The sequence below is a fragment of the Phoxinus phoxinus genome (assembly GCF_949152265.1).
Source record: "Phoxinus phoxinus genome assembly, chromosome: 7".
NCBI classification, from domain to species: domain Eukaryota; kingdom Metazoa; phylum Chordata; class Actinopteri; order Cypriniformes; family Leuciscidae; genus Phoxinus; species Phoxinus phoxinus.
The window spans coordinates 7,589,992-7,662,080 of NC_136882.1; the positions used below are offsets into that span (position 1 = coordinate 7,589,992).

Sequence of the window (72,089 nt, forward strand, 5' to 3'; positions counted from 1 at the left end):
TTAAGTATGCACTGTAACCATTCATCTGTGGGAAAAATCAGTTTTATACATCAAACTCAGCAGTACACTAAAACAGGTGGTTATGTTTAATGACTTTGTGAATCGAGTTTAATGAGTGTGATGAGTTAAAAAAAAATTCTAATAAATATCTCTACTGTTTTTATACATTCACGTTAATTCATTGTCATTTCCACAACACCCTGTCATTTCCACCACCGCCCTGTCATTTCCATCACCACACACACTTTTTTTAAATATTAAAAAAGTTCTCATTACACATTAAAAATGTATCCACAATTTATGAGATCATGCTCTACTTAATATAAAAATTCAATTTATTTATTTTCTAGTAAGCTCTTGCCCAAACCAATATTAACTTTAAGAGTGTGACAGGTGTACAGTTCAGCATTTGGTCCTTAGGGCAGTTAATTTATCTCATTGACAAATGTAATTGTTGTACATTGTGGAAAAACTGATAAAACTAGTTACAAAAATGATCTTAGACAATTCTTGAGTGGAATAAGTTATTCTATTTTTAAATAAAAGCTGTATATTGAGATGTGGTGGAAATTACATTTGTTCATTGCAGGTCGGAAAAAAATTAAAATATTTACAATTTCTCTTGTAATCTAAGTTTGTCCACTTACAGGCCTTAAAACTAGACAAATTATTTAAACTTATGAGACTGTGTTTCGTGACCTTTGAACAAATTTTTTTTATTCAACTTCACAAGGCTAAAAGTGCCCGTAGTTGAAGAAACGCCCATAAATGCTTTCATAAGTCTGATTGTAAACATGAGGATCCATGATGTATTTGCAGATGTGTCTTGAGCACTGTTTTATATAGGTTTTTATTGGATTTTTATATTCGTGAAGAACCTTTAACATCCATTGAAACTAATTACCATTGCACAAAAGGTTCTTTATAGTGGAAAATTTCTTTCTTTACACTAAGAAAAACATGGTCCCTTTGAGAACTGTTCACTGAAAGGTTCTTTGGGGAAACAAAATGTTTCTTCTATGGCATTGCTGGAAAAAAATAATATTTTATTTTTAAGAGTGTGAGCTCTGATTTTAGAAGTATGAAGTGAGCATGAAGTTTCTGTCCCTCCATTGAACATCCATTCGCCCAAAACTTTGACATCATAAAGACAACGTAAAAGTATTTCAAGCAGTTCAATCCAAGTCTTCTGGATAGACATGGCTGCTTTATATATTATGAACGGATTGAGCTAGGCTTTTATTCACAAACATTGATCAGCACACCTACATTGAGCACATCAAATATAGTAAACTGAATCTAAATCAAACTTGCTTGAGAACGAGCCTCATTGGTTCTTTTGCGTCAAGCAAGCACGTTTGAGCTTGTTACCATATTTAATGCATGTGCATTGATCAATGTTTATATGTGATGAAAATCCTAAATTAAAACTGTTCATCATATAAAGTGATCATGCCTCTTCACGAGACTTTTAGTAAACCACTCAATTTATTTGGATTGCTTTTACAATGTCTTCATGAACTTTTTGAAGTGTGGAAGTTTTGGGTGAATGGACTTTTAATGAGACGTGTTTCTTTAAACATACGTTTCTTAGTATTTTGACGATAAACGAAAAGTATTATGGGTTCGACGAAACAACATGAGGGTGAACAAATCTGGACAGAATTTAAATTTTCGGGTCAACTAGCATGCTGTCGATTAACATAGGAAATCAAACAAGTTTGTAAAATCAACAAAAATCACATAGTGCACTTACAATTACATTGTTTCAGAAGTAGCCTATTAAAAATTGTATGTGCTACCATGAGATGTTGTGACACAGCTTACCAGTCTTGTCATGTATACCTAGTTACTTTCATTTTGTGTCATCACACCAGGAAGACGAGGATGTGACTTGACTTTCCTTACAGTGCTGTTTATATGGAGTGACTTCCACCAATTACAGTGGTAACACATAACCAGAGGTTACTCCACCTCGACAAGTAGTTCTGCTTCCAACTGAGGATTTAGACAGCTTGAGCGGTTTTAGTGAAGTTCTCATGTAAGTATCTTAGGGCGTTTTCACACCTGAGAGTCCGCACCAAGGTCCGAACCAAAGTTCATGTTTTGATACATTTTATACATTCGGGTAAGTTTTGGTTTGGTTTCACACTGCAATTATGCGAGCGCACTAAAGAACTTCACATGACGTGCTTGCGTCCTGTCGTCATCATCTATGTGGGCTGCATCTCAACATTGATTGGTTTGTACACGGACGTGCGTCTGACGTCAGCGTGTTGTCAAATCGGCGGGTAACTTTGACAACAATGAATGAACAGACGCATATCGTTGAAACTATATTGTTATTATTATGGTATTACTGCCTGCAGCGCTAACTATACGCGAGGCTAGTTCAAATTCGCCAAATGAACGTCCTCGTCGTGCGAACATTTTATCGTCGCCGGCAGGGAAGGAAGAGAAGACTGCAAGCGTTTTTCCAGTTGATTATTATGACGTCAGACCATATTTCAAATAAAAACCTTGTCTCCTCCTCTCCCCATGTGCTGCCACGGCTCATTTTTCCTGCTATCTTTGTCTCTTCGGCTACACGGAAACCACCAGAACTTCCTGTAAATGCTCTGAAAGTCCGAACCTTACAGAAAATGCTTTCACACTAGAAACGAACCAAACCTTTGTTCAGTTTGATCCGGACCGAGACTACCTCTTTTGATCGGACCAAATTTCGTCTGTTTGGTCCGGACCGTAGTCCGGGGGAGGATTCACACCTGTCATTTTGGTTCGGATCAAACTGAAAAGCCCGAAAATCCGGACCAAATGTGAAAGGGCCCTTAAATACTCTGGGACGCTTGGCTTCTAGGTTTTTGTTGTAAAAGTAGCACAATATTTCCATTTCATTTATGTGTGAATATAGATCCGGAATATAGGAAGGTGTTTTGTGCAGCAGAGTTCTGGATACTGTAGGATATTCCAGTGATAGCAGTGTTTCCCTGTGTAATTATGATGGACTGAAAGTTTCAATCTGGGTTTTTGGATCTCCGGTTACGCTCGTTGGCACGTAAACCCTGCGCCTCTCGTTACCTGGTGGCGCCTCCGTATCCCTGGCCTGAGACAGCGAGGAGCTGTTGGATCTCATCCCAGTCGTCCGCAGAAGCCTTACTAACCTGATACCTTTCCTTCAGGATCCCAGCGTCTCAGTCCCAGAATTCCCAGGGGGCGGGAGAGACAGACACGCCGTATCTCCCCCTTCCTTATCGTGTTCCCGGACCATTGTCTCCCTGAGCGGCTTCTCATGCCTGAGGGACAGCAGTTCTCCTCAAACTCACTTTTCCAGACCGCTCTTTTCTGCCTTAATTGAGACCTTCTTTAGATACCCTTTGACGTGCTGACAAGCCAAACCCAAACACGGTTAAAGAAACCAGGTTTGACATCTTTTAATTGCGTGTGCCAACAGAAGACTGATTACTGTGGGGGGATCAGGTGGGCCGGTTGGGTTGTAAACCTGAGAGCACTGATGTGTGTGTGTGTGTGTGTGTGTAACAGAGCAAGGATCTCTAGGGGCTTGTGGCAAAGTGTCCCGCTGTGTAAACACACACAAACACACGCACCTCACTCTACCTCGTACAGGTGTTTCTCCGGCTTGAGATTCCCTTTAGATCCTGACGGTTTTTATTAAAGCTGGAATTTCGAAAGCCAGTCCATCCTTGATTTATACGTAACCTCACACAGGATCAATGTCGAAAGGGTTTTTTATCAAAGCATATCAAAATATTTCAATTATATTAACCTAATTATATTAACAAGTAGGCTATCCTTGTTGTCTGCAGATTTAGCAAACCCTGAATCCTACTATAACCTTCCAATACATATATCAAACTTTGTGTGACTTTTCTAAGCAATCTACTTTGAAAGTCTTTTTGCCTGGCGGACGATAAGTTGGGTGAGAGATATCCGATAGACGTACATTGAAGGAGGGGCCTTAGCCATATCTAGTGGGACTTGATGGTAAGCTGTTTTGACTTGTAAGAGGAAGCAACTCCCTAGCAGTAGCGGCCTTTGCTATGTTTCACACATTTTACTTGAAACGGGCCTCAAAACAGAAGGAGCTTCAGCTTACACTCGAAAAAGAGCCCTGCCTCCCACATCAATTGGGGCTAGGGGCAATATTGCGACCAAAATTAATAAAAATGCCCCCCAAAAAAGTATATATATTGGTAAAAAATGTCATTGTGAGCTCGTTTTTAGTTTTTATAACAGGCCATAGAGTGCTGTTTTCCCGATTATCAGCACGATTGGAAATGTGATAACCTATTGATTTCATAGAACAGATCTATAAACAAGGAGTTAATGTTAGGGGACTTTTGCCAACAAAAATAGTTTCAACCAAATCCACAGAGCCATTGTGCATCTCCGAGCAACTAAATGTTTTGTTACTAAATTAATTTTGTTACGCGTTTTTAACAAATCGTTTTACCAATTGAAAAGGGCCTCCAACTGTGTCTTTGAAACAGGCCCCAAATTGCAGTCTGGAGGAGTCAAAGTCATAGCTGATTTCTTGATGATCCACCAATAGCAAAGGTCAATGATCCAATTATCCAATTAATTCCAATTTTCGTAAAAGTTCGTGTTTGAGTTTGGGGTCTTTCAATGAGATCTGTGATAACTGTTTTTACAAAGGGTGTGAAAAATGAGTGAAACAAATGAAAAAGTGTTAAAACATTTGCAAGAGAAGAATGTGATAAATGAAGATCAAGTGGATCCCAGTTTCATTTAGAGTGTATTAGCAAATGAGAAAAACTGTAATTCCAGTTTCCGTGAAAGTTTGTGAAACCGTTTCACTCTGATGTACTCAACAAGGCAAGAAAAGTTAAAGACAAGTTAGCCGAACTCTGGAATAAGTCACCAAGTCTGTTGTTTTTACTGGACTAAACTAAAAAAGGTAAACAGAATCATTAATAACATGATCTACCACATGTCTTTACAAAATAGATTTTTTTTTTTGAAATATTTGTTTACAGTGTGGCGGCACATGGAGGTGTTCGAGAGTTCTGCAGTGTTTTTAGTAATTTTGAGAAGGTTTCACTTATCCTAATATCTACAATTGTGTAGCTGATGCAAAGTCGTACAGAATTGGAATACTAAGTGTGATTTTGATTCGTTTGGTTTTTACAATTAGCCTAATATATATTGAAAAGCAGTACGACTGTAAGAAAGCACTTGTTGGCTGTGCATCTGGTTACAATGATTGACGTTGATTGAACAGTTCCAGTCCTCTGCTTGTTATTTTTAGTCACTCGTGATGTATGTAGGTAAAGCTGAGACCATAAACAGTCCATCCTGAATCGTGGCTCGATAACGCTCGGGTCTTATGCCCTAAAGCCCATTCCTGCCAGAGCGGCGTAGCAAAACATTTCAACTTTTTTGTCGCCCTCGTCTGATGAGCTCATTTGTTACATCCCCCCCCCCCCTCCCTCGCTCATTCGCTTGTTTAACGTTTCGTTTTTTTAATTGATTCTAACAAATGCTAATGGGCAGATGTCATTAGGCTGAACGAGCCGTGCTGAGTGACCTTCGCTCATGGCGACCGAGGCCTTTTGTTTCTCCTTCACAGAAACTGTCACACTTTCTTGGTTCAGACAGTCAGAAAGTGGAAGAGAGAAGGATTTCTCTTTGAGCTCCTCAGGAGGGGGCTGTCTCGCTACACACAGCACAGTTCAAACAGCAGCACAATGCCCATGTGCTGAAACAAAACCAGCTTCCCTTTAACACCAATTAAGGTTTTTTTTAAAACTATAAATTCATAGCTAAGATTCCCTCACCATGCAGCAAATTGATATTTGCATAATTTTTAAACAAGTGGCTTTCTTTCTGAAAAGAAAAAGGAAACATTTGAGGGAAACTGGAGCTGCTTGGAGAGCTTGTTTGTAACTGGCGTAAAGGAATAAATCAGGTCTCACTGCGGTCCAGAGAGGAGACATTAATCTCCTGAATCTAACTAGCGGCGGGTGTGGAGGACGTCTGGCGCTCTGCAATTAACCGAGAAGATCGGTTGCAGAAACTTAGCCACTATGTTAAGACTGTGTGTTAAGAACCAGTTTGACCAACTAGCAGTTAGTCAAGAGGGAATCAGTCTTACTTGTCCAATTCAAGTTAAACCAACCTACCTTTTTATGTAACTGAATTTAGGACCAGTCTTGACGAAGAAAAAAAATGACTACTCTAAGCAGTTTACGCAACTGACCCCAGGAGTGTGACCAAACACACACACACACACATGGATTGGACAGATGTGGTGTGGTCAAATGAGAGAGAGAGAGAGAGAGAGAGAGAGAGAGAGAGAGAGAGAGAGAGAGAGAGAGAGAGAGAGAGAGAGAGAGAGAGAGAGAGAGAGATAGTATCAGGGAAGGCAGACAGGAAGTCTGTGATGTTCTGAGGTGATGGATCTGTTCTGAGTCTGACTCTTACGCTAATTCAGTTTAAACCTGCAACACATGACTGAAATACTCTCATGCTGTTCTACGAGCACCGGCGATCCCTAATTTAACTAATCATGTTATCATTCACTGTGCAGTAGGCCTACAGTGCTGCTACATGGGTGCAAAAAGTTATTTTTTTTCTTTTGAGATCAATGACATGTACACATAAAGGGGGAAAAAACAACTAAATATATTGATGTGTAGATATAGTAGTGTATACAGGTTCAGTAATAAGGTTAATGAATAGGATATTCCAGTGTGATATAACAACATTATTGATTATGCACTGAACAAAATTATAAACGCAACTCTTTTGTTTTTGCCCCCATTTTTCATGAGCTGAACTCAAAGATCTAAGACTTTTTTGTCTATGTTCACAAAAGGCCTATTTCTCTCAAATATTGTTCTCAAATCTGTCTAAATCTGTGTTAGTGAGCACTTCTCCTTTGCCGAGATAATCCATCCACCTCACAGGTGTGGCGTATCAAGATGCTGATTAGACGGCATGATTGTTGCACAGGTGTGCCCAAAATGTGTTGTGTTTATAATTTTGTTCAGTATATATTGGTGATGTTGTGGGGAAAAAAATATATAGATATAAACTCACTGAGTGATAAATAGATTAGATATCAAGATGTGTGTGTGTGTGTGTGTGTGTGTGTGTGTGTGTGTGTGTGTGTGTGTGTGTGTGTGTGTGTGTGTGTGTGTGTGTGTGTGTGTGTGTGTGTGTGTGTGTGTGTGTGTGTGTGTGTGTGTGTGAGCACATCTTGACCCATTAGCGGGGCATGTTGTCACCTGATATTTGTCATACCATTAATTAGCCTTTATTTAAGCTTTTCAACAACTATGTGAAACAACTATAAAACAAAAAAATCCATTAGTAAAATGGGAAAAGGTAGCATACAACAAAATAAAACCATTGTTTGCTTAGTCACCACAAAATCAAATTTGACAATTATTTTTTAACAGAATATTGCAGCATTTATTATAAATTATTTATCTGTGAATTTTTTTTCTCCATGTCCCTTTGTCATTTTTAGTCAAAGCTTCTCCCTCTCCTCTTGCTCTGATGCTGTGTTTACTGGCACGAGGGCGGGGCAACCTGTCACTCACATGAGATCCACCAATAGCAAACCACAATTATCTCACCATCCAATCAGTTCCTCATATACAAAATCTAGTCCCACCCTACATTTTTTTTCTTGTTTGAGAAGCCATTTCACTTGAATAGTACGTCACAGTAGGGAAGAGAAGATGATCGCAACTTCCGTTTCATGACGACTTTAAACTGAATTTTGTGTTCTGGTGGGCAACAGCTAGGCTATATTAAAAAAATTTGTCATTTTCAGTGTGGAGTACAGAACTCACAAAAAAAAAATTTAATTTAAGAGGGATTTTAATTAAATATTAAAACCAACATACAGTAAAACAACACCAACAACCTTTAGAAAATAAAGTCAAGCTTACTGTATAGTGCTTGACTAGCTATTTTGTAAATCCATCTGAGATGCTGTTGAAACACCAACACTAAACAATATTTCCCAAATTTAAAATTAGTGTTGAGTCAGATATACCTTTCTCAGAAAATTCTGACAATTTTTTCCCTATTGCACGCCAAACAGAAAAATGAGTGAAGGTCCATATACTTACACTGAAATAGTCATATCTACAGGCCAGAATATCATAGCGCAAGCACATAGCGTTGCCCTGGCAACCAAACACAAAACTGCACCTGAGTGGCAGTTTTTGCACCGCAAGCACATTTTCTTCAGACAGCGTTAAACCTTTGTGGATTGCATTTGTCCCAGACAGCAACACTGTGTCGGCCCAGATCCGTGGGCCGTGTGGAATCAACGTGTACAGATGTGCGTCGGATCTGGGCCGACACTATGTTGCTGTCTGGGGTAGTTAGCCTATAGAAAATCCCCACAAATAATATTTTTTGGATTTATAGCTATTGATTTACCTCTAAATCATAAATAATCATATATTCATGAAAAACATAAATAAAGAGTGAACGTCTCTTAAGTAGCCGCTAATCCAGGATCAGGCTTCAACATTTCTGTGAAGTCAAGCTGTGGTGGGGGTTATCCTGACTGAAGCCTGTGAGTCACGAGCCTGACTACAGATTATGTGTTTGCTGAAGCCATTTATACATTTGTTTAACAGTTAGTTTGTATTTCTAAAACAATATGCATAGGTAAGCCTATTCATAATCATATATCATATTGTATTATTTTTGAATAATTTAACAGCCCGGGGTCAATTATTCCGCTTATACTACGCTTACCACACCTCAAGACATGTTCAGGTGTTGTATTTCAAGGCATTTGTCAGGTTTTTGTCCTTAAAAAGCTCCTGTGGGACTCATTTCTTACGCATCTCATCTCACGACCTCCGTTGCTAATTCCAAAACCTCATTTTAGAGCTATAGCAGACGTGAAAGAGAGAGAGACAGAGGGGGAAAGAGAGAGATTAAGTGTGTGTGTGAATCACCTCAAGTGTGTGTTCGGGGGCAGCGTCTCTACTAAAAGTGAATCTGTAAGTTTCTCTGCTTCAAGAACAGCGGCGTTATTTCCTCGCTAGTGAGAAATGTCATGCAGCTTTTAAGTCGCTAAACTGTTTTACTGATAAAATTGTCAGAAACACATTTCTGTGCGAGTGTGTCCGTACAGTTTGTGTGAGTGGGAGAAAGAGAGTACGTAAAACATAATTTTGTGCCAAAAAACATGGAAATAATTTGTTTTTATTCTATTGTTCAATACATTTATTTGCTGGATCAGTGTTGCTGTGGGATTTCTGTTCTTTTGTTTATATATATATATATATGAGGCCTGTTTGATTAGACTGAATTTGTTTCTCATAACATTAAGAAACATGTTTAAATGTTTGAAATTTGGCAGATTAATATAATTGTATACATTTCTTTACAAAACTTAAGTGCTACTTTATTAATGAATGAATCAATCTATTATTTGAAATGGGGTCGCTGGGGAAGATTGTGAAGGAAAAGCTCCATAATACATGCACAATATTATTTTAAACATGGCGCTGATAAGGGTTGGACGGTTTGCGTCACATTGCACCTTTCGCACTTTTATGTGAGGTTTTTGCCTTGTATCTTGATGTGTGCGGATCTTTATTTTTCAATATTATTTGAAAAGCATCCCAGGATGAAGCTGATAAAGTGTGTAGAGCTGAGATCCAGGCCAAGACCAAGATTGTTTTGATTGGTTCAACTTTATTTGGTCACTATATAATTTGCATACTTCTAATTTTGTTATTTCATGGTTTTGATGACTATTATTTTGTAATAAAGAAGGAGTAAGTGCATCCAAACCTTTGACTGGTTCTATTTATACTTCAACTACAAAATCACGTTGTTTTTTGGTTTACAGTCATTTGTTTGGTCTGGATATTCATCAACCTGAGTTGCCAACAGCATGTATATTTTATACTGTCACCCTGCAGGATGTTTGTGAAAACCAATAATCACACCATGTAGCAATCTCTGATGTTTCCTTTCTTAACGAATTATTTTCCAGGCTAATTATAGGTTTTGAAACATTGTTTATTGGGTATTTTTTAGTCATCCACGGAGAAGTTTTGGGGTTTTAGGCAGCGTGATCTTACTAAGGGAATAGGAATGTTGCCAATGCCGCGAGGAGACAAGCTGAAGTTTCCCAGATGCAGAGAGCTAATTAGCCTTGAGTATTCCCATGATGCCGAGTGTGTGAGAAACCAGACCGGTGCGAAAACTAGTACACTCCTGCACCTCAACCTTTAGGACACGCCACTGTTTACATAATGCAAACACTCCCAGTGCAAACACCTCTTCGCTATTTGCTTTACAACCCATCAGGGAGTTATTTCAGAGAGTGAGAAACTGTCATGCTATAATAGGGTTATTCCAGAAAGATGGTTTTGATGGTTTGTGAAATGAACGCCATGGGAACCTGTTCTCGATGTGGAGTGTGTGTGTCTATTCTGTGGGAGTTTCATGTTGGAGTGTGTTTTTTTCTTTATTGACATTTGTCAGACTTTTTTACCGTTACATTAAAATCTCTCTCGGTCCACTTCTGCCTTTTTCCGCCATCCTTCCTCTCCGAACCCGAAGCCATTTGCCGTTTTTCCGAGGGACTGTGCTGTAATTACACGTCTGTACGCTCTGGCATACACACTCTCTCCCACACACCTCTGCCAATCTCCCTGCTGGGCTTTTGTGTTCAACACAAATCCCACAGTATGAACCGAACTTTATTTACAGGCCATGTAAGACGGCATCCCCCCCAGTGCTGTTCGGCTGTAGAGATCCGTCTAGTCCTCTGGATCCGGCATCCGTACATTACTCAACACATTTGTATGCATGAAAAACCTGAATAGCCTGGAATACTTCCATTTCCAATGTGACGAATGAATCGAAAAGCAACATCAACACAGTGATTTTAAAGATATCTTATGTTCAATACCATTGTACTATAGTCTATCTTATATATGCATATATTACCCAGATGGCCTAAATGTGCTTTAGTCTACTGTGTATGACACAGAATCCCACAATGCAATGCATTCCATTTGACTTTTTATTTTCTATGTGATATCAGCTGTGATAAAAAAAAAATATTTAATGGTTTTGTACAATACCGATCAAGTTTTGGAGTCAGTACAATTCTTTTTGAAAAGAGAAATTAATGCTTTTATTACACAAGGAGGCACTAAACTGATCAAGTGACAGTCCTATTTGCTGTTCTTTTGACATTTCTATTCTTCAAAGAATCCTGAAAGGAAATAATCATGCTTTCCACAAAAAATATGATGTAGTAGCACAATGTTTTCAACATTGATAATAATCAGAAATGTTTCTTGAGCATCAAATCATATAAATATTATATAAACTGCTCTCTAAAAAATGCTGTGTTGTTTCAACCCATGTTTGGGTTAAATATAGACAAACCCAATTGTTGGGTTAAACATGTAATTTAAAAGAAAAAACCTAATGTTTGGGTTTGTGTTTATTGATTATAATATATTGAACAAAAGGTCATGTGACGCCAATTTAGCATATTACTGTTTGAAACCTTTCTTGTTGCATAATACATAAGTTTGCAGATTGATGAGTAATATCCCTTCAACTAAAGAACACCAAAATTACATCATCAGCATGAATCCAAGTTGTGTTGGAAGGGTTATTGCCGTGGGAACCATGTTTCCTTGGTCTCCTAGCAACAGTCCCATTAGTTTAGCACTAAAGAACTGTGATATGTACCCTTATTTGTGTATCAAGGCATTGTTTGGAGAGAGCGCCTTTGAAAAATGTTATCAAAGTATGAGATAATTCGGAGACGGATTCATGCATTTTCAATGGGATTTTCTACATTAGAGCCGATGCACCTTGCCTAAAAATGACTTTAATGAGCGCCTCTCATCTTAGAAGGTGTCATTGTTGAGGCCCTTTGGGCAGTTTGTTCGGTTTATTTAAAACAGGAAGTACAACACAGTACAGGAAGTGATCTGAGCTCTCTCTCTCTCTCTCTCTCTCTCTCTCTCTCTCTCTCTCTCTCTCTCTCTCTCTCTCTCTCTCTCTCTCCGGGCTCTGGCTTCTGTCCAGACCTTAGCGCTCTGATGGCGGGTCAAGACAGGGCTGACCCGCTCTCTGTACGAATGTTGTTATTATTGGTGCGCTGTGCCCTCGGGCGTCCTGTCGTCCCGCGGAGGAGAGGAAACGCAGGGGGCCGCTAGATCTCGGCGCTGGTGCGCAGCTGTGCTGGTCTGGTGGTCTCTCTTTCCTCACCCGTCTCGAGGGAGAGACCTGCTCCAACCGAATCAGAGGGGAAGCGGCCTAATCCTTAAAACATCTCGTTCTGCTTTGTGCTCAAAGAAAGTTCACCACATGTTGCTATTTCGGCTAGCAACTAAAAATCATCGTAATTTTCAAAGCAAATTTACACTGCACCGACAGACAGACTCTTAGGCCCGGTTTACATCTGTTAGTAAGATGCGTTTTGGTCGAGCAGGTCACAAGTGGACGACGCTAAATACAGGTGTTTTAATCCGTCTCTTTTGTCCACTTTTAACCACTTCTGTCCTGATTTCTTCGAGGGGAGGGTCTATGGGTGGGTAAATGTATGTGTTTTTTAAGATCTTTTGATCTAATGGACAAAATAAGCTCGTGTAATTTACATATGAACGCACACGGAGACGACGGAAAACCATACGGAGATCATCAGCTTTCGTTTCTGCTTAAAGGATTAGTTCACTTTTAAAATGAAAATTCTGTCATCATATACTCACCCTCAAGTTGTTTCAAACCTGTATGAATTTCTTTCCTCTGCTGAACACAAAGGCAGATATCTAGAAGAATGTCAGTAACCAGACTGTCCCATTGGACTTCCATAGTATATTTTTTTCCTACTATGGAAGTAAATGGGAACCAAAAACTGTCTGGTTACTGACATTCTTCTAGATATCTTCCTTTGTGTTCAGCAGAGGAAAGAAATTCATACAGGTTTGAAACAACTTGAGGGTGAGTATATGATGACAGAATTTTCATTTTAAAAGTGAACTAATCCTTTAAGACCAGCCGAACGCTGTGAGTGTGTGTTAGAAATCAGGAATGGCGAGAGAACATTGTGCTTGGTACGTTTTTCATCTTTAAACCAAACTTGCGTCTTCAGTCGACAAAGTTTAAACCCCGTCTGGCTAGCGCTCTTCTCATAATGTTACTCATGAGGTCAGTAGACGGAGAGTAGCCGGTGTTTTGTGGCTGTTTGAACACATTCGATCACATGAGTGTTTACACTGCGAAAGCAATCCGGTCGAATGTGTTTTCTACACAAAAAGTGTTGAAGTGGTGGAAAGTGGACAAACTCAAAACGTTTTAGTCCCTGTTTACTCCTGTATTTAGTGTCATCCACTTTTGATCCCATCGACCAAAACACATCTTAATACCAGCTGTACACAGGGTCTAAGTATTGGTCCCCATTTGTTTTTGCCAGTTGAACATGTTGACTCTCAGTTTGTTGGGTCTGGGAATGGCTGAGAAGTTATGTAGTCTAATCATTGGTCGGTGTCTGTCTGAATTCATCTTTAAATGTGATGTTGTGAAACTCCACATGTGCAATGGAACCAGGGCTTGAAATTAATTTTTAACTCACCAGCCACTGTGGCCAGTGGTTTTCCAAAGTTGCTAGCCATTTTGATATTGTAGCAATTTATAATGCTCAGAATTTTTAGGATTATTATGCTGCTGTCACTTTAAGACTTGACACACGGATCTATTTACACCTGGGTTTTCTTTCTCAACTGTTTATGTTCACTTAAAACATAATTGACTGTGTTCACGTGAATACTCGCCAAGACCGGCATTTTGACATTATCTTCGGTGCATTTGACTGTTTAAGAGCAATAAGCAGCGAAAAAGATCTCAATTTAGTACTGAGAGGCGGCTTTATGTGCCGCACTTCGGACGTGAGCACAAAATCTGCGGGAATGAGTACAATTATGTGCAATACGTCCAATTTGTGTGTCAACTTACTGTCGGAGAGATCAGAGAGAGAGAAAGTGCAGCTGGTATCTCGTGTATCTATTCTATGGAAAATGAGTATCGGAAGCGTTTTAGATATTTCAGTTTCGATATGTACCGAAAAATGGGTGTTAATGTCAAGCCCTGAATGGAAATGAGAAAAAGCTCTGATTTAAAGGATCACTCCACCGTTTTTTTTAAATAGGGCTTATTCATTGTCTTTCCTACATTTAGATAGGTGGGCAAATGCATTTTTGTCTCAGTGCATGCATTGTTTTAGTTTCGCTAGCTTAGCTTAGCATAATGAATGGAATCCTTTGTTGCCAGCTAGCATGTCCTGAGTAAAAGTGATCCAAAAAACCCCCCACCTAATTACTTATTGTGGCCTGCGTATTCACAACGAGTATAAATAGCTTTAAGACTATGGGCCCTATCTTGCACCCAGCGCAATTGACTTTGAACACCGACGCATGTATCATTCCTATTTTGCACCCGCGCACAGCGGACTTTTCCCTCCACAGACGCACGTCGGTAAATTAGGGAATGAACTTGCGCTCGCGGGGGCGGTTCAGCGCAAAGAGGAGGCGTGTTCCGGCGCAAAACTTCCCTGGTGCTATTTTCCAGTTTTAGAAAGCAATGCGCCACTGACCAGGAAAAGTCTAAAGACAGTGTAGCGTTGCGCGTTAGTGATGTGGTATTTTAAGGGCGCGTGCTTGGCCATAATGTAGTGTGTTAACGCGCATCCACTTGGATTCTCTAATAATTATAAACAGACGCAGCAGTTTTCATTTTTGCAAATCATACATTATTACAAGGAAAACTATTAACACACGAGGGAAATCATTGTTGTGTCCGTGAAGATGTGAAAAAGATCTATCTAGATAAAAAAAAAAAATCTATCTAGATTTAAAAAAAAAAACTAGATTAGGCTACACATTTACCCAAATTGTAGCCTACGCCTGTTTAACCGAAGCTAATTTGGGTGGGTTTCTCCCATCATCCCCAATGTCACTTCTCCACTCGGCTGTGAACTGCTCCTGGCGCGCGCTGGCAAATCCGCCGTTATAATAGCGATCCGCTGTGGAACAAGCGCGCCGGCTCTTAAAGGGAATGTGAGAGGACGCTCTGATTGGTTTATTTCACGTTACGCCCAAACCACACCTATGAATAATGAAGCTACTTCATACCAACACATTTTAGATTTGCGCCAGGCGCAAGAGGCATTTATCCCTCCGGGAAAATAGCAACAGCGCCGGGATCCGCCCACAAAGTTACTTGCGCTTTGCGCTTTGACACTTGGTTTCAGATCGTTAAAATAGGGCCCTAAAACTTTTAGTGCTGCAGATTTAACTTCCCTTGAAAGTCCTCAAGACTGCGTTCCTCTTCAGCTCAGACAGGTGTAGGAAGGATATCATACAGCAGGAGGAGGCTGTTTGCTGTTTAGATGCCCTCATATGGATTCATTTGGAGGAACATGCGCCGAGACACCTGCGAGTCATGTGTGTTTGTCAACTCAAGCACAGTCACAGGAGCTCATTTACGCTCCTACTGTGACCACATGTTCTGTGAAAGGAAGTCGTCCAATCGAAGTGTTTTACCACATCATTTGCATGTTCTTCAACTGTTAATATTCTTCAACCTAATTTTGCCCGCTTGTCTGTTCAGTGCCCTTGCCGTTCAACGAGTCCTGTGGACTTCCTCTGAAAGCGAGGTTGTGTTCAGTTGGAAGCATCTGTATCGTCCGATCTTGATCTCTGCTATTCCTGGCAGGGTGGGAGGTGCGTTCTCCGCTGTGTAAATAGGCTTGCAAATTGTGCGTGGCCTTTGACTGAGACTGTAATTGCATGCGTCTTGGAGTATTTTGCTCGGCGGACGGGTGGGTCAGCCCTTGAACCAGTCCTGCTCTGGTGGGGGGTTTTGAACACCTCAAAAATCTTCTTCATCTTGGTTTGGTTCCAGTGAAGGCTTTGACGGGTTTGTCATTGACATAATACCTGTCTACTTAAAGAACTTGATCTTCACGTCATATAAACATCGAGATAAGCTCAAATAATGCTTGCACATGGCACAGGGGTTTTTCCGATATTGTTTGATGGCATCGGGAGCTCAAACCTTAGCACTGTCTGAATAGCTTCTCTCATCAGTGGCCTCAGCCTTTGACCTTCTCAGCTCGGCTACTTTTACTGTCGCGGTGCCCGTCTCAATCCATTTGTCAGGGTTATTTAACATGATCGGACCTGAGCCATGTGCAGAATTCAGATGCTAATCTTTCAGCTTTGTGATGAAAAGTGGTTATTTTGAGAATGTTTGGAAATATCAAATTCTGGGAAAACTTTCTTTACATCTACTTTGACATTTTTCTTGAATTTGACAGGGTTGCTTGACTGAAAATGGTTGGTCTATTTGGTTGGCCCATTTAAGCGGCCAACTCTCAGGAACAGCCACATGCAATTTGAAAAGGTTACTGTTGATATTAACTCTTAAATACTGTTGAAAAAGTCTCAGGCCCGAAGAATAAGGGCGTTAACTACCACATTGGGGAACCACCCTGTGATTTGGTGCAACCCAAAAAATGGATATTTGGTATTATATTGTATTCAGGTTATATATAATTAGCATTATATTGTTACTAATTGATAAATTGTTTAAGCCCACCACAGTAAGTTTGTAGTTCATAAACTTGAATTGATAACTGAGTAAATGATCACACATTGTAAATAACACATTATAAATTAAATAATAACTGTGTTTGTGATTTTCTTCAGTTGGACTTTGAGTTAGTTTATCATCTGTTCTCAGTTCAGGTTCCTGTGTTTTCTGTTGCCATGCCACCATTATGTGTCACACCTGTGTATAGTTAATTATCTTGTTTAGTCCTTTGTGTTAGAGCTGTGTTTGTTTCAGTCTCTTGTCTTTATGTAGTGGTTGTTTTGCTTGATATTGCTGATAAGTATTTGCGGTAACACTTTACAATAAGGTCGATTTGTTAACATTATATAATGCATTAATTAACATGAACTAAAAATTAACAATACATTTGTTGCAGTATTTAATCATCTTTATTAATGTTGGTCAATAAAAATCCAGCTGTTCATGTTAGTTCACAGTGCATGAACTAATGTTAACAAATATAACATTTGATTAATAAATTCTGAAATTAACAGTAACTAAATTATCTGAAATTATCTTAGTAACTAAGATTAATAAATGCTGTAGAAGTATTGTTCATTCTTAGTTCATGTTAACTAAAGTAGTTAATACATGTTCAAATGAAACCTTGAAGGGGTGGTTGAGGATGATTTCACTTTTCTAACTTTAGTTAGTGTGTATTGTTGCTGTTTGATCATAAACAACATCTGCAAAGTTACAACACTCAAAGTTCAAAGCAAAGGAAGATATTTGCTTTAAAGAAAAGGACTACAACACACGGCTGGTAGCGACTACACGACATTCCTCCGGGGTTAGTGACATCACCAACCCTAAACTGTACATAAGCCCCGCCCCCGGGAACACAGTCCATGTTGAGAAGTGGAAGAGTTGTTGTAGTCGAGCACATTTGTGAGTCAGCTCAAACTTTAGCGTCTTTTCACATGCAATAGAAAGTCACTCTGTGTGCATCTCACAACAGTTCCTATACGAGCGATTTATAGATTATCATGACAGAATATGCTAACTGAAGATAGTTAACTCCACATCAGCAACATAAATTCATCAACTAACCATTCAGAGACGTCCTGTTGCTTCTACATGTTGTCACTTCTTCTTGAGTCTCCATCTTTGTCTGACTCCGTTTTAACATTAAAGGCAGAACAGTTTCTGTCATGTCAGTGTGTGTCTGCTAGGGCTGAACGATACATCGAATTTTCATCGTCATCGCGATATGAACTCCCGCGATGAACACATTGCTACAGACAGCCTGACACGATGAATAATGCCTGGTTCAGATTACACGTTTTTGACTCCTAAAATCTTGTCATGTCGTGGACAAGAAACATGTCAGACTACACGTTGCTTTCCGACCAGTCATCGCGTGCCGTCACACACACACATTCACTCGCAAACATTCACTCGCACGCACAGACACACAAACACACACACACTCACTGTCCCTCGCTCACTCACTTGCTCACTCACTCACTCGCGCACACACACACACACTGGCGCACACACACAATCACTGTTGCACTCTCACTCACTCACTCTCGCCTCGCTCACATATTCAACCCGTCGTGGAGGACCGTTAAAGAATGAAACATGCGATAGTCTTTCTGTCGTGAAGCATCGCAGACGCGACGTAGGTTGTCGCCCACTATGACACACTATACGAGATGAAACGATCGAGTCTTGCGTCCCGACGCCCGTTGTCGTTATTACGAATCTCCACGACACCCATACATCAAACGGATCGTGACAAAATCGCGCTAAAATCGTGTATTATGAACCAGGCAGGTAATAAACGTTTGACCTATCACGCAAATAACCTATTAAAGCACTAAGACATGGGAACAGTATAGTTAACAATCACATTTATCGCAAGTCATATCGTCATCGCAATATTAAACAATGTTATCGCACATCGCAGCTTTTCCTCATATCGTGCAGCCCTAGTGTCTGCGTGAGGTAATCGCAGCTGCTAACACACACACACACACACACACACACACACACACACACACACACACACACACACACACACACACACACACACACACACACACACACACACACACACACACACACACACACACACACACACACTCACACACACACACACACAAGCTTTTGAAACCCCGCCCTCTGCAACAGCTCATTTGCATTTAAAGGGCCAGCCACAAAACGGTGCGTTTTTGCAAACCCTCAAAAACTTTAACATGCTTTATAAAATATCTGTGGAGTATTTTGTGATTAAAATTCACGCACACAATCTGGAGACATCAGAGATTTATTTTACATCTAGTGAAAAGGGCATTTTACCACTCCTTTAATGTAAAATATTACCGTATTTGTGTAATTTTTGTTTTGTCATCAATAATGCTGCCTAGATCCAGCTCCCTTTTTTTCATCCCTGGTGCTATTGCCCGTGACAATTGTTCTTAAAAAAAACCCCTGATATATTTCCCATGACAGATGAAATGCTGACACTGACAAGAGTGTAACTGAGAAATACTGTTAGAGAAATTATCTCTGGATGTTTGATCCATGTGGCCAAAAATAGTTTTATGATGTCACCCATTCAAACATGATGCCAGATAGATCAAACCATTATTTTTAGGGATAAATGTGACCGTGAACATATTCCCGTGTAGAACAAATAGAAATTCAGAAATGTATCAGGAAATGCAAAAAGCATTGTAACAAAACTGGATAGTGAAAGCATTGATTTTATTGATTACCCAATACAATGTAATGGTGTTTGAAAAAAAATAATGATATGGTAAAAAGTTAAATTGTGAAATGTTATTTTAATTTAAAATAACTGTTCTTTTACTATTTATAAATAAAATTCTAATTTATTCCTGTGATCAAAGCTGAATTTTCAGCATTATTACTCCAGTCTTCAGTGTCACATGATCCTTCAGAAATCATTATAATATGATGACTTGCTTATTATTATCAATGTTGAAAACATCTGCTTCATATTTTTGTGATATATATGTTTGATGTTCCCTTGATGCGGATTATTAGTTAAATACATCAAATAATGTGAATATGGTTAAAGGTAGGGTAGGTAGGATTTATATAAAAACTTTTTACCAAATTTGATTAAACTTTCTATATATATCAATGCATAATTAAAATGTAAGTACTCTGATAAAAAGAGTATAAAAATCGAGTGACTCTAGACCGTTTAATCTTCATTAAACACAGCTCATTATTTCCATTCGGGACGAATCACAGGATTGGCTTGCGCGACTGTCACTCTCCGTCGCCATGACTACCGCCGCTATTACTGGCTCTGCCCACGTGCGCGCAGTCGCGCACCCGTTTTTAGGTGGGAGTGAATGGAATTAATGAGCTGTGTTTATTGAAGATTAAATACACTAGAGTCACTCGTTTTTTTATACTCTCTATTTCAGAGTACTTGCATTTTAATTATGCATTGGTATATAAAGACAGTTTAAACAAATTTGAATAAAAGTTTTTTTTAGACAATTCTGACCTATACCTTTAATGTCTGAGTATTTTTCCAGTTAAGTACATCTCTACTGGATCATGAAGACTCAGATGGCACCATTACAGGGCCAAGTATGTTCTTCTTAAATTATGATTTTTTTTCATAAATTTTTCCAGTATGACATTGTGATTTTTACTCATCATTCCACAAGAAATAATAAGCATCCATAACATCATAAACATCCAAAAAAATGACAAAATCTCACAGTCCTTTCATATCAGTGGAAAACACCACTTTGTGTGAATATAATCAGAGCGGTGTGTGTGTGTGTGTGTGTGTGTGTGTGTGTGTGTGTACAGTAGGTGTGGTGGATGGAGAGGCGACTGTGATTGTGTAAGTGTTGTGCAGATATGTCCTCCACCCACCCTGTCTGATGGTGTATCTCTATGAAATGATCTGTGAAGATGATGTTTGCTCTGGAGTCATGGCAAAAACAGAAAAAAAACACACAAAAGAATAAAGCGAGAGAGAGCAACATGTGGTTTTCTCTCTGCTGACCACTTACTAACCTCTCAATTGACTCCACACTGAGAGGAATCACCATTTCAATCCAGGCCTTTGTGCATGTGGAGAAAGAGTTATTTTAACAATGTCCATCCTATCTGAAGCTTATTTCAAGATGAAAGCTTGCTTAGTTCTCCACGTTAAGTGAGGTAGAAGGCTAAACACCATCAACTCTGAACTCTTTCAAGTCACGTCTACATGAGTAACGCAATTACCGCATCCTGTATTACAGTAAAAACCATGAGTCAAGTGCTCTGGTCTACTAACCATTCCTTATCTCCATGTCTATCTGGATCTGGATATGTAAAGTACACACACACACGCGCACACACACACACACAAACACACACGCACGCACACACACACACTAAAAATAATTTCCCAATGCTTTCTTTGTTAGGGCTGACTGATGGTTTCTTGAAACTTTAGGCTCCTGAGTTTGATAGCACACACGCAGTATTTATAATAGATCTTTGGCTTATCCGGCATGCTTGACATTAAGGATCTGATTTATTAAAGTATTTTTAATGAGCAGACCTGTTCAGCTGAACAAACATGACCAAATGCTTCTGGTTTTAAAGGAATAGTTCATGCCAAAATTAAAATGATGTCTTAATTTACTCCTATTATGCCGTTTCAAACCCGTATGAGTTTCAATCTTCTGTTGAACGCAAAGGAAGAAATTTTGAAGAATATGGGTAACCAAACATGACCCATATTACCAAACATCGATAGCACTTCCATACTATAGAAGTCAATGGGGTACATCAACCGACTTTCTTAAAAATATGATGCCAAAATTTTCACTTTGTGAGTGTCTTTTCACTTTTGGGCGAACTATCCATTTAAGTATAACATATTTTTTTTGGTAACTGGCCCTTTAAATGAGGTTTATCACTCACTCCCAAACCTGACCTTGTTTTTGGAAATATCATGGGTGGAACTCTTCTCACTGGTTTGATTCTAGCACAGCTAACTGGCAAACGAGGCTGGTTTAGTAAGGATTTTTTTGCTAGACAATGGTCTACTGAACGAGGGAGACTAGCCAGATAGATGTGGGTCATGGCCCTTGTCAGCGGTGTAGTAACAGCTGCACAATCAAGGATTCGGTCTTTCCTCCGCCTGGACGGAAGAGGTTCATCACGTCTTTCTAGATATTGATGAGCTGGTTGCGTGTTCAACCACAAACGCAGTGACCTGATTGGTTGAGACGGTGGGCCGCACAGGTGCTGGTAATCACAGAGGTTTTAACAGACACTCTCAGCACTGTCTGGAGGACTACACACACACACGCTCACACACACACACACACATCAGACCTAGATATACATGTGCCCTCATCAGCAGGTCTGCATACACACACTTTTTATGTTCTGCTAATCAGTGAAGATGCACAGAGGAGATTTACTGTAGTCGTTTTAGCCCTAGTGACCTCTTGACCTCAGGGCATCTTTACCTTTGATTCAGAGTTTGCTCTTTCAAAACTCAGTAGACTTAAAGGGGTACGTACAAGTAAATGTGCACACAAAACAGTACAATTATGTCATTAGAATTGATTTATTTTGGGGAACATGAAGGTATTTTGAATGTCTCTGTGTTTTGCTTGTCTTGTGGTTTATGTAAGATCATTTAAAATAATATATTTACTCTCAACATTCTTGCACACTTAATTACATGTGAATTACAATTAATTACATGCATAAACAAATTGTAGTTTAAATGTATATTAAATGCAGTGAGTTGAGCTTTAGAGTGCTTTTTTGACCCACTTAAGTACATCTTTATACAGTATGTATAAATTTATAATATTGTGTATATATTTCATAATGACTTCTATTGTCCTTAAATAAAATTATACTGATTATTACTGCTGTACTACAAAGTAAAATATACATTAATGTAATTTAAAATGTCATGTAATTAAATATATTTTATATACACATGTTTAATGATGCATTAATATTATTATATTATTTGCCTTTTTTTTTAAATATACTTGTAAGGTTTGAAGTACACTTCAAGTGCACGTTCAATACAATCAAGTGCACTTGTAAAAGTTGTTTGGTTACCGACGTTCTTCAGAATATCTTCTTTTGTGTCCCACCGAAGAAAGAAACTCATTCAGGTTTGGAACGGAGGATGTTGAGTAAATGATGACAGACGTTTAGTTTTCGGGTGAAGTATTTCTTTAAATCATATTTCCGAGTCAAAAGATTCAAGCTTTAAACATTGTGCTGGTGAGTTTTGCTTGGCCAATCATCACTCATAATTTCTTTAGGATGTAGTGTGTGTGTGTGTGTGTGTGTGTGTGTGTGTGTGTGTGTGTGTGTGTGTGTGTGTGTGTGTGTGTGTGTGTGTGTGTGTGTGTGTGTGTGTGTGTGTGTGTGTGTGTGTGTGTGTGTGTGTGCGTGCACGCGCATTTGTGTATGAGAGATCAATGATGACTGTAGGATGTGGAAGAGAAAAAAAGACAGAAGATTGTTCGAGAGAAAGTGTGTGTTCAGGTATCTGACAGAGAATGAAGGCTTCACTCTGCAGAGAACTGTGTGAATTTGTGAGTGTGTGTGGGAGAGAGGGCTCTCTATTGGAAACCCTGCTGAGGCTCGTGGAAGAGTATGCCTGTGTGTGTGTGTGTGTGTGTGTGTGTGTGTGTGTGTGTGTGTGTGTGTGTGTGTGTGTGTGTGTGTGTGTGTGTGTGTGTGTGTGTGTGTGTGTGTGTGTGTGTGATTGTATATTCAGTGGCCCACTGATGGCTTTTGAAATGCATGTGAGTGTGTTTTCGGACACATGCTGTTCTCCGCCAGGAGATGTCTGTGTAGAAGAGCGTGTGTATGTGTGTGTCCTCCCCGCTGGGTGCAGTGTGTTGAGAGTGGCTGTAGTGCTGTTCTCTGATTGGTGGGTGATGAAGATGATGAGGAGAAGGACAGTGTTGAACCCCACAGTGCCGCTCCACGGGACCCTTATGGGCTCTCTGATTGGCCCATGAGATCACGGGACCCCTGCACACACACACACACACACACACACACACACACACACACACACACACACACACACACACACACACACACACACACACACACACACACACACACACACACACACACACACACACACACACACACACACACAGTGACCTGTTACACTGCTTCAGTAATCAACAGGGGTCTGTGGCTCCAGATTCTCATGTGTGTGTGTGTGTGTGTGTGTGTGTGTGTGTGTGTGTGTGTGTGTGTGTGTGTGTGTGTGTGTGTGTGTGTGTGCGCGTGTGCGTGCGCGTGTGTGTGTGTGTGTGTGTGTGTGTGTGTGTGTGTGTGTGTGTGTGTGTGTGTGTGAGAGAGATTTTAAACAGGCAGTATTTTCAGTGAAACACATGTAAGCACCTCATCATGACTGAGCATCTTCATTGAGGTGGCCTGATTACGTTGACCACACTGCCATCTCAGCGTCCAGAAATGCACCATTCAATTTCAAGTCTAATGAGTCACTCGTGACAGATCGTGCAGAAGTCTGATTTTTAAGTATCGTGACGATTTAAAGGTTTGCTACGTCTGAAAGGGAACGCTCACAGGTCATCATTTACTCACCCCCATGTTGTTTCAAACCTGACGTTTTTTCTTAGGAAGATGTTTTTATTGTAGCGTTTCTGAGCTCCAAGAATACCACCATAAAAGTAATGCACACGACTCTGTAGTCCGAGTCCGAAGCTTCGGTCACACTTGACTTTGAGCACACGTCTATTTTATTCAACATTCAATATGTAAAAATATGCAATTTGCCATACTTTACAATCTTGCAGACTTAACGTTTGCATTTGTTTAATTCAGCTAAGAGGTGACATCATGTAACACAGACACCTTAAAATAAAGTGTAACCACAGATTTAATTTAGTGTTTTATTCATGTAAACATTGATCAACACACATACATAGAGGATGTTAAACAGAAGCTCGAAATGCCTGACCACAGAAATCACACTAATATCAGAGCAGACTCTGGACTCAATCTCTGCATTTAAAGATATTTAAAGTTGTGTTTGACACAGTGGCCATGCTCTTGGTGCTCTTGGAGGTAATGCATGTTGAAGTCCGGCTAGCCTCGTGTAACCAGGCATTTGATTATCTGGTCTGGTCTGGTCTGGTTTGCAGATTATTTGGGCTGAAAAGATCCCACTTCGGCAGGAAAAGGCCATCTAACTGCAATGAAAAGTGACAGGTCACAACATGATCTAATACAGTGCCTATAGAACATGGTGTATTCAATCAATGCTGTGGTATTCCAATAAGAAATTTAGATTTCTTTAGTAAATGAATATTATTTCAAAACCAATTAAAGTGAATTATTTAAAAAGAGCAATATGATTGGTCTATGATTGGACCATTATTGCAGTTATTATTATATTTCTAGCATGTTATATGTTTGGCAACAGTTCTTCTAGCCCTAATTGATGGAGTGTGTAGCTTTTCTTAACCATTTCTTAAACAACCATGTAGGAAGACACATCATGGATTCATGGATTCAGGCTCAACGTGTGAAAGAATGGTTGGGTCAGGAGCATGAAGAATAATTTCCACACATGAATTGGCACTTCTGAGACCAGACCTTAAATTCATTGCTTTTTGGGATGGAAAAATATCACAACATTTATTTCCATCAAGAGGTGCATCAGTTTTTGGTCAAGATCTTGTGTTGACAATGCAAGAGTCCAGCACTCGGTAAAGTCTCCTACAGCACATCCCAAACACTTTCAATGAATTTTAGGTTGCCAAACATATAAAATGCTAGAAACATAATAATCACTGCAATAATTATCCAATCATAGACATTTTAAGCATCTGCCTATTTAAATCCAAACAGCGACTTTTTGGATCGGGCATTAGTAGTTTTACTATTAATCCAATTAACAAAAGTCTAATCTGAACAACTTTGGCAAATCCACTCACCTTGCAAATCCAACACTGGTAAAAAGAGTTGTGTAAAGTCTCCCAAATGAGATAAGAGCTTGCTGGGTCAATAATTTTTATTTTTTATTGTGCACTATGTTTGAGATGGGTGGGCAATGGGTGCGCTGTATGAAACCGAGACTCCCTGTGTCTCTCTTTATATGTCCAAAGCAAAATACCTGAAAAGTACTGGATAGTTTATTCACCACAGTCATTTGAAATGTTTGTTTGATGAAGATCACCAACTAGACGATTGAATGCTGTATGTTGGGTTTCTTATTTTAGGAAGATCTCTTATCTGACTGTCTTTGCCCTGAGCATGTCTTTGGAGGATTGCAGTGTGTGATTGATGTGTGGAGAGGGGGCGTCAGCGGTCTGTGTGTCCCCAGGGTGGAGATCCGGTCCTGGGCCGAGGCTTGTAGACAGAGGGGCTGACGGCCTGGGAGCCTTGGAGGCTCAGCGCAATAAATGAGAGTATTGTAAGAGTCAACCTGCTCTCATCTTCATGTACAATCTCTTTTTTTCCCTTCTCTCTCAGCACATTACTAGCCCAGACTATGTGACGACAACCATTGTGCCCGTGCCGACACACACACACACACACACACACACACACACACACACACGCATGTTGAGTATAGAGGCTGCAGTGAGATTTCAGAGTCAAAAAACCTGGGAATCCCCTGCCGCCGACACACACACACACACACACACACACACACACACACACACACCTCCCTTAGTAGTTTTAATCCAGAATCCAAAAGATCTACAGAACTGTCCTTAACCAAATGTTTGATTGCTGCTTTCATGCACATTACATTGCATTACATTTCATCCACAATTTATAAAAATCAATGGTTAATACCAGACCCATCTCTATATTGTTCTTTTGCTGCCCAATAAAAAGCTTTTGCTTCCATAATGACCCTCTGTGACAAAGACCGAATCTGATGTAGTTCCATATTCATGGAAGCCGATCGCTCCGACACGTACAGGAGAGCACATTCTCCGAGACGATCACACACACGCATGGCCGAGTCCATTTGCTCAAATGGTGAGATAATTGTACTGAAGCCATTAGCATCTCAATATCAGTAGCACACTCCTCACGTCTAGAGCGAGGGAGTGTGTGTGTGTCCTACACACGGCCACGGCCCTTAATGGAGGCTGTTTAATGGACCTCGCTCTACACACACTTAACTTGTGATTCTGCCACTTCTCTGCCAAGATTTGCCCCTCTTTTAGATCAGTTAAAATACTTCCCTGGGAAGTTATTTATTAATTAATTTGTTTATTAATTCAATTAATATATTATTTAATCCGCACCTAATTTTGTCTATCTTAGAAAAGACAAGTTCAATTTATTTGTATAGCACTTTTCACAATACAAATGTTTACAGCCTCTTAGATCACACTTTAGATTAGGGTCCAATTCTCATTATTAACTAACAATTAACTAATACTTTTGCCTCAATAAACTACTAATTATTGCTTATTAAAGTCACACGTTGACCTGATTGGTTACAAGTTTGTGACGTCAGAAACACCAGCGATTTCAAACCGTGTTTTTGAGACTGTTTGAAGGAGAAAATACTCAGCAATGGTGTTGACTTATGAGTTTACACATGGTTTGTCTTAAAGCATATATTAAAAACACCACATAGACATATAAACAATATTAAAATCTTGATTTTCACCACAGGGGGACTCTAATAGTTAGACCTGTAAAGTTTTATTCCATTTATAACAATTTGATATAGTGACAAGCATAATTTGTTGATGTGTAATTATGCATATAGATGACAGACTTAACATTTCGATCATATCACCCACAACAATCCAATCCAATCCAACTTTATTTGTAAAGCACATTTAAAACAACCAAGGTTAACTAAAGTGCTGGACATCGACATGATTTCGGACAGATTATAAACACATAACAAAAACAAACATTTAAAAACAAGGGACAAACTAGAAAATACAAATGCAGAATACAACTCTCAAGCAGGTTTAAAGGCCAATGAATAAAAGTGAGTTTTAAGTCGTGATTTAAAAATGTGAAGGCTGGGGGCCAATCTGACATGCAGAGGCTAATCATTCAGCCTTGGGGCCACGACTGAAAATGCTCGATCTCCCCTATTTTTGAGCCGCATTCTAGGGACAAAAAAGAGTAGCTGGTCAGCAGACCTTAATGACCTCAGAGGAGCGTGCGGCTTCAGAAGTTCAGATATAAAAGCTGGGGCTTGACCATAAAGGGATTTAAAAACAAACAACAGAATCTTAAAATGTATTCTAGAGGAAAACTGATAGCCAATGATGGGAGGCAAGAACAGGCGTAATGTGATCTCGTTTCTGGAGAGGGATGCCTGGTTATAACCTACATATAAAGCATTACAATAATCCAGGCGAGGTGTGATAAAATCTTATACTGTACAACCCTCTCAAAATCAGTGAAAGATAAAATGGCTTCAGTTTGCTAAGCAGCCTGAGTTGAAAGTAACTAGCTTTTACAACGGAATTTATCTGCTTCTCTAGTTGAAAATCACTATCCATCTTAACACCAAGGTTAGTTACCATGGACTTGACATAGGGTGTCAGGGGACCCAGGTCCAATTGGGAGGCATCAGTAGAACTGCTGGGTCTAAATATCATGACTTCGGTTTTACTTTGATTAAAATGTAAAAAGTTTAAAGCCATCCAGGCTTTAATGTCATAAAAACACTCTAACTGTGCATTCACACCGGACGAGAATAGCGCATCAAATTCGCGCCTGCCGCGTCTAGTTATACGCATGACCACTTTGTGTCCATTCACGCGTCAAGAGCGAAATTGAGAAAGTCAGAGGCGAAAGTTTCAAAAGTTTCGAAACCCGTTGGTGGCCATCTTTTTACAAGATGTGTGTGTTGATAGATCATTTATCGAGAGAGTCACCGCTCTGTATTTGCTCTGGAGAGCAGAACGGTGACGTTGGGATCATCATCGCCGTATTTGGAGACCCTTCGGAGGCGAACCCAGTTTGGCGAGTTTTTCACCATTTGCTCCAGGAGCTACGCCTGGATGACGGTCGCTTTCAGCGGTACTTCCGCCTGTCCACGCCCAGTTTGATGACCTGGTGTCCCGCATCGGAGCGATCATAATCCTATATCACTTTATGCCACTTGAAGCAAGCAGTCTCCTGATTGGTTAACGTGGCGCGAATTGACGCAGAAGTTCCGATTTTTCAACTTGGGCGGCAGATGCGAATTCGCGTCAAACGCGTGAATGCACAAAAAGCACTATTCGCGCGTAACGCGGCAGACGCTCAATTCGCGTGAACTTGATGCGCGAATGAGGCGTATTCGCGTCTATACGCCTCATTTTTTACGTGCGTAACGCGTCTTTGCATTGATTTAACATTGAAATCACTCGCGCTATTCGCATCCGGTGTGAACGCACCATTACAGTCTTTTTAGGGAATTATCACCCTTACTTTTTGATAGGCAACTGAGATCTGTGAATCATCTGCATAAAAATGGAAACTGATGTTATGCTTCTTTAAGATGGATCCAAGGGGAAGCAAATAAAGGGAGAAGAGAATCGGCCCCAAAATAGAGCCCTGAGGAACTCCACATGTCAGTGGTGCTGCGGTGAAGTAGAGCCACCAAAACCAACTTTGAACACTCTCTCTGAAAAATATGATCTAAACCATTCTAGTGCCGTGCCTTTAATCCCCACGCTGTGCTCGAGACGAGAGATAAGAACACTGTGGTCGACAGTATCGAATGCTGCTGTGAGATCTAAAAGCTTAAGGATTGCAGAATCTCCAGAGTCTGTTGAGATTAAAAAATCATTAAAAACTTTTATAAGTGCAGTCTCTGTGCTATGAAATGCTTTAAAGCCAGACTGGAACACCTCAAGAATACCATGCAGATCTAAAAAAGATTAGAATACCAGCACTCAGAACAAAGGTGGCAAGTAAATTGCCTTCGGAACACATTTTTGGGTTGTGTTCGCAGTATTAAAGCTATAATTTTTTTTTTTTTTTCACCGCTAGGGGTCGCTAACCTCTTACAATTACAAAGGTGTAGGTTGATGACGCAGTTATAAGCAGAATTATGGATCTTGTCGTGAAGCTGATGGATCTAATTATGTTTATGGATGAGTGAATACATTGATGTTTTTAAAATGACTGTGGTATGAAGGGAGCGTCTGCTAATAAGAGACAGATACAAGCGCTGGCCACATGCGAGTCCCGCGGATATAAAGGAATAAGGACATTTAATTCTACCGATCTACACGCAAGTGCTGAATTACAGTTTATTAGACGAATGAAAATTGTGAGGTAACGCAGCGCTGTCTCACCCGCTCTACACTATCACACTAAACTCCATTTGAGTGTTGAATGTTATTCTATGTGTTAGTTTGTCTGTATGAGACTAGCAGGAAGCTAGATCAACATTAGAATAACATTCTGATCATATTCTAACAGTTCATCATGCTGAACTATATAACATTGATTAGTTTTATGTACATTTGCTCTCCTGTCTAATAAAGTGCAGGCAAGAGCGTCATCTCTGTCAAGTCCGAGTTTGTCACAAACGTGGAGCTCTCGGCATCACGAAAACGCCACGCTGATATTGATCCTCGTTTTAGTTCTCCTTTTGTCCCAAAGTCTGCTTGCCTTGATCCATAATGTTTGAACGAAACAACGTAACGCAGTTTTTCACTCTGTCGCCATGGTTACTATGGCTGTACGAGCGGAAACCAGGGATAACGCGGATATTACGTCATTGACAGGCGACAAGTGAACAGGGAGTCAGGGGCGAGCCATTATTTAGAATGGTAATTTCTCTGAAATTAAAAATCTTTTGGGATATTGTAAGCACACAACTGTATAATATATATTACACTGTCCAAGTGATTTTTGGATGTTATATTATAAAATGCTTACATATTTTACCTTTAACTGATTTGCAAAATTCTAAAACAATACAAACAGCAAATACACAACACTATCAGCAATCATCAGTCGACTTCCCCCCTATCTTTCAGGTTTTCAGTTCTGTGTGTCACTTTTCGCTTTATTTTCCTCTTTTCTCTCCCATCCAGGTTGGCATGACAACAGATGAAACCAATGGCTTTATTTTGGCGAATCACACAGTTCCCATCAGCCTCTGCTCCAGCCAGGCTATCCGAAATCAATCTGAACCTCCCCAAACAATGTTGCAATGTCACCGTACACCTGACAGGTATTGAGGTATTCAGCTCATGTCCTGTATCACGCAGGGACCCCCCTCCCCTCCCCCTCCATCCCATTACCCACCCATTCAGAGCAGTCAAAGCCCAGAGCTCAAGCCGGCCAAACTGTTATGATCCTCCAGGTTTGGGCTCAGATGAAGCGCAGTTTAGGGAACACACTGAACGTCTGTGTTTGGCTGATACACACATACAGGGCCATTACGAGACCTCAGTTGACATGAGATAGGGAGGTCTTGTATAGAGACTGTACAACACTGAAAAACTTCATTGATGCCCCGTCTCACTAATGAAAGAGACAAATTACACACAGACTGGTGTAATGACTGGTCTGAGATGGGAAAGTGTGGTTTTATATTACTGAGGCGATTAAAGGTATTGTTGTTCAAAGCGCCAAAAGTCACATGGTCCTTTGTGTTGATTCACTCTGGAGATGTTTGACAGCTGGATGCTGGATGCATTTTCACAAACTGTTGCTTGAAATTTGTCCATAGAGGCCACGACTTCATTAATCTGCGGTCACAGTTAATTGGCCGCCTCATTACTTAACAAACACAGTGATTCACAGTGAACCAATTGTGGAGACAGTAGCTTTGGAATAGAGTCACACTTTGTTTCTCTTCATGCTCCAGAGTCAATCTACTACATGTCGAGTCTATAATGTATATTCAGGATTCCTAGTAAATACAGGGAATCCTGAATATACAGTACATTGTAGACTTGACATGTTTTTCTCTTCTTTTCTTTTTTAAATGCACACTATGTAACTTTTTTCGGTTCGAAGGAGTCAATGCATCCATCAATACTTCGTCCAAAACGTGTTTTTTCTTTCCCTGATTCACTATGGTAAGCCTATTATAAGCGTTTATATTTTAAACTTGGCAGGATGGTTTTTTGAAGGAAATTTCTTACATATCTCGTCCGTAAATAGAGAAAAGGTAGGTGTGTTCGACTTGAAGCGGCGCGAGCGAGAAAGGGTGACATGGAGCAGTTCAATCTCCAACCTCCAGGGAATAACACGTTTAAAAAAAAACTGAAAAAAGGAGAGTCTGCTGGCAAAAAGAGAATCGTAATTATACAATAAAACAATCAACATTGGCTTGGCTTTTCGGAGATGGAGAGAATGGAGAGATTTGAAATGTTGTAAAAGCGACACAGAGATGGTGTTTTTATTACTCAACACGTGAGTAAGGTATTTTGTCGAACAGATAAATTGCCATATGTAGCTCATAACAGAGTTCATTGTAAAGCGTAAGGCTCATTTCATTATGGTTATTATTTTCAAGGTTTCTATTATTTTACCTTATTCCTTTTACCTTATTACCTTATTCTAAGGTTGCTATTATTTTCTTCCTTATTTTCAAAGAAGTACCGCGTCTAGAAATGGGTAAAGCTACAGTAACGTCTTCAGCTGGTCAGCCTAAGATCCTTTCCATATAAACTGGTTTAATTTCTTAAGCCTAGTGAATGTTTTATGATCATATTCATCCGCACAGTCACACAGAGCCAAAGCAGAACCAAAACAATGTTCTTCCACAAAATACATGCCGTTTTGTTTTTTACCCGCTAGAGTGCCAAAAGTTACATAGTGTACCTTTAATAAAGAAATACCATGAGTTATTATTGTTGTTGTTTTTCCAACTAATGTGTGATTAAAGCATTAAGTGATACTACCAGTATTCTGTTATATTCAAATTAAATGTAAGTGAATTTGCCATGATAGTTAAAATAGGTGCGGAAGTAAGACAAAAAGAAAAACTCTTGGTACTGGTGAATGAAACCTTAGTTTTGGAACCTGAAACCTGGTAAATAGTTTTAGGATCAGCCACTTAAAATTGATATGTTGACTGCTCAGTACTTTACACTGGTGCTTTGGCAGGAAAATATGTTTAAATGTCAGCAATAACCTTTTCAAATGAAATGATGAAAATAAACTTTGTGATATATTTAGGCGTAAATGCATGACACCGCTTCCGTGTGACCATTAGGATAACATCTAAAAAGTCTTCTTTTCGGCATCCTGCTGATCTCACACTAGGTGACCATTTTATTCCTGATCAGGTGAGACTGCAGGATATGATATCATTGCTACTGGAAATAATCCGCTGCTTGTGCTGGAAATAATTAAGTTTTTGCTTTTCCTGTTGCTGACTGAGGCTTTATTATGCAGCTAAACGTTTAGATCTGTAGATCAAATCATGTCCCGAAGGACAATTAACCAGAAACGTACCCAAATTGCAGCTAATTTTATGTTTTTCACTATTTTTTTTTCAGTCTGTTTATCCTTCGCTCTCTTTCTCAGAAACTCCTTCCTTTAGTCACTTACAATGTTGTTGTTGTTGATGTTGGTGTATGCCTCCAGCTGCAGTTTTCCTCTTCGTGTGTGAGATGTTATCAATGGCCAGAGTGACTGCACTGAAAAAAGTGTGAGCCTGCAATTGTTATTTCTATTTCTACCTAATTTAACCCATACACATGCGTTTTGCTTGATAAATTAGTATATTTAGCAATATTAAATATCATTTTTGACTTGAATAAAACCAGTGCAACACTTTACAGTAAGGTTCATTAGTTAACACTACTTAACTTAGTTAACATAAGAATGAACAGTACTCCTACATCATTTATTAATCATAGTTAATTTTAATTTACACATGTACTATTACATTATTAAAATTAAAGGTTGTATTTGTTAACAATGCACTGAACTAACTAAACAATGAACAGCTGGATTTATAACATTATCAAAGATTAACTAATATTGTATTGCTCATTGTTTGTTCATGTTCGTTAATACATTAACTAATGTTAACTAATGAACCTAAAGTGTTACCAAACCAGTTAATTTAGATTTAGTTACCATTACCATTTTTAGGTTAGCATTTTTTTTTTTTCAGAATCTGAAAATGGGTGACCAGTCGAGTTCTTTTTTCATTACAAATTATCAGTATCACAACTAATTATAATAATACAATGTGGTCTTAGACCCCCCCCCCCCCCACACCATTCTTGTACATATATCTTTATGAGGACATTCATTGACACAATGCAATCTCTAGCAGTTTACCCCTAACCTTACCCACAACTAAGTGCCTAACCCGAACCCTTACCCTAACCCTACCCTTAACCTCATTATAACCTTATCCCTAAAACCAAGTCTTGACCCACAAACAGGCCTTTAAAGGGGCCTTTGATGGGCCTAGTTTTATGTTGTGTTTTTATGCATGAGCAGTAGTGCCAGGAAAAACAGCAGACTGAGAAAGAGGAATGTGTGTTGTTTGCTCAGGCTGGTTACTAACTCCCGTCTCGTTTCATTTCACCCCTCTCGTTATTCTGTCCTTCCTTCCCTCCGTTTCTCAATTCCCACTGACCCCATGCGCGCTCCCATCAGCCTGCGAGCCGGGCCAGTGTCGTGGACCGAGGGAAATGGAGAAAGAAGCAGGAGTGGAGAGAGAGAGAGAGAGAGAGAGAGAGAGAGAGAGAGAGAGAGAGAGGGGCATGTGAGCGGTGTGACTCTGCCGAGGAGTGTTAATAGTTATTGATCCACTGTGTTTTTAATGTGCGGCGTGGGCCGACTGCCACAGCGAGGCGGGCAAGCTAACACACAGAGAGCCAATGTAATAGAAATCTCACTCCCCTGTTTTTTGCAGCATGTCCCTCCCCTCGCTTCCATCTCTCTCTCTCTCTCTCTCTCTCTCTCTCTCTCTCTCACTCTCTCTCTCTCTCTCTCTCTCTCTCTCTCTCTCTCTCTCTCTCTCTCTCTCTCTCTCTCTCTCAGGCTGTAGATTGATCTTCCTCTTCCTGCTGTTTGGGCTCTGTCATTACCCTCTCTGTCATTACAGTGGAGTCAGCATCACTCTACACAGACAGCTCGACTCATCCCTCACACTAACTCTACATTTATAACCACACACACACACACACACAGACACACACACACACACACACACACACACACACACACACCTCACACACACACACACACACACACACGTCCATCCAGACCGCTGGATCTTGAACCCCTCACTTGGGCTCCGGGGGTCTGAGGGTTTTACCAGCACACTGACAGCTCTGTGATTTTCAAAACACAGATGAACTAAAACACACCTATTGATTTGTTCTCTCCCCGCCAACATTTACATTTTGCTGGCTTGTTTCAACTGCATTCACCAACCTTGCTGTCTAAAACCTAAAAAACAAAACGTTCCATACAATACGCATGTTTTTTGTTTGAAAAGGCACTACATTTTTATTTGCATCACCATGATATTTATTTAAAGAATACATTATACGTTCTTTGCATATGGTTCACTGTAAATTGGTGTATTCGTCACCTTAGGGAGATATTTTGTTAATTAAAGTGACATTGATGTCTGTCCTTACATAATTTATATTTTTTTATTGAATAAAACCACAAAATTTTACTGATATAGTATTATTGTGTTACATAACAGCCATTCTGTCTAGGGTTAGGGTTAGGTTTTGGTTTAGGGTTAGGGTTAGGGTTAGGGTTAGGGTTAGGGTTAGGGTTAGGGTTAGGGTTAGGGTTTTGGTTTAGGGTTAGGGTTAGGGTTAGGGTTATCAGTTGATTTCTAACTTGAATGCTCTTTGATCCCATTGAACTGGTTTATTGTAATCATTCACAAGTCTTTTATAAGGAAACCATAAATCAGCATAAACACAGGAGCACAGGGACTGAATACCTACACAATCAGCACTTTTTTATATTATTAACAGTACATACAGAAATATAGGTTACTGTGTTTTTATCTTAAAATAAGAAACTCTTTTGAAACGCCAGTAAATCAACCGTTTGATTATTACTGTTTATTTATTCATATGTTTAACGTATGCAGGTGTTTTGTGCTGCAGTCTCTTCTTTTGTTATGCATATTGGGGTCTTTATTAAGCTGACAGATGCGATGCAAATTAAGTTATTACTTCAGTTTAAGTGATGATAATTGTTGTTTTTGTCATTTTTGTTGGTGTTAGCGTCTGAAGAACAGGGGTATCTGCCTGTTTGTGTGTTAAATGTTTCAGAAAACACACCTTGGTTCTTATAGGAACCATTCTGGCAATTACAAGGGTGACATGACAACTGGTCACTGCGTTTCACTGAGAAATGGACACGTGTGTCCATGAGAGAACTGGACACATAAGTGCAAGAAAGAGTTAAACGAATGATGAATCAGAAATCCCTGGACTGAGTGGTTGAGCTCCAGTGGCCTCGGCTTCTCCAGATGTGCGGACCCTCACATGGAGGTCAGACCTCGTACATGTGGGAGCAGTTTAGGGATGAAGGGAGAAGTAAGAAGATACCTGAGGATGCCATTGTGCGATTCAGAATTGAAATCTTGAGGACTAGTCACACATGACGGTCCCCTAACAGCTTTATTTGTTGAAATATCAGGGTTCAACAGATCTCAGTCTCCGTCTGTGTACACTTCCGCTCTACAAGAGTAAATATTTGAATACTTTTCACCATCTCCCTTTCCACTTTGCCCCGGTAAAAAGCAAATTTCATTGCAGAACCATTGGTTTTGAATATGAATTACTCGGCATTTACATGTATCATTTGTGAAATGGCGCAGAATGAATTTTCTTCATAGAGAGAAATTACAGGCTGAGCTCTTTTCTCCGAGAAGAGTCCTGAATATCCTTTAGCATTGTGAGGAAATGTTTAATCTGACTCCCGCTGGGAAACTGAAGCCTAATGCAGTATCTCAGTGCCTCTGCTGTCTGCCGGCAGAATGGCGGAGACATTTTAATGCATTTCAGAGTTCTTCTCTTCTCTAGGTGCGAGATGATGGACAGAGGAACCTTATATTTGCGAACACCCAGGGTTTAATGCACTCAGCGCCGCTCGCCGCCTTGTCTTCCACCCAACAAACGTGTTCCGCGGAATAAAAGAAAAAGCAAAGCACAAAATTATTTCCCCTGCCTTCTATCAAGCTCGTGCATTCAGCGGCGCGTCTGAAGGGCGCGTCAGTCCGCCTGCCTCTCTCAGAGAGGTAATTATCCTTTTTCCTGTCACAGGGCTCAAAATGATCTCTAACCACTGGGGAGCTTTTTTAGGGGCTCAGCTTTGTCAATAGGAAGTCGAAAGAGCTTTAATTTTCAGACAGCTGCACATGTACTTTCATCTCGGCATTATTCCCCCTATAGCGGTCATCTATCCGAGCGCGCGCCTTTTGTTTGTGACGTGAGGCCGCGCGCGAGCGCGCGTGTGTACGGCCTCCCCGCATTAACATATTTATTTATAGACTTGCACTTTTCTTACAGTCATTTTTTTGTGCAACAATTTTCACACTCGACATTGTCTGTGTAATTTCCCTTTCAGTGTCTCTCTCTGTTTTCTCCTCTCTTTCCTTCCCTTTCAGAAAGAGCCATGAATGGATGGAAAATTATCACAATTACTCACATAATTGAGCCGTCTTTGTGGCAAGTGCAGCTCGAGGAGCCCTTTTTCCATCAGCCAAAATGGTTTCATTATAGGGGTTTTCATATTCCCTGACACAGGGCACGGAGGAGGGGTCGGGCGGAGAAGTCGCTGGGGGAGAAGGGTGGATCATTAAGGTCACAGTGGGGATAATTATCTTGACTATGGAAAGAGCATCCAGCACCTTTTTCTCTTCCCCACCACAAAAGCCCCGTTCCTGGCCTTTCGGCACAAAGAACTTTGAAATAAATGGAGCTTCTACCTACAACTTATTCACAAAGAGAGAGAGACTTGTATCAACATGACAATTTTCCATTATTAAGACTAATGGCGGGCTGCCTCAGTAGATCAAGGGGAGAGGGAAACGTGTTCAGGTGTGCTGGAGTACTGACCTCTCCCCTGGCTTTGTTTGGGACTTAACTCCGAACAAAACCCTAAAGAGAAGGAGAACGTGGCTCTCCAGCCGTCCGCTGCCCCCTCCGCCGTGCCTCATTATTTCATTAGAGAATTTGCATGTTTCCCCTCTTTATGGGGACATTAATTGGACAATGGGGAAGTGCGTTTGCCACGGTGTAATCAAACCTTGTTTCAATATGCACACGAGAGCCACCTAAATAAAGCCGCGCCATAGATCGGGCATGTGCAGATCCAGCTGTTTAAAATCATCCGCAGGCCTCGGCTGCTCCAAATGGCCCCGGTTTGCCAGGCTATGACTTTTATTGATTTTAATTTGCTGCTTAGTTTGAAGATTTGATGACTGCCTGTCTCGGGCTTAGGGAGACACAACAAGCAAAGCAAACATACCACAAGTGACAATTCCACAACCATTTCTGCTCTTGATGCATTAAGTAACCATCTATTGGGGCGGATTTTTCTATTTCTCCCAGTAGCACCTAACTCAGGTAATTGGTCATTTTTGGAGGGCAATTTTGGGGCATGTGGGGGGATGCTGGGCAGACTGTTCTGACCCCTGCTGCTGGAGTAATGATGGAGGTTGTTGGCTGGTCTCTCTCGCGTGCTCAGAGCAGCTGTGTATGCGGTCTCCGCTCGCCCTCACCTGCGGCCCAGGTGAGTGATGGGTGTAGATTAGCAGGTAGCAGAAGATTCCATCCAATCGGCCACAAAACCGCTGCTGGATCACAACCGTGTGGTTTGGCAATCGTGTGACACGCACACCTGTCATTTGCGGCTAGATTTTACATTTTAGGGAATGAATGGAGGGTCTTTTAAAGGCTCTGATCTTTCATTAAATGAAGCATGCTCAGAAATCCAGACTAGTGGGCAGATTTAACACTGACATTTTTTTATTTTTCAGTAAACATGACATGATATAATTTCGCATAATATTATTTGTCCTGATCATTATTATCCAGTGTGGTAATTCTGCACTGTCAATAAAATACAGGAAATCCGAAACAGCAGTGGCCTGCAGAAAGAGCGTATGGCTGGAGAGAACATGTGTGTGTTTCATCTACAGGTGTGAACCACTGGCCAGCTCTGCAGACATTTGTGTTTGTATGTTTTCCAAAAGCAGAGCAAGAGGTGAAGAGACCTATCACCTAAGCTGAAAAAAAAGAAAAAAAATCAGAAAATTAAAAGACGGAAAACAATATGAGTCCATGATCTCCAAACATGCTGGGTTGTTTTTACCCAAATTTGGGTCAAATATGGACGAACCCAACCATTGGGTTAACATTTTTTATTAAAAAATGTAACCCAAACGGCTGGGTTTGTCCATATTTGACCCAAATTTGTGTTGAAACAACCCAGCATTTTAATATTTAGCATGTGTGGACTTGCTACTGCTACTAAATACACAATAGAGATACATAAATCCCATAACAGATCTAGGCAGGTGGAGCTGGGGGAGGTGGAGGGGTTCAGAGGAACTGCAGGACTGCCTCACAACTAAATATTTAAATGTTGAGTAAGCAATCACATTGGCTCATTGTCAGGCCAGACAGCTTGAGCCATGTCAACCTGATCTCACGCAATTCATATGTATTTTACGAGGTGGCTAATTTGTACGAATTCATACGACCTCATTCGTACGAATTTGTACGATTTTTGCTAAATTGTACATATTTTACAAGTTGCACAATTCGTATGAATTCGTACGAATTACCTAATCCGTACCCCGCCCCTAAACCTACCCGTCACTGGGGTTTAGACAAATCTTATGAATTCTTGCGAGTGAGGTCATACGAATTCGTAAGAATTAGCCACCTCGTACTCATTTGTACGAATTGGTCGTGAGATAGCGTTGGCCATGTGGTATTGATGTGATTGCTTGCAGATTAAATGTAAAGAACTGATCAGCCTGCGCCCTCTAGAGTTTCATGACTGAACTAAACATTTAAACCAAGTTTTAAAACTGATTCTGGTCAGAATTGAGCTCCAGAGAGGGTTCATTGACTGTTACGCACACAAAAACACCAACGATTATACATTGCAAAAATGTAACAATTTGGATGAAACCGAAACCGCATGATAAAAAAAAAACACCTGAATGTCTATTTAAAGCAATGTAAAATTCTACAAATATAAGAATTGTGCATTCATTATGTATTTTACTAGATCACAATTCAAGAAAAAAATGGGATATGCACTCTTAAAATAAAGGTTTATTGGCATCGATGGTTCCATAAAGAACCTTTAACATCCATGGAACCTTTCCATTGGGACGCATGTTCTTTATAGTGGAAAAGGTTCTTTAGAATTTCGAAAAGTTCTTCACTTCCCCTTTGGAACCTTCATTTTTAAGAGTGTGAGTGATTAAACGTGTGTCTAATTCTCTCCGAAAGTTTCTTGTCTTCAGTCTTTGACATTCTAATGGAAACAAAACATTACAAACCCGCCGGCTGCATTATTTTAACATCACACTCAGCCGTTCCGTACTGATTGACACAGTAATCTGTGGTTACACCTCAGAGTGTCCTCTCTCGCACATGTTGCTCTCAGTCTCAACAAATACTCTCACAGTGTCTCTTTGTCCATTGGAATTCAGTGGAGCAGCAAATTGAAGGTGCTGCCTGCTTAAAACCCTCCAGGAGAAACCCAGAAAAACCCACAGCTGTTTTATCATCAGGATTGATCAGATACTCTGAAATTGGATCATTACGTCTGATCGAATTTGCCGCTGTGTGTCTTTGCTGCTGGTGGGAAAGAACAGGGGTGAATTCCTATTAGCGGGTGTGTGTCGCTTTGTAAATAAGGTGTAATTGTAAGTCCCTGGATGAAAACTGGACCGATGTACGTCCTCAAACACAGATGCATCCAGTTGAGATGTCAATGTTAATGCTGTCTTAATAACGCTTTAAACCGCTCCACTTAAACCTGATTCGTTCAGTCCAAATATGTGATGGAGGAAAACTAAATTGAGTCTAGGGCTTTTTTACACTGCAGTTTTTCATGTGAATATGTGTGTGTTTTACTAATATGATAATGGGATCATATTCCATTTCATAAGTGCTCTGTCTCTTTAATTTGAAATACCCCTCCATCATAATGTAGGGTCTGTCAGTAGGAAGCACTTTCACATGAGGCAAACACATGAAGTCTAGGCTGAATGGCAGCTTATGGTGCACTACAACTTATTTATGTCTGTACGTTATGTCAAGTTTGAATTTAATTCACATTTTGATTCGATGTGGATCTGAATTTACTGAAAATGTCATTGACCCTGTTTAAAAACACATACTAACACAAAAAGCACTGTGCTCTTCTCACACTAAAATGCATATTACTGTGCAGTTACATATTCAGAAATATCAATGTTCAACTAGACCCAAGGAATTTCATTGTTATTAATTCCTGGTTTCATCGTGATGATGTCTTACAATTTGTTAACCATTTTTAAAATAATTAGACATCTGTCCGGATTTGGGGTTTGGTTCTCAGGAACGCTTTATCAACAGGACATCTAATGGGTCACACTAACCAGAGAGCTTCATATTGAAACAATTAAAAAAGAATCCAGTGCCACTAAAAACAGAAACCAATCAGGGACTTTGCTTTAAATTTACTCACGGACGCACATTTGCAAAGTCCCTTTACAGTCCAGAATCAGACCCGCCGAGCGGACGGATGAGGCCATGTACACAATTGTCTCTTTTTGAAGCAGTTTGTCAGCTCATGTCTGTATCTGAAACAGACACACACACACACACACACACACACACTGAGTGGGCCTGAACTGGCCTGGTGCACTAAATCAGGGCAGCATAGCAGGTGTTTGACTCTCATTCTTGATGATCCTCTTCTCTGGAAAGTGCTCTATAACTCGTCATCTCACATGCTGCTTTATTTGAGTCGCTCTAAACAGAAAACTGCTGCAGTTTCATCCTGACATGGTGGGCAGCTGGAATGTGCTGTATAATTATTATGGCACTGACCACATGGATAGGAAGATACTGTTATGTGATGTCAATAATGTATTATAAATAAGAGACCAACGTTTTGCCGTTTTCATTTAGCTAAACTCACTCTTGAAAATGATCCCAAATAGTATTTAGAGTAGCAGAACCTTTTGGTAATAAAACAATATTTTTTACTTTAGATTCTAAAGGCAATTCGGTGTAAAATAATCCTTAAGGTATAATGTTTTCTGAAGTGAACTAATATCATTACACAATCTGTATAAGAAAACCTTATTTCTATAGTTTTATTAATATACATTTTTGCTGATTTCCCACGACGGTTCGTTCAGATCTGGAGACACTCTAGTGCTCATGAATTGTGTTAGTGTTGCTCGTCCTAAAAATGTTAAAGATCATACGCAATAAAATAATAATAACAACAAAAACAACAGCAAGTGACATTGCATAATTATAAATAATTGCAAATACAAGAACAAATCAATTTTCTAATTAAGTAATTCTACACGTTTGGGAATTTATCAATATTGAAGCGAGTCTTGTTTGTTCTACGTGAAATTTGCTGTCCTTTGCCATGCCGTTTTATTTATTCATAATTCCAGATTAATCGAAGAGAATAAACACACGTGTAACTTGTTCGGCGTGATCTGAATGATGATAATTATCGGTTGTAATACCGTCATTATTTTCGCTATTGTTGAAGAATCCCCGTGGTAGATTGCAAATGTCATTTGAAATACAAATTGCTTTAAATTGGACCATTTTGAGGACGGTGGATATCTAACAGGTATTGTTAAAGTGTGCTCGTCAGTCCATATCATCTGGGCATCGTGTTGGTGCCAATGACATTTTTGTCCAATGTTCTGGACTTTTGCTCGAGGCTTTTCTGTTTTTAACGTATTTTATCATGACGGAATGTAAGTGAATACGTGTGAGGATTATGACCATTTTTTATGAAGACTGGGGGAAAGACAACCGCAGAGACTGAGAAAGAGAGATAGAAATGAAAGGAGGATGTGGAGGTGTGATCCGTGTTCAACGGGGAGTCGCACACAAACGGTACGAGCACGTCTCGTTCTCTTCTGCTTCATGGGAAATAAGCATTTTCTTTTTCTCTCCACTTTTAAATTTGCATTTTATAGTTACACTTTATTTTAATGTGTCTTTGTTACATTGTTATTATACATGTAGGCTCCGTAATATCAGGAAACTATAGGGTTAGGGTTTGGTTTAGGGTTAGTTGCATATAATTATGCACAATTTATAATTATTACTATAGTAACTACATGTTGCAGATGTAACAATGACACTGTAAAATAAAGTGTTACCCATTTTATTCATTGTCTTGAAGACGGATATATTTGCAGCTTGCCATATTATACAATATCTAAATTGTTTTATTGAATGGTGTTCTTTTGCTTATGAAGCTGTCGTGAAAATAATGTTTCTGAGAAAGCTTCACATGTGGGAAAATGTTTCAATCAGTTCTTGTCACTTCATTCTCTACATGCATCCGCCAATTTTTTTCATGTTATCCAAACCGTACCTCGAGTGAGTCTTCAAAATGCTATGTTCTTTGAAAAGGTTTGACATATAATGTATATTGTTTAACTAATAATGAAATCTAAGAGCAGAGATGGCCCATGTTCACTTTAATGGCGAGCAATGGTCTGCATAACTGTCACAACGATTTCCTAGTCAGGTGGTAAAATAATTCATTATCAAAAATAATTAACATTGATATGATTATTCGATTTTTAGTGGTTAGTGGTTTTTATTTTTTGCTTCCTTAATCCCAGGTAAAGAGTCGATACCTACAACCGTAAAAAAAAAATGTATATAGGCTCTTTTTGTATTTAGAAATAGCCATTTTGATGGGTTTATAGCGATTAATTAGATATAATTGTGTGTGTTGTTGTGATAGCTGCCGTCATAGAATAGTGTAAACTTTAAATAGTAGGCTAAACGTGGGGACCATATATTTTCTTGGTGTAGATGTGCTATTTGTTGCTTTGTTTTCATGCTTTGAATATTTATTACTGTTTTCAGCATGATTTGGTCTGTCACGTGGATTAATTAATCGCATTTAAGGCTCAACCAGGTCAAAAAACAAAAATATTTCAACGTATTTTTTTTTTTTTTTTTTACAATAACCATGCTATATAAACCAACGCACTGCAATATCAACCAAATTTAGATGTGAAAGGAATTCACCAAATAACAGGAGCTGTTATCAACATCGACCTGTTTCTCTGATCCTCGCGCGCAATAATTCAACCCACGCGCGCATGCGAGTGATGCGAATCCGCAAGTGTTAAATACACAGCTAATTATGCGTATGAAAATTAAACAACAGTGTTATGCTAATTTAGCTGGTTTCAGCTGTGTCTTCAAGCACTCGAGACTAGCATTTTAACCAAATGAATCATCAACGTAATTCATCTTTGCTTGGAGACACACATTTATACCTGTACTTAATCATATTTGTTAGGTGTTTAAAAAAATTGTTCACGATGCCGTAACCAGCATAAAATGTAGGGCCATGTTAAATTTGTTTATTATATATATTTTTTATATGTCATATCACTTTGTTTCTTGTTTACACTTGTTTATATTAAGTCAATGCATTGATGATGATAATAATAATAATGTAGGCTAGGCTAATAATAATTCCATTATTGACACGAGAACAAATTGTTATTAAAAGAAAACATTTGTTCATATATGTTATTGGTTGGTTTTGTTTGTTAACTAAGAGGCCTAAAACTGTTATCAAGAAGACCAAATATCAAAATGATGATATTTTAAATTGCATGTGTTAAATGTGGTGGTTTGAGCCTTCCACATACGGCCTATGTGTCTTCGTCCATTCCCTAAATTTCTACATTAGCATTACACAATAGAGTCACAGGTTGGTCTTATTTCTTGAGTTTATCAGGTCCGTCGGACCCGACCCTCAGATTACCAATCCGCATCGCTCTTGGAGGGAGTGGACCAATCAGAGAGCACCTTGGATAAATATTCATGATTCCCTGATTCAAACCTTTGAGCGAGTTTGTGTGGATCCACAGCATCGTACCTAGACTTTTCACAGAGACAAACTACATTTTCTTATGAATGGAAAGTGAAAAAATCCGTTGAGCTTAAATTGGGATCCATCCTTCACTCAGATCATAGAAGAAAACAAAAAAGCAGGGAGAGAGAGAGAGAGCGAGCGAGAGACATGACCATGTCTACAATACCAGAGAGTCTAAACAGCCCAGTCTCAGGAAAGAGCGTGTTCATGGAATTTGGGCCACCAAGTCAGCAAATGTCGCCTTCATCCATGACCCACGGACATTATTCAATGCACTGTTTACACTCGTCCGGACACCCGCAGCACGACAGCGCATACAGCCCGGCTCCGTCCTTCCCCAGATCCCTGCCTTATCCATACGTCAACTCGGTCGGTAGCCATTCCTCCAGCCCGTACCTCAGCACCGTGCAGACTTACCCAAACAACTCGGCTTTGGCGCAGACGAGACTGGAGGACCCAGGTAAGAAATGCTGCGCGTATTTTGGTCTTCACTGGTCGTTGCATTTGTCTGCGCACTGCAAGAATGTTGGACTGGAGTAGCCCAGATGTGCTGTTATTAGGCTTGGTAATTATTTATTGCGTAATGCTATAAACAATGTATGCAATTAAGGCTAATTATACCTAAAGTGCCGCCTGTAAAACTTGTGCACAGTGATGTGAGCCGCACAGTTTGTGAGACACTTTCTTTTCTTTCTCCCTCCCCAGCACCAGAGTCAGAGAAAAACACCGTGGTGGAAGGAGGAGAGGTGCGTTTCAACGGGAAAGGCAAAAAGATCCGCAAACCCCGAACCATCTACTCCAGTCTCCAGCTGCAGGCTCTGAACAGGAGGTTCCAGCAAACCCAGTATCTGGCTCTGCCGGAGAGAGCCGAGCTCGCCGCGTCACTGGGGCTCACGCAAACACAGGCATGTGCTTTTACGCGCTTTCAATCAAAGAATTTAGAGACTTTACGATAACGAACGCGAAACATGTCACATGTAGCCTACAACAATTTTTTTAAAAATAAATTAAGTTGATCTTCGCATGTTGTTTTTGAAATCGACTTTATAACACGCGTCTGTTTGAGGGAAATATTTTAGAACATAGAAGTTAATAATCGCGTTCTTTTCGAACTCGATTCGATTACGCGCGATTCGATAACAGAAACAGGTGTTGTCGCTCGCTCTGTTTAATTTGTCTTTCTTTCTTTTTCTCTCTCTCTAGGTGAAGATCTGGTTTCAGAATAAACGCTCCAAGTTTAAGAAACTGATGAAGCAGGGCGGAGGAACAATAGACACAAACGCGTTGGCTAACGGGCGCGGACTGTCCACCGGATCTCCATCCATAGCGCCTGTCTGGAACTCGACCGCCACCGTCAAAACATCCACGCCGACCTCTTATATTCCCAGTTACACCTCATGGTATCCCACAGCACACCAGGACACTATGCAGCAGCCGCAACTCATGTGAACCAGGACTGCTAAAACAACCCCGCCCCTCTATCCACCAATGGCCCAGTTCAGGGGACCCGACACAGGCCAGTCACTCTGCGGCCTTACACACACTGGCACTCCGCAGCCCAGACCAGATGTGACCCGGAGACACTCTCACACCGCTGACACACATGGCCGGCGTGGACTGAACGAGAGCCGTCGTCACCGGAGAGGAAACAAGTCTCTTTTTCAATTGAAGGGAATGCCTGGAAAGTGGGTCAAATCAAAGCTGCTACTCTCCCACTTTCAGTGACTTTTTGTTGTGTAAAAAAAAAAAAAAAAAAAAAACACCATTCATGAAACTGTACCCTAGTCAGAAATGTATTTCGTTTTCTTCAAAATTTGTCATTTTCCATAAGAAAATTGGAATTATCCACAACACGGGCTGTGAGATCACCACGAGCAGCACATTTCCCTAAATCTCACGCGAGATTCAGTCGCTTCAGGCTTCGCCGTGGCGCGGTGAATGTGTAAAAACTGGGAGAAATCACACCGTGAGCAAGTATGATTTTCCCCATTTTAAAGGGAACCAAGAAATCTTTAAACAAAGTTATTTTGTATGTATGGCTTTTTGTGTTTATTTAAATATAACTTATTTAGAATTTGTTTTTGTTTTTTTATCTGTTTGTATGTTTTATTTAAAACAAATGTTCTTTAAATTATGATGTGAGGCTGCACTATAAAACAGAGACACTTCCCTCGGATTTGAACCCAATTTGTAAAGCCGAGTGTTTTTTTTTTCTTGTGTTTTTTTTATCAGATAAACGCGTCTATCATCGCCGTCAGATGGGAAGTGTTGACAGCTCTAATGTACAGAAATAGTCGTTTTCGTTGTGTGCTGAATAATTTGTGCAAAAGGATCTAAACATAATTGTGTTTATTAAAATTCATGTGTTTTTCCGTTTCACATTGAGAAAAAAAATAGTTTTATAGCTTACCGGTCATATTAATTTATTGTTTTGTTTCATGGAGTCTTGTATAATGTGTAAAATCGAACAGTAAAAATCTGTTTATGAAATAAGCTACAAAATGTCATCGCAACGTTTATTGATTTGTCAAAAATGAATGAAACTCAGGCAACTGATGACGCAACTGAATACCACGAATTAATAAATTAAATTGAACTTATTTTGCACTGAAAGAGGCCAAAAAATATTTCAATATTTAGCCAGCCTATTTTAAATATCCAAAAGGATTTGTTGCCAAACAGACAACGCAATAAAAAGCATTTTGATAAATAATAATATTAATAATAATAGCATTACGCCATTCAGACGTACAGATATTAGCGTAAACCTGTACACAAATCTTCACACACACATAATTCTTGCAGAATGTGGCCGTTTTGTGTCTTTTCCAAAACACCTCTATCTTTTCATTGCAATCTGAACCAGCGATTAATCTTGTGGTGGTTTCTGTAACACAGTAATTCCTCCGACAATAAGGGCACTTGTTTCTTTTCACTTTCGTTTATCCGCTATAAGCTCTGTTCTGCTCTTGTGTGGCTGCTTTGATGGCCGTGTGTTAAGTGAATAATCGGGCAGGTGCCGCTCATAGAGGGCCAGATGAAGAAAGCCCGGCTCTGGAGGAGGGGGAATGCAGATAGGGAAAGAATGACATGTTCAGCCTCTCTTTTGTTTGGGGCTGATGGTTTAACTGCGCATTTTAAGAAAATTCTGATGCATATAGATGCCGGCAAGTTACAAAACAAAGGCTATTTCCAATAAGATCTTTTGCTCTTTCTTGGGTAAATTCTTTCGATTCTAACCCTTGACATTGTAATTTGATTGTTTAGTTTATTATCATTATTGATTAAATCATAAGAATAATAGTAATTTACGATTTTAACTAAACGAGATTCAAACACATTATAATTAATAGAAAGAAAAAATATAAGAAATATGAATGAAACCTTGCCTCTGCTGCCTGAGTATTGAGAGTTGGGATTTGAGTGCGGGGGGTGCAGCAATTATTGTGACAAATTTTGACACTCTTCATGTGTGGTCTTTAAAACTGGCCTGGTCAAAGCAGGAAATGGCCCGCGCGCTCTGATCACAAGCTCGCTTCTCTTTGACTCCATTCATAGTTTGAAGACTTATTCAATTTGATAACACTGCAAATCAAATAAAAAATACATTACATAGGCCTACGTTTATTATTATTATTTATCATTATTATTGTTATTATATTAATTTGTTGTTGTTATCTTTGTCTATGCAATATAGTGGCTATTATTCCGGTGACACTTTATTTGGTAACACATTATTTTACAGTGGCCTTGTTACGTATGTTACATGTACTTACCATAGTAATAAAACATTAATTATGTATAATTACATGCAACTAACCCTCAAACAAATCCTAATCCTACCCTAACCCTATAGTAAGTACATGTAGTTAATTAATGTTACACAGTACATAAATATATAATTACACTGTAATAATGACACCGTAAAAAAAGCGTAACCCTTTATTTTAAGGTGACGTTACATTGTACTTACTCAAATAACTAGCATATTGAGTAATATTAATTACATGAATTTACCTTAGAGTTACAGTTATGGTTAGAGTTTGGTTTAGGGTTATTTACTTGTAATTATGCATACTTTACTGTTATTACTATAGAAAGTACATGTAACGTGATGTCGCCTTAAAATAAAGCGTTACCATTATTATTTACAGTCTCTGGCTCTGCCGTGGAATCATGGGTCATAATGTTTATCAATTCGTATTATGTTTTTGGTAGAGTGTCTATTTTACTGGTTTCCAAACTTAATCTCATCTATTTTTTTTTCGGTAACACTTTGTTTTACAGTGTCATTGTTACATGTTACATTTAGTTACTATAGTAATAATACTATAAATGATGCATATTTACATGCAACTAGCCATAAACCAAACCCGATTCCTAACCCTATAAGTACATGTAGTAACTTAATATTGCTCAGTACTTAAATGTGTAATACAGCGCAACAAACACACGTTCAAATAAAGTGTAACCTTTTTTTCTCCCCAATGCGTTCTTTCGGGAGTTTCCAGCAGCCTCGCTACATTTTCATAATACAGATAAATAACCTGTCTAACCTTAGATGAAAATGTGTTAATGATTGGCTAACACTGATATGAATCATTGCAACAACAAAAAATGTGTGTATTATGCCCGACAAGTGTCTGAGACTCTCTGACAAAAAAAAAAATTTTTTTTTAAAAAATAGGCTATGTCTTTTTTTTCTAAACATATCCAGAAACCGAACTGTTGTGAAGGAATAAAAGAAGAAGCCGTGCTGTTCTGTCTCTTTCTCCGACATGCAGCTGTGGAGCAGAGAGGGTCAGCGTTATTTCACTCTATTCTCCTCTTGATTACGCGCCGGGCCCATCAAACCAGACATAATTACAGTCATTCCCTCCTTACTTATTCTAATGCAGCTTCCCATCTACGGGATAATTATGAGCAATTTTTTTTCGCACGTGGAATCTTTTGTTAACAAAAGAGATAGCGCACTGAAAGAAAATTTGCTGTGCGATGGGGGGAGAAAGAAAAAAAAGAGAGAGTGAAATAGGTGCGCAGCGGTAGTTATAAGTAAGGCTGGCAAATTGCTTGCAGGTGTATACCGAGAGATTTGTCAATGGGAAGAGGGATCAAAATGAGCAAAAGCACAATGTCGGAGTGATGAAGGCAGAGGTGAAATTATAGAACAAGGGCTGCTTTATTTTCGACTGGATTCTATAGACAAACCATCTCGCAATTTCAGACAGACTTTATTAACGTTAGCCTGATTCAAAGCAGCAAATGGTGTAGCTATATATTGTTTTCTCTAGACAACCGAAAAAGATCTTTCAGCCAGAAACACATTCGTTCAAATCAACCAATTCGCTTAAAGTGACAACGGTTTTTTATTTATTAATGTTACTGTTTATAGAAATGGCGGAATTTCTAAATGTCTTAAATGCATGCAAAAGTAAAATCGTAATTTTAAACCACTTTGTTTCTCTTATCATAATTCCTCACAATACGCATAATAATGCATGCAAATCCCCCCAAAATGGCAAATAAAATATGTAAAATGCATGCGCATCCGTCTTACCTTAACGTATGTTAAAGGAGAACATCGTCTATAAGATGTCTAATCTCGCTCTTGAGAGACAGGGAAGAATGTGAAAAGAGCATCCAGAAGTCATGGCGCGGGTCCCGGCTCTTTGGGTCCCAGGATCTGCTCCTCTATAGCGGGGCTCCGAGCTGACAGACGCTCTCCGAGCAGGAATGAAAAATCCTGCTTTATTTTCCCTCTTTATAGCTGATGGAAAAAATTGCTGATTATTAGCATAAATGTTTACTCCTCATTACGCTGATGACATTGTGCACTCGAGATCTTGGTAATCTTTGGGAAAATTATGAGTAATTTTTAAAAATTTAAAGCAGCAGTTACCATGCAATTCAGGCTAATTTTGCGTAGGCTCCAAACGGATATAATTATCGCGCGAGTCAAGATGTTATGCTAAAAACTATGCATTGATATTACCATTTATTATGTACATACAACTTTGACAATGTTGATGCTTGAAATAGCTGGAAATTGTCTTGCGCAAAAATTACAGTCCATATTAGGACATCTAAAATTGCGAAGAATTATATAGTAATTGCAGGCTTTCAGATCGGGGAGCCAGAATGCTCAACTGGAGCAATTGTGGATAAAATTACAGATCAGAGTATAAATTAGGGATGGGGTATGGCATTTTTCAAGTTGTCTACAGGATTCCGGAAGTGTCTAAACCCACATCATTGCTAATCTTTCAGAGAGAAAGGCATGCAGACAGAGCATGTGTGGCAGACAGATCCAATGCAAGTTTACATTCGTTTGCATTTGCAAGGTGTGACACTTGTCCATGCCGAGACCCAATCAATGTTAACACGGACTCTGGCTATTTTTGCCAGATATACACCGAGACAGCAAAAATACAGGCTGACAGAAAGAGGTGCAAACGCCGTTGGTGCGTGTGCTGAAGCGCCTGGCTTCTTCTACGTTTGGAATAAGAGTTCACATGAATTGATGTGATGTTTCATTGTTCTTGATCGGGTTAAGCTTGTCTCAAGGGACGGCGCGCGTAAACTGTTCTGCATTAACACCGAGGCGCGTCTTAGGCCTTTACCGCTCTGGTTAAACATGGCATATTCCCGTGTCCTGTCGTGTTTATTCTGCTGAACGGATCTTGTGTATCTCTGCGGGACACATTTCAGCACGGGCGTAGTCTTAGCCCGGGGCGACACCATAATATCTTGTAATGTGGCAATCACTGACAGGATACATCCTCATTACATCTGTCTGCTTTACAGCTTTTCAACCCTCAAATAAACAAATGAATGTAACACGAAAAGCAACCCGCGATAGGCCTACCATATTTTATTTTAAAAAAGAACAATTTATCTTTTCATTTGAGAAGTACACTGTAAAATAATATTTTCATGATTTGTTTTTACAAACATTTTTCTTTCGTCAAATCAATTTAGATAATGTATGTGGTTCAGATAACATAATATTTAGAGTTTCTGTTGATTAAACCTCTTTCATTGTCCTTCATCTCCTCATTTTTTCATTTCAATCCACTTAAAATGTTTAAGTTAAAATGTAAAAGTTTTTTTTTATTGTGTAGCTGTGACACTTGTCATACATAATTAATAACAGGACAATAACTTTATTCATGGATTTGTTAACATGCTCTTATATTACAAGTGAGAAAGAATTTATCGCTGCACTGTAAACAAATTATATAATCAATAAGTTATGGCAAAATGTTTTTGTATTGCTTTAACTTCATCAAAATAAGTTAAGCAATTTTCAATATTTGTAGGCTAAGTTTAAAACTTTTTTTAATGTCAGTTTAATGTAATTTCTGTTGACATGACTTAAACATCCAAGTTGATTGTACTTAAAAAAATAAGGCAGCAACGTTGATTTGAATTAAAATTTGATTTGAGCAAATAAACCTTTCGATTTGAGTGAGTTGCATGAAATGCGCATGCATCATTGCAGTGCCAGTTTGAGCATGTTGCGTTACTCTGATTCCACTGAACATTCGGCATTTTATTTTCTATGAAGCTTCTAAACAAATTAACAAGTTGTCCTTTGTTATATGGCATGGAGAATTAATGTAGCTAGTCTACACGCAGCCGAGACCTTATTACAAAGGCCTTGTATTGTGCGGGGGGTGGTGGAAGTTGTGAGAAATGTTTCCATGTTGTTTGGCTTGGGGCGTTTGAGAGCCTGCTTTTCTTTTCTTTTTTTTTCTTTTTTTTCTTTTTTTTTTGGCCACGCTGACTTCATAAAAAGTCTGGAGCGCAGAACTGTGACTCCAGAGAGTCTGAACCCAGCCGAACGCCTTCATGCCGGGGCGTGTTTGCGTGTTTGCGCGCTCATTCCCAGCCCGAGGCTCTGTAGCGCGCCGCTTCTGTCGGGCTCCCCGAGCCTTTGTCTTCAACTTTTATGTCTCCGAAAGATTTAAGGGACGCCAGGCCGGTTGCCTTTAGTTTTTTTTTTTTTTTCCTGTTATTTTTGAACCCGAAAAAGTTGCTTACACTCACTTGACCTACTTGCAGAGCAAGCTAGACACACCTGTCACGTTAGTCAACAAAAGGTGAATTTGTGGGTTTTGTGAGAAACTTTTACAAGACGTTGCATAGCGTCTCCAGACAGACTTATTAAAGACTAGAGACTCAACTGGCGCCGAGGCAAAAAGAGGGAGGCGTGGACAGATCTACGAAAAACACACACACAAAAACACATAGGCTACCAACAGTGAACTAAAGAGAAAACAGTCGAAATCCCCAATGAATTGATACAAATACAATGCATTCACATGAAACATTTTATTTAAATAAGTCTGAATCATTATAGTGGCAGAAATGCTCATTCGGATTTCAAAATAAATAAGACAAAGTACTCCAGAGAAAAATATCCTTTTACATGTGAACATGGCTTTAGGACAATCAGTAGCTTTCGAGTGTTTTTCATTAGTGTTTTGTCCTTTTGCATTATTAAAAACAGTGAGAACCCTCTATGATAATCTATAGGAATGACAACAGCGGTGGAACACACGCACAGACACCAAAACTTACCTTACGTACTAAATATAAATCGAACAAAAGTCTGAAATGAAAGACAGGCGCATGAAACACATTTACGGTGGGGAAGGACAGTAAAGGTATTTTCAAAAGGCACCGAAACAGCTTCGGGTTGTGCTACATGTGCTCTTACACCCTGCTGCATTAATATTCACTCCGATAATGTCCGCGTGAGTTCTCTAGGCTTTGGATAATAGTAGTTCACCGAACAACTGGTTTTAATCCATTGAAGTACCACCCATAGAACAAAATAAATAAATACAAAAATAATTGTATATGTTTGATTCTTTAGTGTCTGCTTGTTGACGACATTGCATGAAGAGAAACAGTGTTACGCCCAAAACGCACTGGCAATGATCAACGTGGCAAAGGTGAAGAGGTCTCACCATGTGGGGGGGAAACAGGCCTGAAAGTCATTTGTTGCAAGTTCACAAAATGAATGTCCCCCAAATCAGTCGAGTCAAAATATGGTCCCTGCGCTGAGAGTTGTGTTGTGGTGATGTGGCTGTAGATGGGCCGCAGAGTTCGTGGATGAGTACCAGTAGTTCGTCAGAAAGGAAGGGGTGGCCGTGTTTGGGGGGCTGTTGCTCTGGGACAAACCCCCCGTGTTCACCGGGTTCATTCTCTGGCTGTGCGCGAAGTCCCAGGCCGCGTTGAGCGGCGGCGAGTGGAGAGGGGGAGACTCGCTGGACGCCACGTGCTGATCGGGTGGGATTTCTCCACTTTTCCACAACTTCTTGAACTTCGAACGACGGTTTTGGAACCAGATTTTTACCTGGAAAACAAGCAAACTATTCAGTATCTAGAGTAGCATGTCAAGTCAAGTCACCTTTATATGGTGCTTTATACAATACAAATGTTCTGCTGAATCATGTATACAGAGACATGCACACATATAAACACAAACTTTTATCATAGACATATGATATAAACAAACTTGTATGTTAGATGCGATTAATCGCGATTAATCGATTTGACAGCACTTATGTGCTGTATATATATATATATATATATATATATATATATATATATATATATATATATATATATATATATAATTTGGTAACACTTTAGAATAAAGTTCATTGTAACATTAGTTAACAACATTAGTTAACATGAACCAATAATGAACTGCACTTATACTGCATTTATTAATCTTTGTTATAGCCTATGTTTTATGTAATCTTAATGTTAATTTCAACATACTGATACTTTATTAAAATCTTGCTAACATTAGTTAATGCACTGTGAACTAACATGAACAAACAATGAACAGCTGTATTTGTATTAACTAACATTAACAAAGATGAACAAATACAGTAACAAATGTATTGTTAGTTCATGTTAATGAACCTTTTTGTAAAGTGTCACCAATTGTTTTCATTATTAGGCTATTGGATGATAATTTCACATTTCAACCCTAACCCTTGAAATAATCACTCACACAAACACACAATGTTCGCTTTAATGTTAAATGATGTTGAATTAAGGAGTGTTATTAGGATTTAAAAGTTATTTTTAGTGTTGTCATTATTATTGAATCCCAATTGTGTCAGAGATTAATGCGCATTTATTACATTAAACAAAATCCTAATTAAAGCGTGATTTGCTGGCTGGTGTTTTATTTCGACGTGGAAAGCGTGTGTGTGTACCTGTGTTTGCGTGAGTCCCAGTGATGCTGCGAGCTCGGCTCTCTCCGGCAGAGCCAGATACTGGGTCTTCTGGAACCTCCTCTGCAGGGCCGCCAGCTGGAAACTCGAGTAAATAGTTCGCGGTTTTCGGATTTTCTTTGGCTTTCCATTAACCATTCGAATTTCAGGTTCACTTTCTTCTTTTTCTAGGAGGGAAAACAAACAATACAAAACGTTTGAACGATCTGAATTCAAAATAAAACCTTCATGCAATGCAATAAAAAAAACATTAATCGCATTAATTACATAGACGCGCAACTAAAAGCAGCTCTACAAAATCATGATTTATTTATTAATAAAGTTTTTTTTTTCCTTCACTGTAAATAAATAGTAAGATTTCCATTTTAATGTTACAACGCTTACTGCCACAAGAGAGAGATATTTACCAGCATCTGCAGGAGTTGGAGAGGAGCAGAGGCCGTACGCGCCGTAGGGGCCAAACGCGTTGCCGAAGCCCAGTTCATATGATTTGGTGTTGTACTGGACGCTGTTCATGCTGTTGTTCTGGTATTGGTACGAGCTGATCTGGTCGTATGGAGAGCCCGCGCACTGTCCGGCCTGCTGGTTATTATTGTAGTAGCTGCTGTCGGTAGCGGTGGAGACCGGGAGAGTCGGGGATTCCTGGGATTTGTGCAGACTGTGGTAACTGCTGGAGGTAATCTGGTTTGAATGCATATCTGTACTGAGGATGTCAAAAACTCCAGTTATGTTTTTCATAACGCAAAAAAATAATACTTAAACGCACGTCCAACGAAAGAACAAACCCATAAACAAAACTCTTCTAAAGGCGCACACAACTTAAAAGGTTTTCTGAGTTAAGTAACATTCCCCCCTGGAAGAAAACAAACGCAGACGCCGCGACGCAAAGCAGAACTGTGATTGTGTGTCTGCAGAGATGCGGGAGGACGGACATTTATCGCGCGTCATGGGGGAGGATGAACCTGTGCGCGCGAAGCAGCCAATCAATGCGGGATACACACAGCTCACATGTGCATGAAATGTGTGCATCCTGTGCGGTGATGGTCAACTGCAACACTTTATACGACATGAAAACACATTTTGCTATGACCTTCTTAAAAAACATTTTTTATAGCCTACGTAACGCTTTACCAATCATTTAATCAAATTAAAATGGCTACGAAACCTTAATATATTTTACGCAGGTCGAATACATGGGCTTCTTCTGTATATCAGTATTACCTAATGTTTGTTGATTTATTAATAAAAGGTTTAACCAACACGGTAGCACGATGTGCTGCGCTTCAGGAATTTTTACAGATAGCTTTAACTCGCAAAACCAGCAATAGCCTATGCCTGAAAAAAGTAGGCTACCATGGAAGTGATCATTTTGCAATGGTTCTTCTTAAAACGGAGTTGCTTTCAACCCAGCAATTATACTTTTGACTTCAGTTTTTTTTAGCTCTTAAACAACACCGAGGAGCCGCTCTTTTCGGCATGCATGCACGGCACCCTGACCTGCTGCGACACCTGTCGCTGAAAGCATCACACTTTTCTGCATGCGGTTAGTGAAGGCCTACTGATCATCCTGTTAAACCAGTCTAAACATAACCTCTTATATCATTTTAGACACATGGGTTTAACATAAAGCTCATAAAAGAAGAGAGCGGGGCACAACCTAATGCGGGGCATGTTGTGAGTGTGACACCCTTGTTTTAAATACTTCCACACATGCTAGCATGAGGAAACTTTACCATATCAACACTATAGAGAAAAGATTGCACCAAAATTCAGAAATCTTTGGAAGATATCACTGAACATTTATTTAACCAATAGCAAATGTTTGCTCTTTTTTGGTGTTTATTTTAAAAACAAATCTGATATTATTTTAATCTCCAATGATGTGGTTATTAACGTGATTCGCTAACTAGCAGAAGACACCAGCAGGGTTTATATCCAGTTGCGCAGGTGGGCCATGTTGTAACACTGCGTTCCTATTAGAACTATGCTATTCTATTCTATACTTTTATGAATTATATTGAGAAAACATGAGAAAAAGGTGAATAAAGACTGAGAGTCAATGCTCAGAAATTATTAATTATTAATATGTTTTGAACTGTGTTGTAGCCTATATCTGTTTTCCGGTGTGTTCATTGTCAAACTCAAAAATAATTGTATTTTAATTATTAAAAAATGCCATTATTTTATATGAAAAAGTTAATAATTGTATTTTATTGAGAATTGTTTTTTTGTTTAGTTTTTTAAGAATAGATAACGCTTTGAACTGTCATATGGTCATGTTACAATGCACCCAATGGGGCACGTTGTCACATTTCACTTCCATTCTTTCGGGGTATAACAACAAAAACGTATACACTGTATTAATAAAACAAAACAACATAATTGTATTATACGTGTGAAATGAATGTGGGAAAAAATAAATACTCTGAAGTAGATTTACACAAACTGAGAAAGTCAAGCGAAGCAAGAAGAAGCAAAGTCAAATTAAAATGTGAAATAAATAAATAAATAAATAAATAAAAATTCAGCGGCTTATCTGTTCAATTATTAACCCTCGGTTGTTGATTGTTGCAGAAAGTGTAAATGAAATGCGATGCAATATAATGCAATTTTGGGAAATTGTCTTATGTGCTTCTGATAAAAATATTTAATAGGCCTATAGGCTATATAGACGATAGCCTACGGGTAACTATATTTGGAAGTATTAGCTTGTCAAGTCGTCTCCCACAGCATCTTCATCCTCTTCTTCCTCTCTGTGTCTCTCCAGCACCACAGTCACCGTTCTCTCTTTAAGAAGGAAAGAAAGAGCTTGATCTGTGAATGTCCCTGACGCGCAGCTTCACCTCTCTGTGTTATTGTGCTCTCTGCTGGCAACACCGTGAACCTTTATTGGCCCTCCAAACATCCTCGCTATTTGCAGGATCACTCCAGACCTAGACTGGGTAATCGCTGTCTCCATGCCTCCTCTGACCCTGGAAGCGTGCGCTTCGACCCACATATGAATCTCTGCAAATATAAATTAAACAGTAAACGAAGCATTGTGTACATAAGCGTTTGTGTCTCTGCACAAAATAATCAAATTTTTTTTTTAACTGTGCAGGTTTAATACGTTGCAGTTGCAATAGGCTACTTGGCGTTATTTTATTTATAATTTTTTTATTTTAATTTTTATATGTTTTAAAAATATGGAAAACCCTTTCAATAGGGCATATTGAATAGCCTGTTGAATAGTTACTACTGCAAGCCAACAGGTGGCGCTGCTCTCCACGCAATGAAAAACCTGATCCAGGTCTGCACCGACTTTCTATCTGTATAAAAACATTCTCCAGCTCTGCATGGTGGCCAGATATGCATAGTATTAGCTAGTAATACATTTTATACTGCATTCAGTTTGATAGGCGTATTCATCGTCGAGTTTATTGTTTTGCCCATTATATTTTGTATTGGCTAGTATTAAAAGTGAAGGAGGTTTGAAGTGCCCTTGAGGGTGATCGTGCTGTAGTAGCAGGTTAAGCAGCCTATATTATGCTAATATGAGAAAATTATGCAAGAATACGAATATAATCAGTCTTCTTCAATGAATAAAAATTAGGTCAAGTCACCTTTATTTATAGAACTTTGTTCATATGATTTGTAGTGTGAAAATAATAATAATTTAATAACCTAACATGTCCTCTGTATAGGCCTTTGCAAACTTTGGTGCTATTACAACATAAACCCTGTAACCACAAAAACAAGGATTTAAACAAAATTACAGCTCAAATAAGTTTAAGATTACCATAGCTTAAGAGAATTGTTATATAACATTCACATTAAACCCTTAAAAAATGGCCCCATTTGCTTTCATTGTAAATTTCTCACCGTAACCTAAATTTTTGTCAAAATGTTTTGTGTTTTTGTAATCATTGTGCCAAAATGCTGTCGATTGAACGTATCTTGTTATGAAACCCAGACTATTCCCTTGAGTGTTGTATATTTGCTTATACTGATGAATCGAGGTCACATTCTGCTAAAGAACAAGCTCATTTTCCCAGTCTACTCCAGTCTGCTGATATGTCTTAGCAAGGACATTTGAGTTATATCTATCAGCCTAAACTTGTCTGTGGTGTCACTGTTGACTCATATCTGAGAGTGTTCCTTTCTGAATACTGAGGTCAGCGTGTATCCGCAATGAAAGTTGGAAATGAGCCAGTGGTTTAATGCGTCTTCTCACAAGGTGATTCCAGCATAGCAGTGTCATTGTGGTGTCTTTTGACTTTCCCAATATGGATGGATTTCACTGTCATTTGTTTGCTTGTTTGCAACGAAGAAAATCCAGAAATCGTGTCATTCGGATTCCATTTTTAAAGTAGATGCATTAGCATACTGATAACTACAGAGAAGACGTGGACATGGTGATGGACAAAAATATGAGATGGGAGGACAAATTATATTTCGATGCGATTGTGTTCTCGCAAATGTATTGTGTTCCCCAGAGAAACTTCACATTCGCTCACAAAAGCGCCTCACATTATTTCCATTACAAGAGTTTTGTAAGCGACCCCAAAGCTTCTTGGATGCAAAAGTTTTGAGAGGGAATGCAAAGTTGCAAAATGTTATGCATGAGTTTTGCAAGGAAACACTAAAGTATTGAAATATGTTTCTTCCCTCTCTTTTTTTTTTACCATTAATATGTCCCTTTAGGGACTCCATACTGTAAAAAGTCCGTGAAAATAGGGCACTATGTAGCCTACTGTATAAATATGAGGGAATTTTCCGTAGGGCCTATTGTTTTTCACTGGTCTTTTACCTGTATTTTGAATTAAGCATTGCATTGTGTTTTATGGTTAACAGAAATTTCTGTAAAATTACTGGATAATGTCCTGGCAGAATATTACCAGTACATTTTACCTTTTTTTTTAATAGTGTGTAGATAACCACCATAATAATAATACAGGTGGTGAAATAGAAAGCAACAGAGTTTAATGTAAGTGGCTTGTCCACCAAACATGGCCAATAATCGGTGTAAAGAGTGCACAGGGTCAAACACACAAACCATCAATTACACAATTTGTAACGTTCAAGGTCCGACTAAGATACTTCAAAATAAAAGTATTTAAGAAGTAAAACACACTCAGGTAATCCATAACCATTGCAAACATTACAATTATGAAGACCCTCAGTTTGGTGAAGTCTGCATGAACGCATTAATCTCTTTATTAGAGTTTTAACAGAGATGTGGAAATAAAGCACATTTGAAGACTGGTTTACAGTTGTCAACATATTTCCCAGCATTGAATAGTCATCAAATACTCAGCTGCTATCAAACTCACAGCAGCTGAATTGTCGTCATTGATATAATATGTCAAGCAAATGTGCAACAGTAACTTGGTTGCATAGTGTTTTCACAAGATCACTTGTGGTTGATGATTTCCAGGTGAGAATCTAAGGGTTTGTGGTTTCTTAACAAATGTTTAGGAAGTTTAACAGGTTGCAGAATGAGAACAAACCATTAACCAAGAGACTCTTCTCAGAGGACAGAGAGTGTGTCATGTGTTGTGTGTGATGAGCTAATGTTCAAACACAGGTTTATGAGATGGGTCTTTCATATACTCACAGGAAGGGTTTTCACATGCAGTTGAAGAGCCATGAAGTTACATCATTTACAATAAAATTTTACATTTTTTTTATTTGGCAGACACTTGTTATGTTTTCCTGCAACTAACTGGTATAAAGCATGCATACTCATAAGACATACGTCATAAGAATGTGCTGTACAGTATAGATAAAAGTGCCTGCCATATGCACATATGCTATTGTCAAAGACAAAATACTTTAAATAGTTTATGTGTTCCTTCAGAGTCAATAACATGACTTTGACTTTGATACCACCTTAAGATTTATGTATAACAGCATTTTTGGGGGTTCAAGCACATAGCACTGAAATATTATAATTGTTAGAATTTCCAAAGATCAGCATTCTCCCCTAAAAGGGATCGGGCAGACCAACCGTAAGTCGTAGACACTTGAAACTTTGAGGGATGGTAGCACCCACCCCGTCTACAACGTCACCAAGACTCGCCCCGAATCGGCCTGATGGTGGCGCTACAGTGATCAAAAGTACATAATGGCTCGTAATTGGGCTTATATCATTGGAATCCTAATGGTGCGCTCACACCGGACGCGAATAGCGCGTCAGGAGTGATTTCAATGTTAAGTCAATGCAAAGACGCGTTACGCGCGTAAAAAATCCTGCGGCGCGAATGAGGCGTAGAGTGCGGCGCGGTAGACGCGTCAAGTTATGGCAAGCCAAAGTGTTCACAAACGCCTGGCCAGGCGTCCGATTGCACATTGACACGTCAAAAGCGTGCGTTCGACAGCCAAACGCGCGTCAAAAGCGCGCGTTTTGCCATAAAAGCGCGCGTTCTTGACGTGCGCTTTGTGCACACAAAAAAAACGCACGTCAGAAGCGTGCGTTTTTCGCATCAAAGCGCGCGTCAGGAACGCGCGTCTGGCTGTCAAGACGCACGCTTTTGACGTGCGCTTTGGGGTCACCGAAAACGCACGCTTTTGACGCGCGTCTATCGTAACAAAAATGGGCGTTGAAAACGTGTGTTTTGACTAGGACAAAACGCACGCTTTTGACGTGTAACAGTTAACCCAAACAGGCATTACAAAACGTGTGTGTAGTTTCCAACCAGGCGAAAAGGACGTGACATACTGGCTGCTGAAGGCTTGGGTCTAACCATTTCTGTGGGCTTAGGGGGGTTTAGCTACAGTTCATAGACTAGGCTACTACCATTTAACATGCCATAGATCAGGTTATTCAGCCGATCTATTTTGTCCTTTATTTGTAGAATTTATAGAAATAATATATTTAAATTGCAGTTTTATCAACATTTAGATAAAAATAAAATTGCCTTGTTTTTCTTCGCTCATGCCTTTGTCCCTACGTGGTTTATGTCTCTTGTACTGTCATTAAACCCAAGCTAAACAGCATGACATTATCGATGGCAAATTTGACAGAGAAGAGGATTATAATTGGTGAGTTAATTTTATTCCAGTATAGTTATGATTTAGGTAAAAAAAGAAAACTGCACTTCTACAACATTTATTGATTTTTGCTCATGTTAATTTCAACGTTTACTAATGATTAAAATAAAAAGTTGTATTTGTTAACATTACTTACACAATGCGAACTATCAGGGTAGCTACTAAAAGGGTACACTTCTCAGATTATTAAATAAGTAAAACAAAGTTGTAAAAGTAAAGTTTAAAAAAGGTTATAGAAGTCTATGAAAATTGTAAAAGAAATATATACAATACATTGTTGTATTACATTATATATATATATATATATATATATATATATATATATATATATATATATATATATATATATATATATATATATATATTTACAATACATTTTCAACTCTAAAACTTCAAGAAAACCCATGCTAAATATCTGAACAAGTTCTGGGCCAGATTGTAGGCTGATGTCTCAATAAATGAGCTTTAGGAAAAAATATTTGTGTGCAGTACCAACATTTTCCACTAGATGACATCCAGACTCCACCGATGACCCTTTGATTTCCATATATGTTTTTAGTGATCTGAACCTTATGTTTCCATAATATTCCAAATATTTATGAAGTAGATATCCTAATAGTTAGGGCAGTAATGTTAATATTTGCTTTCAATTAAACCTCTAAAACCCAAAAATGTACGGAAAGAGTAAAAACGCGTGTTATAGTCATGTTATAATGTAGAATGGCAAGTGTCCCACGGGTGTCGGGGAGGGGCAGTCTTAAAAATAGAGGTTAAAGACATTTTTATAAATCATAAATTCAGATATTTATTCTTTGAATTGTGTGAAAAGTATTGATAATTTGTATCCACTGTAAGATTATAACATGTTATCCACTTTGTCTAATTGTTTTATTATTTTATAATTTCTGGTTTGCTGTAGAATTGATACAATACAAATGGACAATGTTGCCAGTAATCAGTGCAATTATGCTTTAGGTATAAGGCCAAATATACAAGTTGAGTTTCACGAAATCTGAAACAACAAAACTTCATTTTGAAGTTCTGAGTTAAGATGAACAGAAGCAAACTAATTACCCATCCTAAATTGTACACACACACACACACACACACACACACACACACACACACACACACACACACACACACACACACACACACACACACACACACACACACACACACACACACACACACACACACACACACACACACACACACACACACACACACATACATACATATATATATATATATATATATATATATATATATATATATATATATATATATATATACACATACATATAAGGGGTCCATAGTGAACAAAAATGTCCATGTGCAGACACTCAAAAAATTTGAAGCATGGGAGTGCAGACTTAATTTTGGTCTTATTTTAAAGAAGAAGTGAAATAAAAAAAAGCTATATAGGTTTAAGTTTATGACAATTATTAATATTGTATATAAATCATATATTTTATGAAATATGTTGAAGTAAAAAAAAAACTGAAAATCAAAACCATATAACTAAATAAGTTCCAAATTTGAGGTTGATATCTCCAAAAACAAGCTTTCAGTAAGATTTAGTTCGGACGCATTTTCCCCATTAGATGCAGCAAAACTCCACTGGGACACAGTACAGTAGAGTTTTTCGATCTCAAATATCACACACACACACACACACACACACACACACACACACACACACACACACACACACACACACACACACACACACACACACACACACACACACACACACACACACCAATTATAAACTGTACATAAGGGATGTTTTGTTGTTTAACACAATTTAGTTGTTTTATTTTGTGACTCATCAAACATTTTTGTCTTGTTTGCATTAGTAGGCAGAGGAACAGAAACAAACCTTCTCTGTGGAGCTCAGTCTTGCAGCATAGAAGTGAAAAACAACTGCATATAATATAGAACAAGCAGGAGGGCTTTGCTGTGGAACACCTAAGTAAGACCATGTTCAGTAGGTTAAAGAGAGAGAGCGAGAGAGGGAGGGAGAGAGAAAGAGGGAGAGAGCTAACCCTAACTTTTAATTAAATAAAAAATGGAGCACCCCAAACAAGTAATTATCAAAAGAAATGACAGCAGTAGATAAATACCAATAGATTCTTCCTTTGTGATGTGGAGGCAAACTGTAACTCGGGCTTTGATTCTTTCCGTACATTTTTATATGTGTTTTAGAGATTGAATTTGAATCAAATATTAACATTACTGCCCTAACTATTAGGATATCTACTTCATACATATTTGGAATAGTATGGAAATATAAGGTTCAGATCACTAAAAACCATACATGGAAGTCGTAGATCTCATCGGTGGAGTCTGGATGTCATCTAGTGGAAAATGTTGGTACTGCGCACAATACAATCTTTCCTAAAGCTCATTTATTGAGACATCAACCTAAAATCTGGCCCAGAACTTGTCCAGATATTTAGCATTGATTTTCTTGAAGTTTTAGGGTTGAAAATGTTTTGGGACAAAGGCATGAGCGAAGAAAAACAAGGCAAATTTTATTTTTATCTAAATGTTGATAAAACTGCAATTTAAATATATTATTTCTATAAATTCTACAAATAAAGGACAAAATAGATCGGCTGAATAACCTGATCTATGGCATGTTAAATGGTAGTAGCCTAGTCTATGAACTGTAGCTAAACCCCCCTAAGCCCACAGAAATGGTTAGACCCAAGCCTTCAGCAGCCAGTATGTCACGTCCTTTTCGCCTGGTTGGAAACTACACACACGTTTTGTAATGCCTGTTTGGGTTAACTGTTACACGTCAAAAGCGTGCGTTTTGTCCTAGTCAAAACACACGTTTTCAACGCCCATTTTTGTTACGATAGACGCGCGTCAAAAGCGTGCGTTTTCGGTGACCCCAAAGCGCACGTCAAAAGCGTGCGTCTTGACAGCCAGACGCGCGTTCCTGACGCGCGCTTTGATGCGAAAAACGCACGCTTCTGACGTGCGTTTTTTTTGTGTGCACAAAGCGCACGTCAAGAACGCGCGCTTTTATGGCAAAACGCGCGCTTTTGACGCGCGTTTGGCTGTCGAACGCACGCTTTTGACGTGTCAATGTGCAATCGGACGCCTGGCCAGGCGTTTGTGAACACTTTGGCTTGCCATATCAAGTTCGCGCGAATTGAGCGTCTGGCGCGTTACGCGCAAATGATTTTACAGTGCTTTTTGTGCATTCACACGTTTGACGCGAATTCGCGTCTGCCGCCCGAGTTGAAAAATCTGAACTTCTGCGTCAATTCGCGCCGCATTAACCAATCAGGAGCCTGCTTGCTTCACGTGGCATACAGTGACATAGGATTATGATCGCTCCGATGCAGGACAGCAGGTCATCAAACTGGGACAGGCGGAAGTACCGCTGAAAGCGGCCGTCATCCATGGTGAAAAACTCGCCAAACTGGGTTCGCCTCCGAAGGGTCTGGTGGACCCAAATACGGCGACGATGATCCCTACGCCACCGTTCTGCTCTCCAGAGCAAATAAAGAGCGATGACTTTCTCGATAAATTATTTATTAACATCACACATCTTGTAAAAAGATGGCCACCAACGGGTTTCGAAAATTTTGAAACTTTCGCCTCTGACGCGCGTAAATTCCGCTTCAAATTTCTGTTTTTACAGAATGGACACAAAGTGAGCCAGGCACGAATTTGACGCGCTATTCGCGTCCAGTGTGAACGCACAAGTTAGACGAACAAAATGCACGTCTCAAATTCGATCGTCATCTTGGCTTGGTATTTCGGCTTCTTTCGAAAAACCTACTTTTGCAAACTGGTCCTAGGTTTTTTACGTCCGCGATGTGATGCCAAAAAGTTTGAAGTGGACGTGGCCACCTTTCACTAAACCGGCTATATATTAGCCTATATATATAATTTCACCAAACTCTGTACACCTATGTATGGGCTCGGTCTGTGGTCGCATGAAAAAGGACGTGGTGACTGGCCACTTGGTGGCGCTATAAAAAAAATGCTATAGCTCCGCAACAGTCAGTCCGATTGACTTGAAAACAAGCATGCGGAACAAGAACATTTGTGTATCTCAAAAAACACAGCCGCCGTCGGCCAAGTGAAGTTCGAGCGGCTGTCAGACAAGGTTAGCAGAGGCCGATCTCGGCGGGCCTCACCTTAAAGTGTTCAGTTCACTTACTTTAAAAAACTTTTAGTAAACCCGTTGCCTTAAAACGATTAAGTAGACTAAATAAACTTAATGCTTAATTGAAAAAATTAAGTTATGTGAACTTGACAATTCCACATTACTTAATTTGTTCGAGTAAGCATGACGTTTATTTAGGCTACTTAATAGTTTTAAGGCAACGGGTTTACTAAAAGTTTTTTTTTTTTGTCAAGTCAACTGATCACTTTTTACAATTCACTCACAGCCCCAGATGCCTGTGAGAAATGCAAGAGAAATCGCCACCCCAGGCGCCTTCACGTTTTTCATGTGCATATAGGATTGTCTGTCATGCGATTTTTCGCACATGCAAACAACATTACCATTTGGTAGAACTCCTTATTCTGAGCTACTTTGTCTCTGAACCACCGCTGTCAAGCGAATAATTCGTTAAATATCAGAGATTATTTCAATAACCTACTTTTGCGAACTAGTTTTTAGCTCAACCTCGATAACTGATAAAAAGCTTTAAAACATAAATGTCCGTAGCAAATTGCCTGTTTTGGCTGTAAATGTTAATTTCCATCTATGATCCCGCTGGTTATAGGCTTGCTAAATTTTTATTTATTTTTTTACCCGTGCAGCTATATTTTATGCTATCTTAGACACCCCTTCATGAGATTTACTCACTCATAATGTTTTTAAAATCAGTCGTGTGTGTGATGTTGTCGTACACGAGCTCAGGCCAGCTGACACACTGTTCGATCAGATGCAAATAACGAGATGCGACAGGGAGCAGGTGGCATACCGGCTCATGTCAATGCTCTGGAGCTGTGTGCATATTTATGGTTGAGTTAACAGAGTATAATCGTCTAAATGATGATTTCATCTTAAAATCAACTTCTCTCTGTGTTGCATTGTGGTCTTAGGACTATTGTTGCAGTTTACTCGACAGTTTACTCTGTATAGTTTTAACAAAGTGCAATGTAAATTGTATCAAATTATTAATTTAAATGTTAGTACTATAGTAGTGAAATACACTTTTTATAAAGTGAGACCCAATATTTCATCTTAGATTAATGTGAGAGGATTCCAGGAGCAATAAATGAAAAGCATGACTAATGATGGCAATTGATGGTGGCGGTCACTTCATCTGGACTGTGAAGGTGGTCACAACTACTTTCAGTTTCATCTGTTTGGAAATCGTGTAAAGGGACTGACTTCATCATGAATGATTAATCAATCATAAAAATCTCATTTATTATTTAGCACATTTTACAATGGCTCTCGTTCGTTTGCTTAGGCAATTTCTCATACTCTGATGTGTCTTTTAGGGAGTTATTAGTTTGAAAAGAGAGAGGAGACTGATCTTAGACACCCCTTCATGAGACTGATAAGGATTAGATTGGACTGCACTGTCGCCACAACAAGGAATAGTGACCTTGTTCTCTATCACACCTCTCTTGAGACACACATAGCATTGCAATCTTTACATTACTCTGGTTTGGACTAAAAGGAGTGCTGGCACCTACAACAGTTGCAGGAATTGCTAATACTGTTTTGAAAACATTATCCCCTCTTTTCTTTTCTCCCTCAGTGTTTTTTGGACTCTGTAATAAAAACAGATTCTAATTCCATTGCCATAAAGTCTGTCTCATACCAACTGGGTCATTCTCAAAAATGTTGGGAATTGTTTTTACATTGTGAAAGGTTTGACATCAGTTTATATTTCTCTTTCTTTTACTTTCTTTTATTATTTTATGCCACGAATAAAACAAAAGTTGTAACCAGACACCAGTGACTAGACTAAACTCTAAATATAAATACAAATACTGATTCATACACATATTAAACAATGAACTTACACATGTAAACCAGGTCAAAATTTAAATTTAAAAATAAATAAATAATCTTTTCAGTCTGGTGAATCGCTTTAACTTAAAATGCTATACTATTTATTTATTTATTTATTTATTTGACATTGAAAACACCATTGACATAAAAACCTCTACTATGAGGGCAAACATATTACTTAATTATTTGGTTTTCTTTATTTGACAAAACTTTTTAGGCACCTGGCAAATTCAAACAATTCGAACAAATTTCAAAATCATACTGACCCCTCTCACAGTGTCTGTTTGGGTGGTTCAATTCTAATTCAGATTTATTTATAAAGCACATAATAAAACAACATAATAATAAAAGTATTACAAAAATGAATAACCACAAATTTAAAACATCGGCAAAAGAATTTCCAGAATAAACCTTCAGACGAATAACTATGGCAACAATATCTCTCTACTCATACACGATCAAGAGTTGAATGTTTTTAAATGTCTCTTAAAGGGTAACTAAACACTAAACCAACTTTTTTTAGTTAATGATCTGTAAGAATGGAGCTTCATAAATGCTGTTCATTGATTCGAGTACTTTTTTAACATTCGAGTATAAAGTGTTTTAATTTTCAAATATATGGTTTAAAAACGTCTGAGTGCTGCCCTCTTCAGGTTAAACGGAATCTCCTGAAGTAGGGGTACTCTGTGACGGTACTCTCTGTGACGTAGGGGTACTCTGTGACGTAGGGGTACTCTCTGACGTAGGGGTACTCTGTGACGCTACTCTGCCACGCCCCTGGCAGCCTCTGGTATAAAAGCATCTGGTTCCGTCAAAACCACTGTAGCGAGTCAGGAGTTGGAAATTGGAATTACGAGTATTGAAAACGATCAGGATAGCGTATTTTAGCATCTAGTTAGCATAGCATTTATATAGTTATTTAGATTATTTCGTGTAGCCTAGCTAGTTATTTAGTATAGTTGTTAGTGTTGTTAGAAGCATAGTTAGTTAGTAGCATAGTATAGGATCAGTTAGGATAGTGTAGATTTTTAGCATTAGCTTTATCTGTGTTTAGTACAGTGGTTAGGCTGGTATAGGTGTAATGTTGCCGGTTGCAACAGCACTGCTGGACTGCATAACTTTCCACCAGACTTGGAAATTAGGCACCAGTGTTTACATACACTTGTGTGCCAAACGCTGCTCTTCCTGCATGGACTCCACAACCGCCGGCGCGTTTTGCTGGATATTTTTTTTCACATAGCGGCAAAATATGCTTAACGGAGGTCAATAGTAATAATAATCCACTCAGACACTGGCCCCATTCTCTCTTTCGCGGCTGCTTCGCTAGCATCGTCGGATGCCGATCGGATGCCGGTTGCCGTTAAATGACCGCTCTGTTGTAAAGCTACTTGCGTCACTCCAGTCACTCTCCATCTTAGCGAGTCTGACAGCAGCTGTCAATCACTGCGTCACTGCGGGTCTGTCAATCACCCGCTCAGCCCCGCCCTCGGTTCGTCCGTTGGGCTCTGCCCACTTTTCCAGCATTTTTCAAATATTGCCAGTGGGTGGAGTCAGGCTCTGACCAGGGGTTTAGTTACCCTTTAAAATAATTCAAATTTGATGATAGTAAACTGTAAACTGTTCCATAAACTGTTCCATAACCTTGGGGCAGCTTAAAGCGCGGTCACCTCTGAACTTTAATTTCGACCTAGGAACAGGTAGGAGATTTTGCGCATTAGATCTGAATAATCACTTTGACTCCCGAACGTCAATCAGGCAGAAATATATAGAGGGGCTGTCCCATGCAAAGATTTAAAAACAATTCTAATAGAAAAGAGCAAAGCGTAAGATTGTCAATAACAGGAAAATAAATCTAATGTATTAATTGGATGAAATCTATTGTTCCCTTTTGATACAGTTCACTCGCATTGTGTCAGTTTGCTGACGCTGATGGGAAAACTCAGTTTTTCGGAATCCTGAATTGGTTCATTGCACAGACAAATGGCATTTCATCTCGTTGGAAGGGGCGGGGTTGGCTGCCTATATAACCCATGCAGAAATTAAAATTCGTCAGAATCTTTCTACTTTAGTGCAAAGAACATCTGAAGCCTCTTCTCGCTCTCCTCGCATCTTCTTGCCGTTGAATGAGCCTCGCAGTGGAACAACGATGCTCTGCAAGCAAGCTGACACTCTGCAAGCAATCTCCCCTGGTGCCATCCGACGATTGATAAAAAAAACGCTGATGCAAATGTCGCGCCACAAATGTGGCTCGTGCAGGGCTAATCTGCCTGGTCTAGATGAGCATCCCGAGTGCATCTCCTGCCTGGGAATTGCCCCATGCCGAGACGGCTCTTCTGGACTCCAGCTGCCCGCAATATGAGAAGCTGAACCTCGAAGTGCTGCACGCATGGATTTTGTGCTCTTCAGTGAACCAGCCACTTCTCACCATCTCCTTCCCATCTCGAGCCGCGACGAAAGAAGAAGCGAAGCCGCTAGGCTGAGCAGCGAGGAGGAAGCGAGCTCATGTCGGCCCAGAGCCCATATGCCTCGCTCTCCCCCCAATGTGACGAGTCCCCAATACTCTTCACCCATGAGGATCAACGCCCCTCATCTTGCGCAAGTGTTATCGTCTCGTTTAGCGGGTCTGACGAAGAGTTAGTCTTGATGTCTCTGGCCGCCTCTGAGTGCGAAGAGTGGGAGAACTCCGGCGATGACTCTGCCCCTTTGCCGTCTAAACAATCTGATGACGTGCGTCCTTGTATGGACAAAGAGCTATTGAAATGGTAGGCCGCAGAAGAGCCCACCCGCAGCCGACTTCGCACTGCATACTGTACTCAAACTGTACTTAAAGTTTATTAGGCAAAGCTTCTCCATTATATTGACGAGTCTGGACCTGAGCCGGCGATGTTTAAGGTGCTGCGCAGTGCAACGGACTTCGCCACGGTGCACTACAAAAGCCTCCGCCCAAGCCATTGGTCACGTCGAGCCTATGGCCAGCCTTGTGGTGCTGGTGACAGGACAGCTCTTCTCAACTCCCGTCTGTTTACGGGCCTGTTTGGCTCCTAGGTAGATGGCTTTGTAGAGCGCTACATCGCGGCCCAGAAGTCATCGCAGGCAATGCGACACTTCTTGCCCAAATGAGCCAGCTCCTCCACTGCTTCCAGTTGCTCCAAGACAGCCCAGACGCCCAGATGCCTCAGGACAGAGGAGGAAAGGGTTAAATCCAGCAGAGGCTAGACCACCCTCAAAACGTGCCTGTCTTCCAGTCCCCTCAGTTCAGGGCGCTAGAATCAATGTGTTTGTTGCTGGTTCTGGGCCCGCACCACCAGTTTGTGCACCCAAAACCCTTCTGGCCTAACCCCCTTATAAGATAACCAGATAAAAAAAAAAAGATTCTCACGAAACAAGCATTCCTCCTCCACTCAATACTGTGGCAGGTGCTGTTTTCCCACCTCAGCTAGAGACATAGCCTGTAATATTTCAACCATTTGCATACTTCAAGATTATCTAAGTCTTGACTGGAAACAAAGCATCTAATTCTTGCAATATTTTTCAGATGCGTAAATGCGAAACAATATTCTGACTAATGGGCATTTCTGCATGGCTTTTACAGGCAGCCAACCTCACCCCTTTTGGCGGGCTGAAATGCCACTTGGCTGTGCAGTTGCACGTATGTGATCCAATCAGGCTTCAGGATTCAGAGAAAACTGAGTTTTATCCATCAATGCTCATTCCCGTTATCTCAGGGAACCAGGGTTACGTGAGTAACCATAACGGTTATATCCTGTTGAGCCGCTTACAAGCAAAACATTTTAAAAGTTCACCAGCAGTTAAATGCTTGTCTTCATTTGGTTTAGCTGTTTTTCACTGCTCATTCTCTTCTGATGAAATGACAACTCTGAATTTTAGCCCATACAGGTTTCTGTGGGTTTAAAACTAGCCAAATGTGAGCAACACTGGACTCTAAAGCACATTGACATGTATAACTAATGATTAAAGAGGACTTCTGTGTGGCATGTAGTAATAAATGCTTAATGAACATTAAGAAGCATTTAAAGACATTCACT

General features: G+C 39.5%; 2 protein-coding genes and 1 long non-coding RNA gene across 4 annotated transcripts; 1 reads left to right on the forward strand and 2 right to left on the reverse strand.

Annotated features, from left to right (window-relative positions):
• Positions 1 to 38,623: 38,623 nt before the first annotated feature.
• LOC307001694 lies at positions 38,624 to 50,883 on the reverse strand. 2 transcript variants are annotated; one of them, XR_013798297.1, is made up of 4 exons: positions 50,645 to 50,883; positions 50,303 to 50,512; positions 41,331 to 41,437; positions 38,624 to 38,857 (listed from the first exon to the last, which is right to left on the reverse strand). It is a non-coding gene; the product is annotated as an uncharacterized lncRNA (long non-coding RNA). The 2 variants fall into 2 exon arrangements; XR_013798296.1 differs by lacking the exon at positions 41,331 to 41,437.
• Positions 43,822 to 47,237, forward strand: dlx1a (distal-less homeobox 1a). Its single transcript, XM_079619219.1, has 3 exons — positions 43,822 to 45,205; positions 45,451 to 45,650; positions 45,949 to 47,237. The coding sequence occupies exons 1-3, from the start codon at positions 44,893 to 44,895 to the stop codon at positions 46,192 to 46,194; spliced, it is 759 nt and encodes a 252-aa protein (XP_079475345.1). The 5' UTR covers positions 43,822 to 44,892; the 3' UTR covers positions 46,195 to 47,237.
• A 1,871-nt stretch (positions 50,884 to 52,754) lies between the features above and the next one.
• On the reverse strand, positions 52,755 to 55,929 carry dlx2a (distal-less homeobox 2a). Its single transcript, XM_079618869.1, has 3 exons — positions 55,412 to 55,929; positions 54,987 to 55,171; positions 52,755 to 54,109 (listed from the first exon to the last, which is right to left on the reverse strand). The coding sequence occupies exons 1-3, from the start codon at positions 55,740 to 55,742 to the stop codon at positions 53,795 to 53,797; spliced, it is 831 nt and encodes a 276-aa protein (XP_079474995.1). The 5' UTR covers positions 55,743 to 55,929; the 3' UTR covers positions 52,755 to 53,794.
• Between the last annotated feature and the right edge of the window lie 16,160 nt (positions 55,930 to 72,089).

Bases quoted from the DNA above. Each gene is read 5' to 3' on its own strand.
- dlx1a (XM_079619219.1), top strand. From the start codon at position 44,893: ATGACCATGTCTACAATACCAGAGAGTCTAAACAGCCCAGTCTCAGGA. The intron at 45,206-45,450 runs GTAAGAAATGCT...CTCCCTCCCCAG, and splicing joins GACGAGACTGGAGGACCCAG to CACCAGAGTCAGAGAAAAAC. The intron at 45,651-45,948 runs GCATGTGCTTTT...CTCTCTCTCTAG, and splicing joins TGGGGCTCACGCAAACACAG to GTGAAGATCTGGTTTCAGAA.
- dlx2a (XM_079618869.1), bottom strand. From the start codon at position 55,742: ATGAAAAACATAACTGGAGTTTTTGACATCCTCAGTACAGATATGCAT. The intron at 55,172-55,411 runs GTAAATATCTCT...TTTCCCTCCTAG, and splicing joins TCCAACTCCTGCAGATGCTG to AAAAAGAAGAAAGTGAACCT. The intron at 54,110-54,986 runs GTACACACACAC...CTTGTTTTCCAG, and splicing joins TGGGACTCACGCAAACACAG to GTAAAAATCTGGTTCCAAAA.